Source organism: Phaseolus vulgaris, chromosome 11 (assembly GCF_000499845.2).
Source record: "Phaseolus vulgaris cultivar G19833 chromosome 11, P. vulgaris v2.0, whole genome shotgun sequence".
Taxonomy (NCBI): domain Eukaryota; kingdom Viridiplantae; phylum Streptophyta; class Magnoliopsida; order Fabales; family Fabaceae; genus Phaseolus; species Phaseolus vulgaris.
The window spans coordinates 1,420,851-1,482,384 of NC_023749.2; the positions used below are offsets into that span (position 1 = coordinate 1,420,851).

General features: G+C 29.3%; 7 protein-coding genes across 16 annotated transcripts; 4 read left to right on the forward strand and 3 right to left on the reverse strand.

Moving 5' to 3' along the window:
* Positions 1-1,930: 1,930 nt before the first annotated feature.
* On the reverse strand, positions 1,931-12,592 carry LOC137817993 (ASI1-immunoprecipitated protein 2-like). Of its 8 annotated transcripts, none has more exons than XM_068621409.1 (12): positions 12,002-12,592; positions 11,548-11,627; positions 7,859-8,716; positions 7,484-7,569; positions 7,297-7,391; positions 6,811-7,113; positions 6,142-6,651; positions 5,201-5,891; positions 4,860-5,093; positions 4,619-4,743; positions 3,680-4,050; positions 1,931-3,289 (listed from the first exon to the last, which is right to left on the reverse strand). In XM_068621409.1, exons 3-12 carry the CDS (start codon positions 8,675-8,677, stop codon positions 2,264-2,266), a joined length of 4,260 nt encoding a protein of 1,419 aa, XP_068477510.1. In that variant the 5' UTR covers positions 8,678-8,716; positions 11,548-11,627; positions 12,002-12,592; the 3' UTR covers positions 1,931-2,263. The 8 variants fall into 8 exon arrangements, with proteins under 8 accessions (XP_068477510.1, XP_068477431.1, XP_068477373.1 ...); XM_068621330.1 differs by having other exon boundaries at positions 11,548-11,637; positions 12,002-12,532; XM_068621272.1 differs by having other exon boundaries at positions 11,562-11,627; positions 12,002-12,480.
* A 5,425-nt stretch (positions 12,593-18,017) lies between these two features.
* LOC137826164 (8-hydroxygeraniol oxidoreductase-like) lies at positions 18,018-21,116 on the reverse strand. Its single transcript, XM_068632034.1, has 7 exons — positions 20,931-21,116; positions 20,672-20,814; positions 20,504-20,541; positions 19,654-20,056; positions 19,329-19,565; positions 19,045-19,203; positions 18,018-18,336 (listed from the first exon to the last, which is right to left on the reverse strand). The coding sequence occupies exons 1-7, from the start codon at positions 20,962-20,964 to the stop codon at positions 18,220-18,222; spliced, it is 1,131 nt and encodes a 376-aa protein (XP_068488135.1). The 5' UTR covers positions 20,965-21,116; the 3' UTR covers positions 18,018-18,219.
* Positions 21,117-28,603: 7,487 nt separating this feature from the next.
* Positions 28,604-32,538, forward strand: LOC137824364 (uncharacterized). Its single transcript, XM_068629997.1, has 7 exons — positions 28,604-29,008; positions 29,648-29,725; positions 29,853-29,928; positions 30,729-30,802; positions 30,926-30,996; positions 32,044-32,087; positions 32,188-32,538. The coding sequence occupies exons 1-6, from the start codon at positions 28,976-28,978 to the stop codon at positions 32,084-32,086; spliced, it is 375 nt and encodes a 124-aa protein (XP_068486098.1). The 5' UTR covers positions 28,604-28,975; the 3' UTR covers position 32,087; positions 32,188-32,538.
* Positions 32,539-36,071: 3,533 nt separating this feature from the next.
* Positions 36,072-36,977, reverse strand: LOC137821032 (putative gamma-glutamylcyclotransferase At3g02910). The gene has a single exon (XM_068625447.1). The coding sequence runs from the start codon at positions 36,898-36,900 to the stop codon at positions 36,307-36,309; it is 594 nt and encodes a 197-aa protein (XP_068481548.1). The 5' UTR covers positions 36,901-36,977; the 3' UTR covers positions 36,072-36,306.
* Positions 36,978-42,022: 5,045 nt separating this feature from the next.
* LOC137825372 (prohibitin-1, mitochondrial-like) lies at positions 42,023-45,469 on the forward strand. 2 transcript variants are annotated; one of them, XM_068631046.1, is made up of 6 exons: positions 42,023-42,158; positions 42,478-42,651; positions 43,358-43,474; positions 44,116-44,286; positions 44,474-44,686; positions 45,079-45,469. In XM_068631046.1, exons 2-6 carry the CDS (start codon positions 42,478-42,480, stop codon positions 45,271-45,273), a joined length of 870 nt encoding a protein of 289 aa, XP_068487147.1. In that variant the 5' UTR covers positions 42,023-42,158; the 3' UTR covers positions 45,274-45,469. The 2 variants fall into 2 exon arrangements, with proteins under 2 accessions (XP_068487147.1, XP_068487153.1); XM_068631052.1 differs by having other exon boundaries at positions 42,098-42,158; positions 42,469-42,651.
* A 1,502-nt stretch (positions 45,470-46,971) lies between these two features.
* On the forward strand, positions 46,972-49,169 carry LOC137819240 (uncharacterized). 2 transcript variants are annotated; one of them, XM_068623031.1, is made up of 7 exons: positions 46,972-47,277; positions 47,370-47,484; positions 47,563-47,606; positions 47,690-47,800; positions 47,892-47,984; positions 48,470-48,582; positions 48,663-49,169. In XM_068623031.1, the coding sequence occupies exons 1-7, from the start codon at positions 47,186-47,188 to the stop codon at positions 48,803-48,805; spliced, it is 711 nt and encodes a 236-aa protein (XP_068479132.1). In that variant the 5' UTR covers positions 46,972-47,185; the 3' UTR covers positions 48,806-49,169. The 2 variants fall into 2 exon arrangements, with proteins under 2 accessions (XP_068479132.1, XP_068479138.1); XM_068623037.1 differs by having other exon boundaries at positions 47,011-47,277; positions 47,690-47,740.
* A 4,773-nt stretch (positions 49,170-53,942) lies between these two features.
* LOC137819255 (protein RGF1 INDUCIBLE TRANSCRIPTION FACTOR 1-like) lies at positions 53,943-56,397 on the forward strand. The gene is made up of 4 exons (XM_068623050.1): positions 53,943-54,351; positions 54,498-54,716; positions 55,146-55,361; positions 55,713-56,397. Exons 1-4 carry the CDS (start codon positions 54,349-54,351, stop codon positions 55,950-55,952), a joined length of 678 nt encoding a protein of 225 aa, XP_068479151.1. The 5' UTR covers positions 53,943-54,348; the 3' UTR covers positions 55,953-56,397.
* The last annotated feature ends 5,137 nt before the right edge of the window (positions 56,398-61,534 follow it).

The following is a 61,534-nucleotide window of genomic DNA, read 5'->3' on the forward strand; positions in this document are numbered from 1 at the left end:
TTGTATTGTTTAAAGTCAAGATCAATAATAGTTTATATATTTCTCACTCTTTCAATTCACGAAAGTGTCTTTTAAGGACAAAATCGTGACAAAATATCAACCTCAAAAACAAGGACAAAATCGTGATAAAATATCAACCTAAAAAACTGACAATATTTCAAATGCGATGCTCTAATAAGGTTATCTCTTCGATTTAGGTCAAACAAATATTAATGTTAATGAAAAAATATTAGTTCTTCGACATAAATCAGAACAAATAAAATATTAATATTAATGAAAAAAAAAATCAGTCTTTGGATCATTGTTAAAATAAAAATAATTAAATTTAAATTTTAAAATAACTGCAAAGGATAAAACTGTATCATGGAGATGGGAATGCTTAACAACACCGCAATCAAATTTCAAGGCAGATTTGTGACTAAACTTTTTCATTTGATGTGAGTTTAACCAACTTTTGTAACCTTTCCTTCTCATTTCTCACCAAATCACCTTCCACAAATCTTGTATAAATGGTTACAAAATATTCATTCATTTTTCTTATTCAACAATATAATTACCCTTTTTAGTACATTTTTTTAATAAGATTTTTATCTATAAAATTTAAATACAAGACTTTTATTAGATATGAATTTTAATTTTACTTTAATTGTTTGCTTCTTAGTTATTACATAAAAGTACCATGAGTTAGAAGTTGGAGAGCCAATTGTCTAAATATTTAATTTATTTAATAAACATATAACCATTAAAGTTCATAATTTTATTTTCTAAACTATAAAAGAATATATAAAAAAAAATATTTAAATAAAAGACAAGTTAAATATGGTTTCAAGTGCTCAATATTACAATGAAAATCATTGATTGCATGACAAAGAATTTCGTACATTTATCATAGAAATTGTTATTAATTGTTGTGTGAAAATATACTAAATTAGAATAAAATGTTATTATCTATATAAATACATAAATTAATAAATATTTAAATAATAAATACATATAACAACAAATTTGTATGTATTCTCGCAATATCAATATTAACAACAAACTTATGATTGTGACAGCCTTGAACACAGTTGTATGTAATTTTTCACAATATCACTAATCACAACAAAATTCTGACAACGACTAATAGTTAAACAAAATATTCAAGAGGCCCTTAATTCCCCGCTTATTAGAACTTTTGACTGTTTCTTCTCCATACATTCTTGTGTCATCTTAAACTAAATACTAAATATGAAAAATTATGCCACCTCATACATAATTTGGAAGATGTTTTTGAACCAAAAAATATTCTTTAGATTTATAAAATTTGAAAGTCTTTTTTTGGATTTAAAATAAACCTATAAATTATTTAATCCATAAACTAATCACATATCCATAAAAGACTTCTGAATCATGTAATCTAGAAGTTAATCACACATTAAAAAAAAAAAATCGGATTACATAATCTAGAAGTTAATCTCATGTTCAGAAAAGACTTCCAGATTATAAAATCTGGAAGCCCAAAAACTAATTAATCCAAAATATTTAAAACTCTACATTTTAATTTAAGAGTTTTGTTTTCATTATCATTGTTAGAATAACCGTTGCCTTAGTTATTAGTACACTTATTGATAACAAATATTTGCAGCATAACATAGCTCACCATTTCACCTAACCGAATATACTCCAGAATTATTTAATTATACCATTAAAAATATGACGATTAGTCTTCTAAAGATATATAGTCCTTTCATTAAATTATGATACTTATTTGTATGGTTTTTTCTATGAGAATAAAAATGAAAGAAGAGCAGAATCACAATATATCAAGATACGTAATTACACGTTTGACATGAGACCTAACACGTTTGATATAGAGCTTGGCATTGGAAATGTTTAAATTAAGATGATGTGAGTGCAGGAGGAATATAAAAAGGGAAAAGAGAGATGATGAAGCCAGGAACAAAGGAAACCATGCCATAAAAGTAGTGATCCGCAAGTTCCTAGTAAGATTTCTGAGATTATATGGGCTGAAATTCTCTCTATATACAGACAGCCATAACTATGCGTTTTGAAACCAAAAAGAAAGAAGAAAAGCAAGTATTTAACAAAGGGGTAAAGAGATTAGAAAAAAGTACTTATTTTTTGCCGGGCACATGAACAGGTGGAAGTCTCTTCTCTGTATAAGGGATTCACTGATGATGGATATGGCTGCTTTATCCAAGGCATCTGGAACAAGATAATGTACATGGTTAGAAATAGCAAAGCAACGCAGCATATTTATTTATTTGTCGGTGAATCTCCCAAAAAGAAGAAACGACGACTTGGCGTTATGCCCATCGGTGGGCAAAGGCTCATTTTTTGTAACTGGTTTCATATGTTCTTTGCTTGAAGATGGAAAGGATAGTGACAAGGAAAGAGATGCAGCAACGTTCTCATCGTCTCGCTCAATATCTGGAGTCTTTTCCGGGTTAATTTTCTTGTCAACTGCACCAACAAAGAATGGCAGCATACTCTTGTGTGACGGTTTTGTTTCACCCCCCAAAGCAAGCTCCAAATTTGGAATCCCAACTTCAAATTGGTCCACGTACTCACCAGCCCCATTCAGTGACTCCCTGTTCACCACCATCCCCGAGTTAAGTTTATTGCGATTATCAACAGGAAAAAAGGTTCTTTCCATCGTTCCTAAGTCCTCGTGGATGATTTTCTCATCGCAAGCTTCTTTGCACCCTTTGCCCACCGAAGAACAGGAACCAAGATCGTTCACAAGGGATGCAAAACTACCATTGAAAGAGACCCTGGCTCCAGCAGATTCGTTGCATTCAAAAACTCCACCCAAACTTTTTTGCAGCTTCTTGCTACTTTCTGTGTCTTCCAATTTGCAATTTACCACATTCAAAGGACGTTTCTGAGAACTAACTGCAGAAGCCTCCACAAGTGTATCTGATAGATCTATATGCTTAATTTTTTTATCATTAGGTACCAGACAGTTGGCCCCTTTCAAATCCAGGTCTCCCTGAAGCATTGTTGCCTCCTCGTTAATATTGAGATCATTTTCCAACTGTTTCCTTTTAGGCCTTCGCTGATTCTCATCGTATACTGTTCTCTCCAAAATTTTATCCTTAATGATATTACTTGCAGTATCTATTTGGCAATCGACAGAAGGGATCTCCAAAGACGAAGAGGGCTCTTGCTTACCAGAAATATCAGGATTAGTTTTTGTTTCCACAATCCTTCTACTTACACTAGTTCCCGTTACTTCAGGAGGTTTAGACTGTATGCATTGTCGATGCTCTGGTGCACTATCTCCCTGCAAATACCAAGAATATCATTAAAAAACAATGAGATAACTAGTAGCAGGACTTACGCTTTCATAAAACATTTATAACTTCTATCCTCCTAAAAAGTGGTTACCATCATCTCCCATAGCAGCATTTTCTTCTTTTACTTATTATACCTATTTTTAACTCCCCTTGTATATCATAATTGAATGATTGACAAGAGTATATAATTAACAACTAACGTTCTCAACCTCCTTGTAGAACCATCAAAAACTAATCAGTACATAGTCTATAATTCAGAAAATAAAATTAGCATTTCTAATTTACCACTACTACAAATCAAGATCATATCACAATTTAAGCGGAAACAAACAGAAACTCTTGAATCTATCAAACATATATAAGGATAAAAACATTACCAGGGATGAACCAGTAGAATTCATTTCTTGACACAATTGAGTACTGGTGATCAGAATCCCTGATGTAGATTTGGTGTTGACACTAGAATCTGGTGTCTCTAACTTCACTTGCAACTCCAAATGTGTCTGGCCAAACACAGTTCCTTTACTAACAAAATTCCTACATGGCATATTGTTACCTTGGTCAATGGACTCTTCGTTGACACGTTTTGGTGAACACCAAGTTTCAGACAAAGTCATGACAGCAGACGGGAAATCCTTCTCATTTGGCATCACATTCAAACTAGGAATACATTTACTTTTTGTGGAATTTGAATGATTTATCCTCCTCCCTCTAAATGTACCCCATAGGAAAAATAACATATTCCAACCTGCAGATAAAGTTTAAACAGTTGATATTTCTTATTAAAAATCCTTGTTGCATAGATGATCATTTATATTTTCAGTTAAATAAACTGCCAAACAACCCATATTGAGCACACCCCACTGATGATCAAAAGGGACAAAATTAACAGGCCAAAGCATAACACTATCAACAAACCAATGCCCAACTAGAGCAACAAATCACCACCACTGACAACAAAGCATTATTGTCTTATGACCTTCCCTTGTCTGTTTCATCCAGACGAGTTGGTTTTAGAATTCCAATATCTTATAAAACAAAATATAGAATTCTGATTCAAAATGAATGGATGTCATCAACCGGCATCAGGTATAAATACATCCAAGTTCATAAAAAAGTCCAAAATACAATATAAAACAGATGCAAGCAAACTCTTTCTTAGAAGACATTGCAAAGTTGCATATGAAACAAATTTCTAAAGAACTTGATAGTTAATGCAAACATAAACTTCAACCCAACACCAAAGCCATAGCATAATTCACTAAGTTGCCACTATCTCAGGAATTGTTTAGCGAGAGTCCAGAATAATTTCTTACGCTGTGAGTCTTCCGGAAGCTGATTGGATGCAAATATGAGAAGTTCAACGCCACCAAACATTCCCCTAAGTGCCAAATCATTTCTAATCATGTGATCCAACAGACCCTTGTAGTGTCTCTCGTAACTGTAATAGAAAATTGTTAGAAATGAATGGTAAATAATTTACAAGATAGGAAGCAAAGAATTATATTTGCGTTTCAATGTCTATTGTCAATGGAAGAGTGATATTTATATTCTTGCCTTTCAGTGTCTTTGGCAAAGAAGTAAAGAGCAATATTATCTTCCTTAGCACCACTTTGATGAAATTGTGAAGGCCATATGCTCAATCGAGAAACTTCATTTAGGGAAACTTCAGGTGAAAAATTCCTTACTGTCTCAATAACCTTAGGAGAAGCACATGCAGATAAATGTGCCTGAATTCCAGCATACAAGTCAGGAGGCGGCTTTCCATTTCTATGCACTTCAAAGACACCCCTGCATGAACAATAAAACTCATAAAACACACTTGATGGCAAACCATGAAGAGTGAACAAAACAATCCAGAAAAGAAATCAACTAGCTCATCATAAGATGTTACATACTGCCAGATGTACTCATACTCCGGAATGACTGACATCTTTGAAAGAACACTTGAGAGCACCATGCCATTATTGGCCAAGTCTCTCACTACCGGCTCTCCAGAAGTAAGACCAACAAAATCCGACTTTCTCAGCTGAGAGCAAATATCAGTTTGGAAAAATTTAAGTTGCTTCGGATCATTAGCAGATGGACATTTAGTGGTTTCAAATGAAGAACTCTCAACAATTTCCTGCTTCACATTCGTTTCTTCAGCATATATACTATTCTTTAATGTGCTGGAAACCAACACTTGGTTTTGAGAAGTGACTTCACGTTTGAAACCTATGATTGATGTAGGAAACTCATTAGTTTCATCAGGACCTTCTTTCTTCTTGTGTATTTCAGGCCTCCTAAGCAAAGCTGCCTGGATTGCAGCTTTCAATCTATTTCCCTTATGCATCTCCTCTTTTGAACTACTTGTAGCAGTGACTGATGCTTCAGCAACAAATTCTTGGGTACCACTAATTGAGCAACATTCTGTAGCATGGCCAAAATCTTTACATTTACGACAAAATGAACTTTTTGAAGCATTAGTAACACCTGACCTCACATGATCACTAGAACTATCCTTTGTTCTGTCAACATGATTAACAGTTTCATGTGATCGAGGCAGCCTATCCTGTTGAGTTTCATTGACACTGGTTGATGTTTTATCTGCAAAATCCAAACAATAACTAAATAAGAAACCATCATTGCAGAAAACATAGTCCACCTAAAGCACAAAAATCCATCATAGGTACATGCTCCTACTAAAATTAAAATAAGAGAAAAATGATAGAAAATGCTGTTACTAGATAGAAAACTGAAATTTTAAAAGCAGCTAAATGAACTATTTTAAAGAAGGTTGAAATATTCCAATAATATAACAGAAATAAAATGTCTCCACTCGAGATCACACTCACACCTGAACTAACTTGAGGTTCTGGACTTCTACTGCCTGTATTACTCATAGACTTTGATAATGAATATACTTTTCCATCTTGGTTGACCTTAAACTCTCGATTGTTGTTAACTGTATAAGGTTTAGCAGTTTCACCAAGAGGAGCAAGCTTATGATCACCTTTTGATGTGGAAACAGAACTAACCATAGTTGAATGAATGACAGGTCGATCAATCTTAGGTTGAAATTTCTTGTCAAGTGAACCCAGTTCTTTTGTATGTCTTAATGCTTTCGAATCCTGAACAATTCCATGTTTAGAAAAACTAGATTTAACTTTTGATTCATTAGTATTTGACCGCCCCAAGTGTGAGGATTTAAATGACATTGATTTGCTTATCATCCCAGTAGGTTTCTCAAGATTCTTAGAAATATGTTCGACACCCCCTTTCTGCTTTTGGGGAACAACTTCATCGACAAGTTTGATTCTAGGCTTGGAATTGAAGTTGTTGAATGAATTGGACTTCAACAACGTACCTATTCATAGAAACAAAAAATCATACTATGAATTAAATGAAAAGATGAAACCCAGGGAAATTGGAGACATTGATATGTTTGCCATGGAATTCAAGGCCGATTATAAGGAACAAAGAAAATAAAGTAATGAAGTTCAGTAGATGTCAAATGTAACCATACTCCTTGGATTTTGACTCCGAGGGCCAGTCGAAAGAGAACGTGCAAGGTCTACATCATCACCACCATGGTGGTTACGCACAGGGACCTGTTGCCCAGATTTCATCTTTCCTTTATCCATGCTCTTGAGAGAAGATTCCCGTGACAGTGAGACTATTCTCTTTGGGCTTGATGCCTTCGGTGATCCTGTGCTTGATTCAAGAGCTTGCCTTTTTGCTGCTGTAGCTATTTCCATGCTTTGAGAAGGTCTTTTGCCAGAAATTTGTGAAGCTGAAATAACTTTATGAAGTTTTTTTTCTTCAATAACTAAAACACAATTAAATTTAACAAATCTGTTAGCACATACATGGGCACGTGAAAACTTATGCCAGCCAAACTATAGTAAGAAAAAAGGATACAATTTCATATCAGAGGGCACTCCTTTTCAATACCATGATGCACAACATTTTTCAAATAAAATATGCTGTACACAAAGAACTTCATGATTACCTAGCCTTCGATTTGCCGTCTCCTCCACACACTTGCATTCTTCACACAACCAATCACCTTCAGGGAGTTTGACAAGCATTTCCCGCATGCAGTAGCTGATTCAATGATACCATAATGTTAAGTCTCAATTTAGTGAAAAGGACTATGCAACAATATTATATGTAATATAAAAGGATCTTGTGCATACGTGTGCTCTGCACCATCACTACACCTACTACATATGGCAAGTAGATCTTCACGACCAGCATCTCCACAGATGTCACATACTTTTACCTATTTCCAAGTCAATTACAGGGGGAACATCACAGTGAGCAACATCAGAGAAGTGTGTAACAAAAAAGAACAGTTAAGGTAAAGACATAATGAAGTGGAGAATATGGAATATTTACAAACTAAGTTGATTGTTTGGCATTACCCCAAGCCTAAAAAATAATTAAGATTATGCACACACATCAATCTTCATTCATGTTCAAGCCATTACATTCTACTTCTCCCATTTACATCTCCATTGAGTTTACTTTTGATGCAAAGAAACTAAAATAATGAAAGAACATGCACTCACATCATGCTCAACAACATCTGATTCATGACCCTCATCTTCTGATAGAGGTTCAGACCTGCCAGATGATTTAATCAGCTTATCAACCTTCGCATGCAGTCCATCAAGGGCTGAATATTTATGATCTTCAGCTATAGCAATATCAACATTATTTCCCATATCTGCTTCTGACTTCGGACATATTTCCACTGAAACTTTGGCTATACCATTATTTAGGTTCTCCTTATCTGCCACAGGTTTTTCACCAGCAGATATAATAGGTACTCTCTCTTTGGTAAATGATGAATCTACATTTTCCATACAGCCTTCTGACAAACCAGACATGTCAACAGATGGCCCATTTCTAGATCTTTCTGCCTCTAAGTGACTAACTAAAGTCGAACTACAAGATACATTTATTCTGTCTGTATTTATTTGTTGGCTACCACTCGCTAAATTAGCATCACTGGTCCTACTGATACAAGAAGTGATATCGTCAAGACTTTCTAAACACTTAGAATCCTGATACTTCCCAGATAAGGCTTGTCCATTCTCAACATTTTCAGACTGAGAATCATGAGTTGAAGAAATACTAGGCTTGTGACTGCTTTCATTGACAGGATGCTTCTTCAATCTTTCACAAGCTCTGCTCCCAGGAGAAGAAGACCCATCAGCCTCAACAGTACAATACTGATTAGCCTCTCCTAAGCGAGAGTTTTCATCAGAGAATTCTTTGGTCTTTGACCCCATGAGAGCTCGGTTAAGATGCATGCAAGATGAACAAGGAGCTGAGCACACATTACAAGTCCCTGATTCGAGTCTCATTTCAGCTTTCTGAATCATAGAATGTTCGTCAAATTTCTTTCCAGATTTGAGTGATACCTAAAATAAACCAAGGCATGATTTAAAAAAATAAGCTTCAATTCAGACTTCCACTAATTACAATCAGCTCTTTTTAGATGAAGGCTACTACAGTCCAATGGCAAAGTTTTACACTTTAACTGTGACATTGAAACACAAATGCAAGGGTTTATTTCAAGCACAAGAGCTACACTACATGTTATCCAAACATATTATCTATCAAAAATATTATTGAAATTCAGCAACTATTTCTTTGTTCTATGTTGGGTGCATATTTGGCCAGGAATGACTTGCCCAAACAAAACACACGGAAATCATTTTGAGTGATACCTAAAATAAACAAGGCATGATTCAAAAAGTACAACCTTCAATTTAGACTTCCACTACTTACAATTGAGCTCTTGCTATTTTCTAATTATTTTTTAGACAAAGGCTACAATAATCCAATGTCAAAGTTTTACACTTTAACTGAGAGATTGACTATGACAAACACAAATGCAATGGTTTATCACAAGCACAAAAGCTACAGTACATGTTACCCAACATATTATCTATCTAATACATTATTGAAACTCAGGAACTACATTTTCTATGTTGGGTGCATATTTGCCCAGGAATGATTTGCCCAAACAAAACGCATTGGAATCATGTTCAACTGGGACACCGTAAAGAAGTGTACTTGATTGGCCTGTGAAGCTATAACTTATATCAATGAATTCTTACCCCTACCACTCTTACAAAACTGGGTAATTAATTAGGTTTGTGTATGTCAGCTTTAGCAGTATTAATTAGGTTTCTTTTTCATACATGCTGCCATTAGAGCAGCATCTGAGGTAATGCCTCAGTCTTGTTTGGTTTACTTGAACTTCTTAAATTAGGTGTAATCATACTTCTTAGTGATTACTACACGTAATCTTCTATTACTAAACTCTTCTTTAAGCAGAAGTGTTAACAATGATGGTTTTATCTTGTTCAGCTTTTATAAATCTGTTTTTTTGGTGTCTAGAAGAGTCATAGGCTGTACCCTATTTCCTTCTTTTCCTTCCCTTCTATGCTTCTCCATTTTATACATTATATACACCAATGAGTAGGGTAAGAATCACTAAGTAGGGTAAGAAAACACTTTTTTGTCACTTTCAAACCAGACGTCTTAATTGTTCAAAACACGTACTTGGTATTGAGGTGACCCAATCAAAGGAAGGCATTGTGATATAAGAGAAAATATATTCTAGACATTTTAGACGAGACAAACATGACTGAGTGCAGGCCCATTGATAGTCCTATGAATCCAAATAAAAAATTAATGGTTGATCAAGGTGAACCCTTTTCAGATCTTGAGACATAGGAGATTGGTGGGGAAGCTCATTTACCTCACAGTCACCAAACCTGATCTTAATTTTGCACTTGGTTACTAGTAAGTTTATGTAGAATCCACACATTGATCACAAGGATTTGTGATTTGCATTCCTAGATATATCAAAAATGCTCCTAAACAAGGATCATTGTATGATGATAAGGGAGATCGTCAAGGTTTATGAATATTGTGATGTTGATTATGTAGGATGTCCTATAGATAGATCCTCTACTACCGAATATTTTGTATTTATTGGTGGAAATCTTACATCTTAGAAGAACAAGAAACAAAATGTCGTCAGATCCATCGCAAAAACTAAATAATTTATGGCTTTGATTACTTGTGAAATTATGTCGATTAAATAATACCTTCAATAGTTACAATTTCGTCAAAATCAACAAATGAAATTGTATTTCACATTGCTTCCAATCTAGTGTTTCATGAGGGAACTAAGCATACAGTGATTTAGTATCACTTTGTTCAAGAGAGGTTGTTTGTCCAAGAAGATTTGTATAGAATTTATCAGTTTATGTGATCACTTGGCAGATATTTTAACTAAATCATTGAGAGGACCCTGAATTCAAGTTATTTGCTTCAACTTGAGAGGGGTGTTGAAACAATAATGTTTTTATCTATTGCTCAACTTTAATAAATGTGTCTTTTGGAGTATCTAGGAGGGTCATAGGATGTACCCTATTTCCTTCCTTTCCTTCCCTTATAGGCTTCTCCTTTTTATTCACTATATATATACATCAGTGAGTAGGGTAAGAGTCACTAAATTATCTAAAATCTCATGTGGAAGGAAGAATGAAGCCTATAACTAAAACTGAATTAAGTCCTGCCACGACAGTTCTTCGCATGGACCACCCACCTTGCCATACAGCCAATGTGACCAGAACTTGTGTGTGCATAGCAGGCTAAATTTGAGCTAAACAAAAGATGACTTCGAGACATTTTACAAAATAAAAATTATAAAAACATACAATTCACAACAAATAAATAAAAAATTATAAATTTCATTCTATTTTTTTTTAATTAGAATAACCTATGACAATGCTATAAGTTTGCTTCCAGAAGAGATAGTTAATGCACAAAATGGCCTCCTTCGTCTTTATTTTACATCAACTACTAACTAAAGAAATAACAAAATAGTAGAAATGGCAGAAGATCGCAAGTTGCTTCCAATGTTTATATTGCATTAGTAATTACGAGAGGAAAACATATCAAAATGGTAAGATATAGCGAATACTAATAGCAGAACATTATGAAAGCAACAACTTTCCAAGAAACCTGTCATTCACCAAAATGTGAGCATATAAAGTATACTCATATAACTTGAGCAATCATTAAGAGCGTTCAATTGTCCCATCAAGCAAGAAGAAGAGGAAAGTCATAAGAAATCAGGCTTATCAGATAATGTAATCCAAATGAGGTTACTCTTTCTGTGTACGAAGAACTGATTGCAACAAGAGAACGAAAAGGTCAGATTGTGAATTACCCTGTGTATCTCACCATGTTCTCTTGAACATCATGATTACTCAATATTGCAGTTCTTCCATGCGAAAACTCCTCTCGATACTGATGTCATCTAGAAAGTAAAATCAAACCACATTAACAACTATCACTTACAAACAGAAAAATAGCACAAATATAAAATCATAAAAAAAAGTAATTGCCAATTTGCCACCAGCTAAAAATGCTGCAAGTCTAGTTAGTCAACCAATGACGTAAAAAAAAAACGAAAATCTGCTCCAAATTCCAAAATCCATTCAACTGACAAATCAAACCCTAAAACATACATACACTGAATTAGCCGCGGGAAAAGGAATCCAAGTTCTAGTATCAATACAACGGAAAACAGAATTCCGAGAGAAGCACAGCAAAAAAAACCGATGAAAAAAAAATCCGAATTATAAAAAGCAAAAACCCTAACAATAAATGAATTGACATGCCTTTTTCTTCCAAACCACGTTGGTCGCATTGCACAGGCTTCCCTAAGGTTCAGCCATTGCATATTGCAATCAAGCGAAAAGTGCCTATGCGACGTCGTTTGGAGTGGTGAAAAATCCTCCAGAAAAATCAGAGGTAGGAGCATCCGTGAGGACCACCTACTCAATGCAAATTCAAAGCTATACGCAAAGTGAAATTACAGAGGATTTGACACAATCCTCACGCATTCATGAACAACAATAAATTAGCACATCAACACGTAATTTTTCTCGGTCTGTGATCTGAAGCCGCGAAAGAATAAATCTCAGAAAATGATTTTTCTCACGAGAATTACATTTAACCAAACACGCTCTCTCTCTCTATCTCTCTCTCAGTTTCTTCCTTTTAATTTTTTGCGGGTTTAGATAGGTTTTCTCTTCTTCTTCTTCTTCTTCTTCTTCCCAGAAATTTTGCTTTCACTCTCTGGATTTTCAACAAAAGTAAATGCAGAAAAGCCACGATTCATTTATTTTATTTTCTGGCTGATTCTATACGGGTCTTCCCACGTAAGATTCTTTTTTTATTTTGATTATCAATTAATCACTATGAGTTTTTTTGACACACTTTTGTGTAGGAAAAAGATTGATTAAGTTTTTAATTAAGAAAATATTAGTTAAATTTCTAATAATTTTAAGATGATTTTAAAAAATATATATTAATTTTCAAAAAAAATAATATTATAAACCCTAAACCCTAAACCCTAAACCCTAAAAATAATAAATAAATTCCTTAAATGTGTGCGAAACATCTTTATACTAAAAAATATTAAAAAATACTTGTAAACACTATGTAGCACAAACATGAATATAGACACTGAAACAACACGGACACGGACATAGAAATACGTATAATATCTTTAAAATATAGAATATGAGAACACGGATATATGTATTATATAATTATAAATTAATAATAAATATTTATGTGTACAAGTATGTTTCAAAAAATTTTGGAGGCAGAAAGATTTGTTTCATTACTGATTCAAAATAATTTGTTCTTTATCTTTATAATTATAATAAAAAATTATATAATAAATTTTAATTTTTAAAAATTATTATATATTTTTTTTTAAATTATGTTAGATTATACACATAAATCTATATTATTAATTTATATAATATATAGATTTTTGATCTCTATATTACATTTTAAAAATTATATATTTTATTTGGTTTGTATTGTTGAAAACTTGAAGAAAAAAGAAGGAAAGGCACAGCACGTGTGAGGGTTTTGAGAGGTGTGTTACGCGTTGCGTGTGAAGTGACTGGGAACACGTGGGAAAGGTGCGCGTGAGGATTGCGTGGGGCACTGTGGCAACCCTCTCAGCGCCTCACATTTTTGCGTATAATCTTCACTCACATTTTCTTGCCATAAAAGTAACAAACAAGTCAGTTTCTTGAGGCCAACATGTGCAAAAGGTGAACCCCATAATGGAATCACTTTTCTCTACAATAATTACCTCTTTTAAATGTTATGTAAATCACTTTTCTTTATTTTTAAAAACTCACTATGAAATCATGTAATTTATAATTATCAATACCTTGTAGAGAAGGAAACAAATTAATAAAAGTTAAATATGTTTTCGGTATTTGTATTATAATGTGAAATTGATTTTTGTTTTTAGTTTAAACGTTAGATTTTCTTGATACTTATAATTAAAAACTATTAGAATGAATGTGTGGATTAAGATGTTAAAATATTTTAAGTTGATATAAATGTTATAATATTATAATATAATTCATGCTGAAATTTTTATTCGTATTTATTTAATTATTTTTAATATATTTTAAAGACACAAGAGAAAGTAACTCGTTTATTTTGGTTTATACAATAGTTATATTTAGTTTTAAAATAGTGTTTTCAAAAATTAAAAAAAAAATATATTATTTTTAAGTTATGGTCTATAGTTTGAGTTGATAATATAGTTTTCATTGTAGGGAGACAAATATTATTATTTTTAATTAATGAGGATAAAGTTAATAAATAATAATAATGGAGGCTTCAAAGCAACAAGAATATTGAAAATGTTTGAATAAGTTTCTTAAATATTTTTTTTCGTAAATTCAAGTTAAACATCACTATAAAAATTTTAACATTTCAGTTAGACTAACATTTCAAACCTTAACAATCATTTATCAATACATAAAACAAGTCATTACATAAATTAATAAGGAAAAAAAAACAATAATAGATAAAACCATGCAAAAAAATACAAAAAAACTCCATGTAACCTAGACAAAAAAGATACATAGGGAGTTTATACATACTACAGAACAAATCAAAGTAAATGTTAGAGGGCAAACTCATATACCAAACAAACTTAAGTTGGTTAAGCAAATTTATATGAGCAAACTTATCACTACAATGATTACTCTCCCTAAAAATATGAGACTTTAAACTCAAATTTATTACAAAAAGACAAACATTTATTTCATACACTACATAGTTCAATGAACAAGAGAAAATAAGGCGTATTGTGATAAAATCGCTCTTCAGCCGTAAGTGACATATCCAACATGTTGAACTTGTTAAATAATAATGATCCTCCCTAAAAATATGAGACTTTAAACTCAAATTTATTACAAAAAGACAAATATTTATTTCATACACTACATAGTTCAATGAACAATATGCATATGCATACAAGAGAAAATAAGACGTATTGTGATAAAATCACTCTTCAGCCATAGATGACGATATCCAACATGTTGAACTTGTTCAATAATAATGATAACTTTCATAAATTCAGTAAAAAAAAATGACTCAACCCCGAGAAATGAAGAAAAAACCACCAACAAAATCTTCCATATTACCTCTTAAAATTCCAGCAAAGACAAGGAGACTTTAAAAACTTATAACAGCACTATCAACTTTAATAATATAATGATTAATTTTTTTTAAATAATAATAATTTAATAATTTTTTTATAGTAATAACAATACTTAATTATAGTGCTAATGAATTATTTAATGTATTTGCTTGTCAAATGAAGTATTCTGAAAATTAAACAATTTAAATCCATAATTTTCTTAAAAAATAAATAAAAGCTTTCGTTCCATTTCCTTCAGAATTTTTACCACACAAATTCCAAATTCTAACTTTGTTTTCTCACTTCTTTCCATTAGAAACCAATTACTTCTGGTTTTCTATACTTCCTAACATAGGAATCCGAAATTCTCATGGTTAAAAAGTAAATTTTAAGCCTAACTCAATCCCATAAAATCGGTTTATAAAATTGAGGTTTGCACTCACTTATATACAATGAAAAACTCTAATCTTTAGTCGATGTGGGATCTTCAACACTTATCCATGAAATTATTAATAAATAAGGCTTAAAAAAAATCAATACGTTAAAATGACCTTTTTTGCAGGCTGTTCACATCCTCGAAAAGCCTAATTCTGGTCCTTCATTATCTCTCTATCGGGTCCCCAAGTGTTTTTATTTCCATCATAACTTACCCATTTTGTAAGGCAAAGATATTCAAAAAAGCATGGCTAAAATCATCCGGTCTTGACATGAAAAACTATAGACTGGTTTGGATTGAAGTGTTATTGGAGTCATTGAACACTTAAAAACTAGTAAGAATGGTTTTTTTTTTTGTTTGTTAATCTTTTTGCTATGATCTGATATAATTTTTTAATTATCTTGTAGACGCTCAAAAGGATTTTAGAGGAGATTGCAGTTCTGTCTTATCTTCTATAAGGCTCAAACACTTCTCTTAAATGACTGTATCCATGTCGGACACGCGTATCGGTGTCGACACTCGTAGGACACTCATATAACACTTATCGATGAAGTGTTCAATTCAAAAAATATTTGTTGGATTTTTGAAAATTCTAACACGGTTCTAACACAATTTTAAAAGGTATAAATACAATAATTTTCTAAAAACTCAAATTTATTGTATAAATTTTTATTATGATTATAAAAATAAGGAACAAATTCTTTTGAACCAGTCATGAAAAATATATTTCTGCTCCCAAAAGAATCTAAACATACTTTTGCACATAAATATTTATTTTTAATTTATATAATTCAAAATTATATAATATATAGATATGTATCCCCGTGTCCTACATTTTAGAGATTATACGTATCTCCATATCTATATCTGTGTCATGTCAGTGTCCGTATTCATATCTATGCCACATAGAGTTCTATTGCCGGAATAATATTTCAGCTAATTTAAAGATGGCAGTTCAATAAATCATTTTTACTATGACCAAACAAAACTCCTAATTTGTTGTTAATGTTGATATTGTGAGAATAGCAGACAAATGTGATTAATACAGTCACAGCTGTAATGTTGTAACCAAAAGCTATTTCCTTTTTTTCTCCATGACAATCTTCTTCAAGAAATTGTCAATTTTAAAATAGAGTTAGATTCATTATATTTTGCACAAGTAATTCTTTTTACTAGACTCAATTTCTGTTGATACTTAAACTCTAATTATTTATATATTTTTAAAAAATTTAACTTACATCAAATTGGTGAAAGTAAGTTAAAGACTAATTGGTTTATCTTTGACAAGTGCCTTAATAAATACCATAATGATTATTTGTTAAAACACTCATTAAGTTTTGCAATGCAACCAAGACTAAGAAGTTGCATACCTTATATGGTAGTTACAAAAATATACTTTGACATTATGAAAAAAACACTCATTATAAAACAAATAAAATATAAAACTAATTTTTTTATCAAGGTTAACAAAATTATAAAAATTTACAAAAGTGTTAACAAAATATAAATATTTTAAATAAAACATCTAAGTTAACAAAATTACTTTAAATAACAAAAATAATTATAATGATAAAAATAAATAAATTTACTCAATTATTACATCATAGGTATCCAAACAATTAAAGATTACATATTTAAAATTGTTGTCTTAAAAAAATGTTGTCTTACAAATAAAGCAGTAGTTAAGTAATAAGTAGTTATATTGACTTTCTTTAACTTCTTTAAATTAGAGAGAAGGAAAATAAGAGAGTAAAAATGAAGGAGAATTAATTATTTTTAAAAAATATGTTTAAAAAAAATGGAACTCACGGGAAAAAAAAGTCAATATTAATAAATTGATTGTTTTCTATACCATATTATTAGTGTAAAATATTAAGTGACTGTTTTAATAAATTATTTAATTCAAGAATATACTTTTAGAAAAAAAAGTCTTTTAATTAATTTTTTTATTCATAACACTTGAAATCAACACCTAACTTAAAGGACCAAACATCATATAACTTAGTCAACAATTTATTGTTACTTAAATCTCAATTATGGCATCTATTAATTATATCCATAATCTTTCCCATCACCTCCTCCATTTTTCTTCCATTATAAAATTGACTAGAATTAAAATAGTAATTAAATATATAAAAAAATACCAATAGTAATTATGATAAAAACATTTTTTTTAAAATTAAATAATATTGAAAAACATTTTTTTATATATTTCTTCAATTAAATAAATTTTATTTGTACTTTTTTGTTCTTCTATTTCTTTCTTATCTATAAAAAAGAATTATGTTTGGTAAAGGTAATCAATATATATGTTGGATGTATATTATTGTTTGAGGGTGTGACCTCTCTGGTGGGGATATAACTGTATTTGTTGGGTTTATTTACCTTTGTTTGGGATTTTAACTTGATCTGTAATACAATGTTTGTTGGATCCTTAGTTGGTAGGGTTCTAGGAAACCTGTTTTTAGAGTTTTGTATAAGGGTTGAGACACACCTGAAGTGTCTTATTTTATTTTATTTATTCTTTGCTGATAAAGAAAAAATAATCGATAGATATATGATGACTATTTTATGTGAAGCAATATCAAATAAATATGCTTTGATGCAGCATTTTTTACTATTGTGTATGACATATTTTCAATAATGTTTCCTGTTAATAGAAAAACCCTATTTAATAAATTCTAATAATTTGTTACTTCAGCTAAGATTGATAAAAAAAATTAAACTCTCTATATTACTAAAAGGATGCATATTCTTCATTAATAAGAGAAAAGATAAAAGAAATTATTAATAAAATGTTTGAAAAATACTAATTTTTATTTGTTACAGACATATTTGTCCCTCATATATATTAAAATTATCCTCTGAAGAAAATGTCAGACTTCCATGTGAAACTTCTGCAGCTTGAAGCTTTTTGTCTCTTACTTTTTCTGTTGTCAATGAGATATCTTGATCACAACTTTTACACAGTTGGGATCTTTCAATATCTCAAATCCTTTGCTAATATCTTCTAATGGGACCACATGAGTGGATAGTTCATCAAGAGGGAATTCCTGTAAATAAATAAAAGATAAAATATTAATTTTACAATTAGATATTGAAAAATATCTATTTATAATTGTCATCAATATAATTTTAAAATTATCTTATCTAGATAAAAAAAAATAGTTGTAATTTTGATACATCGATGTATCAGCATCCATTACCAAATTATCACATACATATGAAACTATCACTTCCCCATAATTTTGAATGTATTCCTAAGAAATGAAACTTGATGATATTAGATTTATAATTAGAAAAATAATAATTTTTTATTAAAATTAATCAATTTTAAAATTGTATTGATTAAATCATAGTTATTGTTGAGTATGAAGTTAGAACCAATTGAGTTGGGTTGACTAAACACTATGTTTGAATGAATGAATTTAATTATTGTGTCTCCTCTACAATCTCTATTTAAGAGATTTTTGTACTTGTAATAAAATTATAACATTATAACAAATATAATGAAAACCTAATTAGTTGCAGATTGACGACAAACCAGTTAAATTCTGTGTTGTTTATTTTCAGCAGTTGATCCGTGATTGGGTGTTGCTTCCGCGTGCATTTTTTCATCAATTATAAATTAATATTTTTTAATTTATAGTTGTTAAAATAACATTTAACTCTCAAAATAACATTTTCCAAAATACATTAAAGAAATAATGTAGAAAAATAAATGTAATTTAATTAATAAAATGTAAATGGTAGAGGGTTACCTTTTTGAGGCATTTGTTAGCTACTATGGCAATATCAGATCTAACTTTTAGACCTCCAAAAGCTGAACCTTTCATAGTTCTACCGAGAAGAAGGGATAGCATACCCAAGGACACAGTAGGTTCTGCTGGTATTCCAACTACTACTGTTTTACCCGTTCCCTACATATTTTACACAACAAATAACTAACAACACAAACATTTTAAGGATAAGGAAAACCAAAGAAACACAATAGAATGTGTAGAATTACAATTGTGAAGAGATAGTTCCATGAGGTGAAACTAACCATTTTTGTGGCTTCCAATGATTGAGAAAGCAAAGGGGGAATTCCAGTGCACTCGAAGGAGTAATCCACACCCATTCCACCAGTTACTTCCTTTACCAATTCTGAAACAGATTTAGCAGAATCACCAGGATTTATGAACTGGGTCATTCCAAAAGCCTCTCCTTTTTCCCTCTTCTTTTCATTTTTGTCAATTCCAATTATCTTACTTGCTCCCATACTTTTGGCTCCACTTATAGCCTGCAACACCATCATCTCACTTTCACTTCATCAAAACTCAAACAAGAACCATAAAATCACAAAAACCATAAAATCCATTTCATATTACCCCTAATCCAACAGCCCCAAGACCAAGAACAGCTACACTGGATCCACTTTCGACCTTGGCTTCCTTCCAAGCTGCTCCAAACCCAGTTGAAAACCCACATGAGATGAAACTTGCATGTGCTGGGTCAATGGCTGAATCAACTTTGACAGTGTAATTCACATCACTAACAAAGTATTCTGACCATGTAGCACAGCTTAAAACATGGTATAATCTCTGTCCTCTTATGGACATCCTTGAAGTGTTGTCTGGTAGCAAACCATTCAACCTCACAGGGTGTGTTAGACATAAATTTGTTTTCCCAGAAACACAATTCTCACATGTTTCACACTCCCCTATGTATGTTGGGATCACTACATCCCCCTCTTTAAGGGTTGTCACTTCATCACCAACACTCTCTACAACACTGAAATGAAAGCAAACAAGAAAATTGAAGAAGATTAAAAAAAGGTTGGAAATCTCTTCACCTTGTTAGTTATTATTAAGAAGTTGACTTTAAACCTAACTCAACTTCATAATATCGATTTATAAACACTTTCAACAACACTGAAATCAAAGCAAACAAGAAAATTGAAGAAGATAAAAAAAAAAAGGTTTGAAATCTCTTCACTCTCTTATAGTTATTATTAAAATTTCTACAACACTGAAATCGGAAGATACAAAAAATAGGTTTAAAATTTCTTAACTTAGGGAACTTTAAACCTAACTCAACTTCATAATATTATAAAGTGAGATTTGTAACTAGTTATATATAATGAAATGTAATATTTTTAATCCATATGGAATCTCTAATCGTTATGATGAATATGAACATGAAAATAACATGTTAAAGGGTGGTATTTGTGGAGCTTACCCAACTCCTTCATGTCCAAGTGCTAGAGGAAAACACATCTGCAATCAATTTGTCAGTGGTGATAATTCTTTTGTGGAAGAAAAATGAATAACACAAAACTACACAAGTTTCTTAGTTGTTTTGAGAAAACAAAGTCAGACACAAACATAGGATTGCAAAAAGACTAACATGTGGGAATCCTTGAAGGCTTGTTAGGTCTGTGTGGCAGATACTTGCACAGAGCACCTTAACTCGAACTTCAGTTGCTTTTGGTGGATCAACTTGAATCTCTTCCACTGTAACAGGTTGTCCTAATCCCCAGCATATTGCAGCTACAATGTCAAAACCAGATTTAAACACACTCATAAACCAGAAACATCCTACGAACTCTGCATAATTAGCAACCTCACATGAAAGAGATAAGCAAAACAGGTTTCACAGATGATACCTTTGCATGTAATAACCTGCGAGGTTGTTGACATTGTAGATTAAATCGCAGTTTTTTCAGACAAAATCAAACAAATGCTGTTCTAACTTCTTTGCAGGTGTTGCCTTTCTCTCTTCTTTATAACAAAAAAGGAATAGCTAAGTACCTAAATAATAGGATGATGATATATTAACACCTACAACCCCCAAGTACAAACACACATATCATATTTTAATAAATTAAGATTAATATTTTATTCATTTTTATTTTATTTTTAATTTAAAAATATTATTATAAGTAGTGTGAAAGGTATCTTTTATACTATTCATGGTGTCAACCAATTTTTTATGAGGATAATAATACTTTTATAATCATATTTTTTATACAACTCACTTTTTAATTATATTATAATTCTTAATATTATTATTTAATATTTTTTCATCCTTTAATTTTAAATTTAATTTTTATTTGTTGGAGATCCCACATCGACTAGAGATTAGAGTCTTTCATTGTATATAAGTGGGTGCAAACCTCACCCAATTGAGCCGGTTTTATGGGGTTGAGATAGGCTTAAAGTCCACTTCGTAATATTATATATATTTATTTTTAAAGATATTAAAAGAAAAAAAAAATTGTACGTAAGAGTAAAGATTTTCATAAACGGAAAGATTGTACGGTGGTTTCTTAAGATAAGATCTCTTCACATGGATGAAAAAGAATAAATTTAATTATATACTAATATTTTTTAAATAATTTATAAGTTTTTTAAAAGTTAATTTCACGTAAAATTAAAATAAATTTTTACATTTTTTAAAATAATGATAATAATTAAAGTTAATTAGTTTAAGTTTTAACATATTAATGAAATAAAATTTTAATATTAATCTATTTTATATTTTTCAAATTATTTATTTACAAAACATAATTATTCATAAAAATAAATGATATTATAAAAGGTTATTCCATTAAAAATATTCACTTTCTTTACAAGAAGTTTGAATGTTAATTCTTTCTCAATTAATACCTTTATTCTTTTGAGGCTTTACACTTTCACCTCATTTCTGTTGAAAGAGTGTAAATATAGGTATTAAATCTTTATTTCTTTAATCATATTAGATAATTTTACATGTTTATTATTAAAATAAAATTTACTTTAAAATAATTATGACATTAGAGAACTAGTGTCAATGTCTCATAATTTTATTGTAAAAAAATTATGTTATAATACAGAAATTTAATAATGTTAAAATGAAATTGTGTTTTATGTATTGAATATAAAACTTTGCAAGCCGACATAATTTTGATTAATACAAATTTATTTTTTAGGTTGCACTGAAATTAGATGATACAATTAAAAAAATATTTGTTAAATTTTGAATAATTTAAGAAAATTTATAAACTTAGGTTTTGTAAAAAAAATCAGTAGGATTTTTTTAAAAATAAAGTTTTATTAAAAAACTTGAAATTACTATAATTTCTTTTTAAATTGAAACGTGTTGAAAAGGGAAGTTGTTCTAGATAAGATAATGATTGAGACATTACAAAAGAGAGTGGAGACACCAAATTTTCAAAAACTAAAATATTTTTTAATATTTAAAAGATATTTTTTAATATATTTTAGACTTTTAGTTTACATTTTAGATATGTCTTTTAATTCAAAATTAAATTTTCTTAATTTTATATTTATTTAAATATTTTAAAAAACAAACAAACTTTTATTTAAAAAAAAAACAGTAAAACTTAAATTAAGTAACTTAAACACAACTTCAATATAACTTTTAAAAAATCATTAATCAAAATCATGTTCAGCACAATTTCAATTTCACCAAACCAAAATGTGTCAGTGACATTCAGAAGACCTTTACTATTTTTTAAAAAACGAGTTTGAATTTCTCCATACCTAAATCATTAAATCCCCATGTGTTTTATTATTTGTATTGTATATTCATTTGGTACGTTAATAACAGTATCTAACAAGGAAAAAAAAATTCAAATGGGATGAACAAAATTTATAAATTAAAAGAAATAAAATAAGAAATTATGAGAAAACATGAATAAGTTTATTATTAAATGGATTGATTTGATAAATTGAAAAATGTAAAAATATGGGGGACTATTTTCCTTTTTTTTTAATGATATTTTTTCATGTGATGGCAGATTATTGTTGTTACTTGAGATGTCAGTTTAGCTGGGATGTCAAGTTGCATAGTGATATCTAAACTGAAAACTTTTATAAAAAATAATTAAAAAATGTAATAAATTACTAAAACACTTTTAATTAAAATTTAATAAACAAATAAAAATTAAATTAAAATATATTTTAACTATTATTATATTTCAGAACATGGTGTGTTGGTAAGTTAGGCAATATATAAGTTATGAAATTAATAATATAAATATGGAGAGGATAATAATTTTGTGGCTGTTATTGACTCTGGGATCTGCTGGGGAAAAAGACGAAGACCCAATCTCAAAATAGGTTTTAGTTTTGATTCACCGTATCCCTTTTTATACAAAAACAAACAAATAATGTGTATTCATTAGTTATGGATCTCAACTCACAGCAATTATTATTGCACCCAAAATATAATTATATTATCAATTAATATAGTTAAAAGATGAGAAAGAGTTTTATATTGTATAAAAATAAATAATTGACTAATATTTAACTCAATTTTTAACAACAATAACAATATTTTATTAGACTCGAATAAATTGTTTTTTAATTATTTTTATATTAAGATATTATGTTTTTTTTTAAATATATATATGTACCGATTATCGAACGAGTGAGTATCAACTTTGGTGAACGAACCGTTCAAATCAAAAAGTATCTTAAGGTATGCAACAAATAACCGTAATAATAGTTATAAATACAATTAATAGGTTACATTTAGGTTTCTGAATATGCGGAATATATCTCCGACAAATTAAGTAAACATTGGTTAACTACCTAAAGATATACCTAAAAGATATATTTATACTCTTCCCAATAAGTCAGGAATATGTTACAAATGAGTTGAAGACTAATACTTGATTTGTTTAGCCCATTATTATAAGGATTCATGATCAACAATATAAATAAATTTTTCTACGGAGGTATAAAGTATGTTTTTACAAATCATCAGAATACACTTTTTACTTACTTAAACGTTGGAGTATATTTTTCAGGTCATCTCGATTGAATACCAACATTCGTGGAATGAGACTTTAAGAAAAGAATCAAAAGATCGCCATCACATCAACAATTGTTATTTTTTTTTATAAATACTCGATTTCATTTTATGTAAAAAAATATAAAATTATATTTTTTAATCTTAAATATATTGTTATTACATTAATGTTATTATAACTATTATTCACAATGATCGTTATATTACTTTTTATTGAATATTATTAATCACCATTAATAAATTGAAAAGTTAATATTTATTAATAATATCAATATTAACTATATACAGTTAATTATATATCCAATTGATAATTACTTTAAAATCGTTACAAGTAACATCAATACTCATTTATTATTCATATGTCAAAATTTTATACAGATGAAGTTTTATTCGACATTAATGATAAAACTCAATAATTATTCAACACAAATAAAGATTAGTTATCACTAATAATTTAGATTTATTATGTTCACGTCAGATTCAATAAGAACAAAGAATATTTGTTCTCACTTTTAGAAGATTTTATTATATTTTATTTTGCAAACCTTCAAACATTTTAGTTAGTTGGTGCTTATTTGCAAAATATATATTGAAAGGATCTCAAAAAAATTACTCAAAGTAAATAATTACTTTTGTTCTTACCAGATTGAGTTTTTTTCTATAGTTACTCATTTTTGTTTTTTTTTTTTTTTCTTTTGGTCTTCACGTTCTCTCGAGACGCAGTGATATTGGATTGGTTGTTACTTTCATCGAGATGAGTTGGAAGGACCCACAACAGACATCCCAACGATTAAGTTAGTATGAATACAATATGCAGATAAATTGAGATAAGAAAATTACCTTTAACATTAGATGTTCTTTAATATTTATACCTTTTGAATGTGCCGTGGATAAAAAAAATTAATCATATTTTAATTATAATTTATCACAAAATCGACTTAATTATAATTAATTGTAAATTTGATAATTATTCACCATTCTCGACCATTCGATCAACTTTAGTGAAATTTTAATAAAAGTCTTACAAGTATGGATTCTTTAAAATTACATGGATAACTAGTTTCCTTCAATTTTAATATTATAATATTTACGTATTATTTTGTGATAAAAAAAAAGTAATATAATGATAGTGTTGGTGAAATTCAGTCATTTCATCATTAGAAAGTGGATCATTCCATAATTAGAAAGTGGATACTTTTTTAACCATACACGTCACTGAGAGCCCACATCGAATAAATTTAAATCTGGTTAGAGAATAAAAACAATGAATTGTGGAAGATGAAGAATATCAAACACTGTAGTACGAATGACTCCATCCAAATCCAACACCTAAGAAGAACCCTTCATTGAAACTAAAGATTATTTTTAAATTTTTAATTACAGATATGATTTGTTTGTTTGTGTTAGTTGAGATTAATTAAAACAAACAATAAAAAACTTATTAATTACTTTATTAGCAAAACTTTATTTATTTATTTTAGTCAAATTAATTATATCCTTTATTTTAATTACAATTACGATTTTTTTTTTGCAAAGTAAATTTAACTGACACCTATTTGCTTCAATTAACTATAATTATTATTTTTATTTTCATAATGAGAATTTTTAATTACGATCAATCTTCTTGTTAACTCTTTCACACACGCTCAAATAATGAAATTGATCTCTGAAATATTGCAAGTGTGAAATAATGTAAGTGTTACGGCGGTAGGGGAGACATAAAAGTTTGAAAAAGTAAGTAATGTTTCATTTAAATTATTTGAAATTTTAAAAAAATTAAAATTAAATTTTCACCATTAATATGAAGGTGCGAGGAGAAGGTAAATGAGTGGAGGAGGAATTTGATTAATTATTTGTAGACTCTTTCTTCCTACACCTCCACCTCCACGTGTTCTTTTGCCACACCCATATAAAATATGAAAATACATTTTTATTTTTCTTGTGCCAACTCCGTATTCTGGATTACATAATTCGGAAGTTAATATTGGATTCGAAAATAGCTTACAGATTATGTAATCAGAATATACTTTTAAAAAATGATATTATAGATTGTATAATCCAAAAGTTTGAATTTTAGAGTAGTTTTTGAATTATGTAATCCGAACATGCATTTGAAAAAATACTTACAAATTACGTAATCTAAAAAATTACATAAAAACATTTTTAGAAATACGAAATTTATGGAGGTGTGAGAATAATATATGGAACTGCAGGAAGAAACAAGTTTTATTTGTATACTTTTAAATTCCATCTTGGGCCTTTTTTTTGGCCCTAGGCCTCGCTCCCTATGCTCTACTCATACTTTCATATGGTTGCTTCTTCCTGCACTCCATACCTTCTTGTGCCACCCCCATAAATTTTTCATATTCTAAAAATATCCTTTTCAATATTCTGGATTATGCAATCCGGAAGTCTTTTTCTAAATTCAGAATTAGCTTCCGGATTATGTAATCCAGAAGTCTTTTGTGATTAGCTTCCGGATTACATAATCCGAAAGTCTTTTCTATACATAAGATTAGCTTCCAGATTATGTAATCCGAAAGTTTTTTTTCATACGTGTTATTAGCTTCTGGATTACATAATTCGGAAATCTTTTCTAAATATGAAATTAACTTCCAAATTATGTAATCCGGAATATATCCGGATTACATAATCCATAGGCTTATTATTTCAAATCCAAGGAGGTGAAAAAAAAGATAAAATTGTATTTTCATATTTAATATGGAGTGACACAAGAAGGTATGGAAGTGTAAGAAGAAAGATTCCTTACATATTTGGCACATGCTTTTTTGTATTAGATGATAAAAAGTTTTACATTATATTAAAAAAAATACTATTTTCTTGTATTCTTTTAATCTTCTTAAAAGATTATTATTATCAACTGATAAACCCCCACATATAAATAAATTTTAATATTTTAGCAAGTTAAGATACCCTATAAAAAATATTTGTTGATTACGTTAATATGTTCTCTTTATTTCTTCATAGTTTGAGTCATGATTTTATGGAATTTTTTCCCATTCAATTTAATGAAATAAAGTCATTTAAAAAAAATAAAAGCTCTCCAGTATGAAAAAAGGGCTAATTTTTAGAGGATACTTTATTTGATAGGAAATGTTTTAATTCTAAAATATGTTTCCTAACTAATTGTTTAAAAAAAACAAAATTTAATAAATTTATGTAGTTTGTTTATAACAATATAAATTTCATTTTAAAAGTAACAATATTATCTTCTTGCACTCTTTCTTATTTCGATGTCAATAGATAATTTTCTATTGATTTTGGATCCAAATGTTATGAATACAATAAAAATTAATGTGTTGTCAATTCGAGATTATTTTTTTATGGATGTTAGCAAATTTTTTTTTTTTAAACTAGAGTTAATAGTTAATTGTTTTTGGATAATATTATAAAGAGAATATTTTTTTTTTTCATTCACGTAGGCCTTGTTATTGGAATTTATCTTTATGAATATTAAATTAGTTAGAATGATTTGTAATCGATGTTAATGGAGATTATATATTGGTCCAACATTGATTATAATTATTTTTTATTTTTTCAACTGACGTTTAAGGTGGTTTTTTTAAGTAAATGTTAATAAAATTATTAATTTTTGTCTAATGTAAGTCATGGCATTTTTTTTCTTTTAACAAGACATTTTCTCAGTGATATTATTAAGATTTTTTAATCAACGTCAATCTGAATAATATTTTTAAATTGACATTATATTAAATTTTAAGTTGATATAAGTTATCATTATTATTTATTGATAAAGTCATTTAGAGTTTTAATTGAAGTTAATGAAACTCTATTTTGATTAATATCAATCAAATTTGTCTTTAGTTGACTAAATTTTCAATATCAATTAAAAGAAATACCTTAATTATAGGGGTTTTAACCAATGTTAAATAGGAAACTTTTATCACCTATAAATAATACCATTAATAAAAAACATATTTTTTTTTTATCAATATTAATAAATAAAAAAACCATCTTGTAACATCAACAAAAAAAATAATATTGATTGATAAAAAAAATGGTCAACGTAAATTAAATTCTTGTAAGGACGTTGAGAAAAACTATGCCCCAGTGTCAATAACTTCATCTATTACGTTTGAGTTATTAAATACTATTTAATATAAACATATTTTTATTTAATTGTAATTGAAATATTTTATGAAAAATAAAATATAATAAATTTAAACTCTGTATATATATTTATATAGGACTTAGATAATATTTATGACTAACTTGAATTGTTTTTCTTTTTTATCGTTTATTCTTTATTTTTCTTTTTTATTCATTCTCTGATATTCAATTGGATATAAACTCGCAAAAGTTAACTTATTTTTTTAACAAAACCTATTTATAATATTAATAATTAGTTATTTTATTTATGTGCTATAATATGTATATTTATTGAATTTACCAAATAACATATTATTTGATTTATTATATATCTCTTTGTTTATTCTTAATATTATTACTTTATTTAATTAATTAATTTATGATATTTAGTTTATTCTTAACATTTGTTCGATTTCCTTCAGGATTTTTACCAAGCAGCGACACATAACTGTAGAAAACGCCATACCCAAAAGCCAAACAAACAGAAAAAAAGAACAAAAAAAAAAACCTAAACGCGATCCTAATTTCCCAATTGTGGCATAGGAATGCCCTCTTGTTCTCTCTTTCACCACACAAATTCCAAATTCTGACTTTGTTTTTTCATTCCTTTCAATCGAAAACCAATTACTTTTTTTCATTATCAAGCGTGTTTGTAGTTGGTTGAAGCATTGTGGTGTTGTTCTGGTTTTGGTCTCCGAGGTTTGTGTTGGAGTCCGATGAATTATGTAAGAGAAGGTGCGCATGTCGACCCCGTTTCCGTAGCACATGGCTGCTGCTGACAACACCAACCCTCCTAAGGTATTATAACTAATCTCCAATTTTCACATCCTTTCATGCGATTGCTCTATATAATTCCTTGAAAATGTTTGAGACTATAGTTAATTTTGACCCAAATTTGTTGCTAGATTCTTTTAATTTAAAAATCTGAACTTTTATTTGGGTTCATATGTGTTTTCTCTTTTTTTTTTCCCACCCCTTTCCTACATTGTTTTCAATTTGATGGCCTTTTGAGACCGGGTAAAAGGAATGGCATATATCTGAGGAGAATGTAGTTTGAGTTGAGAGAAAGTAAAATATTGAATAAAATTGCTGAATTGAGTAAAATATCTGTGTTTGATTGATTAGTTACTAGTTAGGCTTGTCGCAGATTGAAGTTGTGGGTGAAATTGATCTGGGAAATGCATTGGAAGTAGGTTTATCTGTTAGTTGGTTGGTTCTGTGAAATATGTCTCTCATTTTACGCAACACAGTCTTAGAGATGATTTAGTTTTCTCTGCTTTATTGAAACTTAAAAACTCTGCCACTCTCCCATTGGTGCTTGAAACTGTCAGACTTTGGCAGTGCCATCATCACTGCATTTAGCAAAATGTTAGTTGATGAGCTGGAAATGTTTTTGTTTTATGTGTTCTTCATTGGTTATTTTTACCCTATTTTCAGGACTATTACAAAGTGCTGGAGGTTGATTATGATGCAACTGATGAAAATATTAAATTAAATTACCGAAGACTCGCGTTGGTTGGTAACCTGCCTTTTTTTTTTTTTACAGTAGCTCCTACAATTCTATCTCCTCAAATTTTCAAACTGAAAATCATTTTCTACAAGTTTTGCTTACTATGTACACGTGATTCAATACATTTGACAGAAATGGCATCCTGACAAGCACGGAGGTGACAGTGATGTTACTGCAAAATTTCAAGAGATAAATGAAGCTTACAATGGTAAAAAGAAATCATTGTACATTTAGTTTTTTCTTGTAAGCACTGAGCACATCATTTAACAAGATTTAATCTCCTGTCTTCCACGATTACCCTTATCATTACATCTCCTGAAAAAGGAGTATTTATTTTACTATCTTCAAGAGAATCACATATACAAATGCTTAGAGTAAAAGGACAAGTGTTATTGTCGTCCTTCATCAGTTCCGCTTGTTATGATTCCACTTAAATACTTCATTTCTCTTTATACCCTTTTGTATCTAATGCCAACATAACATTGTAAGCTTGCGAATTTAATTTACTCCTTGTGGTGATTGAAATATTTAGAAGAATGAAGGAAATCGCATATTCATGATGAACATGTTGATGACAAACTTCAAACCCAAAACAAAATTGAGGAAAACCCAAGTTATATTATATGTTATATATACTTCCCATCTGTATACTGTTAACATATGATAAATGAGAATGCTATTTTATACATATGATGTAATGTAAATCAACTATCGACTACTTGAATTTATTTGGCAAAATGTATTTAGATGAATGCTGAAATTTACAGGATTGGCTACTTGAGCATTACTAGCAAACTCATTGATTTTGTAATGGAAATTAAATTAAACTTAATAAATAGGTCTGTTAGTTAGTGCTACTCTGTGTGCATTATTTTACTTTTAGTGTACAAAGTTTGACCTAGAGCTGTGTCTCTCCTGCATATGGTTATGGTGTAGAAAACAGCTAGCAGCTGCAACATGATAATCATGGATTTTTTTGTTGACCATTGTCTTCTTTTTTACTAACAGTATTAAGTGATCCTGCCAAGCGTTTTGACTATGATTTAACGGGTATATGCGAGATTGAAAAATATAGTTTACAGGTATGCAACGTAACTATCATCTAATGTTAGTAGTCATTTACTTACATTTGTTTGTGATATACCATCTTGAATGATGACTGTTGTACTCACCTTTTGTGGGCTTTTCTCTTTGTTGCTACACAGGAATATCTTGCCAGATTTAAAGGCATGATTCTTACCTGCAATGGCCTTGGTATCGATCAAACAGACAGATGGTAATGTTACTTTTTTTTATTCCCTGTCTTTCTGTTCTCCGTGGTTCAATTGTAGAGGGGTGGGATTCACCAGCTATAACGTCTCCAATGTAAACATGATGAGAAATTTCAAAAAGAATAGGACTAAAATCTGTTTATAGTGAAAATTTGCCTTACTGTAGAGAACTATTCTTTCTCCAACCACTTCAACTTTATTTTCACTCAAGCCCAACATTCACCAGAGGCTGTCAATAAAGGTTTTATTTTAGCCGTTTATGTGCAACTGTGTAATGTTATTCAAGTGATCTAACACAATTAACTAAAATCTGACATAGGATGTAATTCAACATAGTTGTGCTTTAAGGAGTATGATAATTTTGGATGCTTCAGCTATATGTTATGAGACTTAGTGATCCAACTCAGTCACGAACTACCTTGAACATTCATTTGTTCAAATCTCGATAATACTGTACTAATTTCTTATTTTACAATTTTTCATTAGAAGCTATATGCAAATTCATTTGACAGGGAAAGTCAGTGTTAGAGTTGACATCAGTGGAGCTTATTTCACTGCAAGCTCAGAATTTCCTGCTCCCCTGTTTGTGGACATTTGTTATTTGTACTCAATGTCTGCAATTTTATGTCAGGAATAAACTTGATGTAGTTTTAACAAGGTTACAAGTATTCAATCCAACGGGGAACGGCTTTTGGAGAATTTAGGAGACATTAGCCTTGTTCTGTTGGATTCTGTCATGTCACTATCTCTTGGGTCAAAACACTTTGAAACCCAACCTTCTGGTTTTCCTATACTTCCTAACATACTTTATTCATGAAATTATTAATAAATAAGCCTTCAAAACATCAATACGTCAAAATGACATTTTCTTGCATGGGCTGTTCACATCCTCGAAAAGCCTAATTCTGGTCCTTGATTATCGAGGTCCCCAAGTGAACTCATCTAATAAAAAATTGTAATTGGACTTGTACTGTATCTGATGTCTGGTTTATTTTCTGATTCTATTCAAGTCTAATTCTACATAACAATTTATGTTTTGTTCTGTAATGCAGGTCACCGCAATTGATTGAAAATTTTGAATCCCTAGATAAATAAGGTTTGTCCTTCCATCTGTTGAAATTTATTTAATTTCCCTTTATATTTATCACTGTTGCTACGCATGTCTGTATAAATTAATGGATGAACATATCTGTCAGGCATCAAAATCTAAATTTCTTCCAGCAGAATTAAGAATAAGGATATTTAAGCGTGTCTTCTTCAAAAACTGACCTAACCATGGTCTTGATTTCCACCCCACCACTCGGTTTCATTGAGATTTGAAACCTCCATGATTGACAATGCAACTTTGCTTGAATCATACACTCTGTAATATTAAGCTACATGAAGTGTACGTTTAGAATGAGCTGTTATGATGAACCTTTACGTCAGTGTACTAGTTTTGTTTCATTCCTCTTAGTTTGTTGACTAGTTGCCAATATATTGTTTTTTTATCTGTATATTAAATCAATTAACTCTGTAAATGGAATTGGTATCAGTCAGGGTTAGAATTCTGACCATGTTCATGCCCATATGCATACAGATAACTAAAATAAGGAAAATAATACATTGACAACCTATAGAGTTTTATATAACTCTTGATGGGACGGATTTAGAAATAAATATATATAATAAAAGGTAAGTTTGGAATTAAATGATATGAAAAGAATTTAAATAATAATATTGAGAATTGTAACGTGGTTGTATAAAAAATGTGGGTCACCCCTAAAATAAGTAGCTTAAATGGTTGAATGTTTTTTTAACTGATAATATGTTCACAAACAACTCTACACTGAGACAATCCTGTACCAGATTACAACTTTGATTTTAACTGATAATATGTTCACAACTCTACACCAGACAATCCTGTAGCAGATTACAACTTGGAGAGAGAAATAATTTTTTTTGTTGAAATGAAGTAATTTTGAAATTGTAATGTGATTTCAGATGTAAACTGGTTTGTTTCACCAAGTAATATTTTCCTTATTTTCTATGGAATGTAATACGAGTGAACAAAAGGGACAACCAAATATTCAAATATGAAAGATAAAGACAACCTTGAAAATGCAACCCTTCAAATTAAAATAAGTTTGTGATTGGAGGTGATGCCATTGTCCTTGTCTTTGGTTTTGTTGGGGACCATTGCTCAGCAACTACAGTTCAAAAAATGCTGCGTAAGACTCTTTAACCTTTATCGTGTTAGATTTTGTTTGAAGTACAGTTGTGGAATAATATATAATGTTTTACAACTGACAATGCATTCATTTCTTACAAGACAACAGCAGTTTCTGTTTCTCAAGAGAAAAAACTATACATCATTAGTTTTAGTTTTGGTCGTCAAGGATTGGAATCAATCTTCAAGTATTGTTCAATAATTGTGGCTTTGTGTTGTCATCCTCAATTATTTGAGAATGCTTTTAAAAAACAATAAATAGTGATCATTCATTACTTTAGCTATTGATTACATAGTCAAGATTCCATTCTCAAGATTCTATTGAAATCAATTATTCTAAATTAATATATATAAATTTATTCTCACCCAATAAACAATTTAAGAAAAAAAAATATATCAGGATTAGGAGATTCACTAACTCACGTATTCTCCAGTTTTTTTTATTGGATTAGTTTATTTATAAAGTTAAATAACATTTTAATCTCTCACAAATTTATGAATTTTGTGTACTTTTCAATACTACTTTTTTCCTATTTTGGCTAATAAAATTTTAGTTTTACTTTGGTAATTGATATTCCATTTATTCATTCTGAGAAGGTCAATACTTTAGTAGACCTAATATATGTATTTTTTTTTCTTTTGATTCTCAATAAATTTTTATATTATATTTTTAGTCCTCTATAAAAAAAATTCATTATACTTCTCTAAATTTTTTGTTTTTTTTTTATATTTATCCTTTATTAACATTTTTAAGTAGTAAGTTGTTCACTAAGTGAGCTTATTAGTGGTTAAATATGATAATAGGTGTGTTTTGCTTTAGCTTATTTTCTGTAAGAAAAAAAAAATCAATATAATTTCTCTTTAGTTAAGATTTTCATTTCATATTTCATTCATTTTTTTTAATCAACAGTGAAACTCAAAGAATATGAATATCAACAAATATATAATTTTTTCCGATGTGCTTCACATTTAAATAAGAAATACCGAAAGATTATTGACATGACCATAAAATGTGTGAATAAATGAAAATAAAAAAACAAGTTTTATGAATCACCATTTTTTTTATCAAGGACTACAAACAAGGACAAAAATGAATACACGTCATTTAACCCAACAAATATTTAATCACTTGATAGTAGGACTAAAATAGAAATATTTTTTTTTTATCAAGAACCAATGATACTTTTTTTTTTTATAAAAACCATTTGCAAAGATCAGCAATATATATAAAATAATTATTATTTAATTCTTACATATACTAATGCTTCTCATTAGATATAATAAAATGGGTCGAACCATCAGGTGTGGGTTAATTTTTTTCATTCACTAATTCGTATTTGTATTGATTTGATTTGTCTAACCTATTAATCTAACAGACCAGACCATAGGTGGAACGAAATACACTATGTTTTTTACACTTTCATGTTTTTAGAATCAAAATTTTGGTGTTTAATATTTTATATAAAATTTTTTTATATTAATTTTTTTTATATATATAATTTTATTTTGATTTATTGTTAATATTTACTTTAGGTATTAATTTTTTTTTAATTAGAATTTAATTTAATTTTATTGTTCTTTTATTTTAGCTCGCCCAATTTTGGTGGATTAGTTCGTCTGGTACAGCTTTTCAACCTACTTGACATGCATGGCAAAGTACTAAAAGATTATTTCAAATATTTTAGTTAAAGTTTCACTTTAAAAAGTTAAAGGGCTCTCTGCACCATCCTTCTTCTGTACATCTTCTGTCTTCATTCTACACTGTTCGCATGCGATATGTTCATTATCTTATCAGACACCAAATTGGAAGGAAAGGAAAGGCTCAAGGTCCAACCACGTGCATAGATGTTACCATGTTCTTTTCTTACAATATAAAACAATTTTGACAGAAGCTGCTTTTGCAAGGTACAATAATTTAATCACAGCTTTCAAAACGCATCAGCGAATCACGCTTTAACCAACATACTGCAAAATTCCATAGAACAAGTAATCATCCAACAGCTCATACTTGTAAAAATGGGTGTTGAAATCAATTGCTTATGCTTCTCTGCATAAAATACTGTTAATTATCAGTTCCTTTATATCACCTCAGAGCTATTTAGTAATCAGCACAAGGAATCAGAAGTCTCAGAAGTTTGCAGCATAGAAACTGGGTTGCCATAACTAAGCACTGAACAACAATAAACACAGAAATTTATTTCAGCCATGTAAATTCCTCTGTTTCTCGGAACTAAAAGCTTTCAACTATTATTGTTCTTTCAACGTGGGTTTCCTTCTTGGTTACTTTAGTGGTTTGGTCTTCTGAGGCTTATAAATAGTGTGGTGTCTGATTGGTTATTTCTTTTACTATTGGAAAAACCTGAAAAGACATTCCAACTATCAATTTAGTCGAAATACAATATCAATTTAATCGAGAAATACAATACGCAGGTGAGTTGAGAATGAAAAATTATCTCGGCCGGTGTCTTTTGGTATTTATATTTTTGGATGAATCTCAGCTGTTATGGGTCTGTTCATAAATCTAAAAAAGACCCAATCATATCTTAATCATGTTTTATCACTAAACTAACTTAGTTACGGTTAAATATGAATTTATGGATTGTATTTAGATTAAGAAAGTAATTCGACCTTTTCAACTATTCGACCTTCTTGACTATTGAGCATTCTCAGTCATTATGAGCTTTCTCAACTATTCAGCCATATCAATATTCTCGATTATCCCGTAATACAATTATATTGATTAATATCAGATTGTTTCACAATTCACATCGTACTAAACAAAAACAAGAGACAGATCCCCGTAATCATCATCAACCCATCGCATAGTCCAATCACACACCCCATTGGATGGATTAAAAGAACACAAGAACGAGAAACAAAAGAAGCATTCATTTCTTTCTCCTCTCTGCAAATGCAAAAGCAGAAGACACCATGTATTCGTACCACCACTGATGAAAATCAAAAGGGCAGGTACCAGGTTGAGAGAAAATTGCATTGATACACAGAACATGCAAAACAGTAACCTAATTAACCAGAAGAAGGTACACAATAACACAAGGTGAAAAAACCCTTCCTAATTATTGCTGTGTGTGTGATGAAACTTGTTCTAATTAGAGGAAAGGAAAAAGCGAATATGATCCAGAAAGGTCAAATTCTGAGGCCTATCCTTGCGCTTCACATAACCAATCGTCTCTTTCTGCGAGTAACATCGCAACCCTCGCTTCCCGTTCTTCTTCCACATCTCCGCCGCGTAGCTCCGGTGCGCGTAATACGCCTCCGCGCACGTTAGCCCCGCCGCCGTCTCCTCCTCCGCCTCCTCCTCCTCCTCGCCCTCGCCCGCCGGAACAACCTTTATCGGGAGACGCTCGTAGTGCGCGCGTGAGGTCCCCTCCAGTTCGTCCATGCGAGCGAGACCGCGCGTGGAGACAGAGTAAAGCTCCCCGTGGACCCGACAACCCGACCCGGGAATGTTGAGCAGGAACGGGACCCGGTAGGGCCCGCATACGAGAGGGTATTTTCCGGCGGTTCGGTAGGTTCCGACGAAGGAAGCGTCGCCGGTGCGAAAAAGGTCTTGAAGAAGGGGGTGGTTGGAGAATCCTCTCTTCAGGGTTCCGTAGGTGAATATCACCGTTCTCTCTCCGTCGCTGTCACCGTCACCGTTAACGTTAACCTTAACCTCTCTTTCTCTTTCGGCTACCATACTTTCAGGGAATGAAATTGAGCCTTGAAGAGGAACACAAGATTGAATGGTAACGACGAAAGATTCGCAACTTCCCTCTTTTATAGTCCCATTTACGTCTTTTTTTTTTAATTTTTTTCATTAATTTTTTGTTCCTTTAAAGTTCATAAACTTCAAATTTATTAGTACTTTATTAGAATCTTAGGTTAAAAAATAAATAAATTCATGATGCTCAAATCAACAATTGTTATGTAACACAGACACGGATACGAAATCAACGATTGTTATGTAGCACAAACACATACATATACGATACAGATGAACACAGTAATACATATCATTTCTAAAATAAAACACGAAAACATAGATTTATATATTATATAATTATAAATTATATAAATTGATAATAAAAATTTATGTATCTATTTTATAAGTATTATACGAATATCGGTATTTAATATATATATATATATATATATTTAAATACTAATATAAACACTGATACGACATGAATATAGACACAAAAATACATATAATTTTTAAAATTTAAGACACAAAGACACATATCTATATATCATATAATTATAAATTATATAAATTGATAATAAAAATTTATATAGAGCTTCATAAACTTTTATAATTTTATAAAAATAAATAAAAATCATTATCTCCACAATGAATGAACATATAAATATTATTTAATATCAGCATGTATCTCCAATCAAATGTACTTTTGACCGTGCTTAACCCTAAACATCGCATTGAACAAAATCATTGATTATAGTAACTTGTTTAATAATAAATGCAGAGTTTTGATAAATATTATTTAATAGTGCTCTGTTTTTTAGAACCTTAGAAGAATAAATAAAATCATTAATTATAGTAACTTGTTTAATAATAAATGCAGAGTTTTGAAAAATATTATTAATAGTGCTCTTTTTTTGAGAACCTAAGAAGAATAAAGTACTTTTTATGAATCCTTTTGAAACTGGTCTGTCATTCAATCACTCAGAAAAGTCCAAATATAATCATTTAACCAGAGTTTAACTCATTCGGTGTTAATATTTTTTTTAATAACTAAAAATACACAAAATGTTATTACAAATATATAATTATGACCCTAGAAATCTAAAATCAAGAATAATTTGTAAGCTTTTAGCAAATTAATAGCTTTTCAATGTAATGATAATTTTTTTTTTAAATATTAAATTATATATCGATATTATCTTAATCATGTGAAATAATCAGATAAATGATTGTTATATTTTAACTGATATCATATATTTTTTATTTTTTAGTTACAATAAAATTAATAAAATATTGATTGATAAAAATATTTTACTTATAAACTCATAAATAATACATGAAGATAAAAAATAAGATTATTATTATTTAAATTTATTATCTGAAATGAAGAGATATAACTGTTATTATTTAAATTCGTGATATTATTTTGATAAAAAAATAAAATAAATTTGTATTTTATATTATACCTCCTATACTCTAATATTTCATTCTCTTCCTACTTTGATCAGTATTATCAACATAAGTTTTTTTATTGTAGTCTCCCATCAATCTAAAACTATAACTAAGAAAAGATAATCTCAAAATTCACTTTCAAACATCCCTCAAGTTTTGTCTTGAACATTATTTAGAATTTAGTTAATTGTATTTAGACCTTATTTTTCGAAACAGGTTTATTTGGATAAAGAATTGGAGAAATATGGGGTTTTTGAAATTCTTTTCTGCAAAATAGGTTCTGTTTGGGAAAAAAAGTATTAATTAATGGGTATAAGCTAGAGATAATGCAGTAACTGAAAGTGGTGAGGTGCATGAACCGATAAAAAGTTTGGAATGTGATATAAAACGTGGGAATGGGTTGAGAATCGCTTTTCCCTTTCAAAAAGCACTTTTTTTTAAGCTGGAAAAGGTATTCCTGGTCAAATTTTCTTTGCATTATTTGGTAATTTGCTTTTGCTTTAGGTACACGACCGTACACAAATAAATATGCAAAACATAACATAAGAACAGAAAATGAATGATTAAAAGAAAAGATGAATACTCAAATATACATCTGCCGTACACGTGTCACTCATTGTGGGACCATCCGTACCTGTACTTTGCACATGTACCCTATCTGCCAAAATGCACGACTCCCTAGGATGCTTTTGTTTTTCATATATTTTTATTATTTTATAAATATTTGTGAATAAAAAAATATTCAATTTTGAATTGCTATCTAGGTAGCTAGGACACTGATAAGAACACTCAGATCGGATATGAAGATCGATATGCATATACATATTATCTAAAAGGTAGGATACAGAAATATATATATATATATATATATATATATATTATAAATTATATAAATTAAGAATAAAAATTTATGTAAATAAATATGTTTTAGTTTTTTACTGGTAGACTAAAATCGAAATCTAGATACAAGACATAATCGAGATGTTATGTATAAAAGAATAAAACAAAATATAAATATTTTTATAATAAGACCCAATTAAATAAAAACTTGCATTAGGGGGTGTGCAAATAATAAAACGGTGTAGAAAGAAAGTCCAAAGGTAAAAGTGATTTTTGTCTGATGAACATAAATCTATTTCTGACTTTGGCATCGAAGCGCTTTGCAGGTACACACACCCACCCCCGCCATCTGTGTGATGGAGAAGTCGATAGCACCCAGCGTGAGGAGAAGTCGAGAGCATCCAACCCTGGTTGAAGCCGATAGCATCCAGACCTAGTTGAAGCCGAGAACATCCGACCCTAGTTGAAGCCGAGAGGATCCATCTCAAGAAGAAACCAAGAGAGTCTAGCCCAAGATTGAAAGATTTGTATAAAAGTTAATCTTGTCAACCTGATTCTAGTGTTTTGGTCCTTGTTGTAAAAACAGTTTTTTTAGTATACAAATATCTTTTTATGGTTAACTTAAAAGAATTTGTTTTTTATTTTTATAATTCTATTAAAAATTGATACAATATTTTTTTTAAAAAAAATTATCATATTTCTCATTTTTAAAATTGTGGTAGAATCATGCTAGAATTATCATAAATATATGTGTCCGATATAGATACACCATTTAAAAGGAGTATCTGAGGTTGATAGCTTGTTATTGTGAATTTATGAATTTAGTTTATGTATCTAAGTTTAAAAGAATGTCAGAGTTAGTCTGATTATCAATTTTGAGATATGAATGTGAACCGATTTGATAAAAATAATAATAAAGTTGTACAAAATTTATCTCTATATTTTTGTTTTATAGTTTTATTTCTTTATTTAAGCATGTACTAAAGCTTAGAATACTTATTTCACCAAATAATATATTAATTACTCTCACCAATATTGCTAGGATTAATGACCTGTTTCCCATGATTCCTTTTCCAGCATCCCATAAAAAATTCAATTTACGAAAATGATCATTAAATATATTTTTTTCTTTCGAAATGTCTATTATAGAAAATAATTCTGAAATGTATTTTTTGGCTTCCAAAATTTCAATTCTTACCATTCTTGAATTTATTTTTGGATTCCATAATATTAGTTCCAAAACTCATTTCCAAAATTCAATTTCCAAAAATATCCATATCATCCTATCCAACCCAAAAGAGTAGAACACATCTCATTTTTAAAAAAATTATATTTTGACAACCCTCAAATTCTATAACTTTTGATGTAATAATTTTAAACAAAATATATAATAAAAAAAAAATTATAATAAAATAATATTAAAATACTAGTATCCTTAATTATAAAATGAAAATATTGAATGTTAACATATTAATGACCTCATTTTTTTTACCTCAAACCACCGACAAAATCTTTTTAACACATCAAAACAATCTCCACGATCCCACCTACAAACCACATACTGCAATTAAAATTGTGTTTTGAAATAAAATACAAAGGACAATTTTGGTATTTTGAAAAATAATTGGGTGTAGAAAGAAACATCTCATAGGATTTTGGACTTCAAAATTTTAGTTTTCCCAGCCCAAAACCATTATTGGCCCAGCCCAGTAGAATACCCACCCAAATGATACCCTTCTTCCTCACACTTTCTAGTCACTGCACAGCTTTTCCCATCATGCTACATTAAATCATGTTTTATTTTCTACAACAATTCTGCTCAACAACAATTTTAATTGATGTAATTCAAACAGTTATAATCCTTCATTTTTTTTAATTAATTTAAACAAATTGTCATGTGAACATTCACAATATATATTAAAAAAAACTTAATTATATAAATATTTTTAACTTAATCAACTAATATCTTTAATAAGATAAGTGGATAGAATTATCATTTTCTATATTTTAATTTAAATATAGAAAATGTAGGTTTTTGTAATTTAAATTATAGTATCATTAAATATTTATATTATTAAATAATAATTTAAATTAGTTTTTCATTTTATTGTTTTTTAAAAAACTAGCTTACAAACCAAGCCAACCTCTTATGCCACTGGTCTAACAAGTTAGTGGTAAAAATATTCTAAACTAGTTAAACAACACATCTAATGTATCACAACTAATCATATTATTTATCTTTTTTAATTACACCATTTATTATATCTTATATTTTAAAGAAAAAAAATTAGAGTAAACACATCTAAAAAAAGTTTTTATAAATCAACGAACTAAAATTTTATATTAAAAAAATCAGTATTTGAAAAATATTTCACTGATGTAAAATTATTAAGTCTTAAAAAAATAAATTACATATCTTAACATCTCTCCCTCACATTGGACGTATGATAAAATAGGAATTTTCACTATTATAATATAATTGCACAAGTTAATTATAAAAAATAGTAAAATTTTAAAAAATTATTAAAATAGATAAATTGGGTAAAGGTGATATTATTTCAGTTAGAATTTGATTACACTATTATTTTAATAATTAATAAGTAAAATTGCATAAAAATTCCGATAAAATAAAATAGGGCATGAGAAAAAATTGTAGAAGAAAAAAAAACATTTTTTTTAAAAAAAGATGTCTATTAGTTTTTGGTTGTTGAAAAAAACCTTTGAAAAATTAGTTAAAAAGGTAAAAAAGAAACGAGGAGAGAGAATGTTACTAGGTTCCTTGTAAGAAAAGAAAAAAAATTGAACATTTTCGGATACCCGACCCGAATAAGTCAAACCGTACCCGCAAACACGGGTAATAGTGTCTTCTTCTCTTGTCTTAAGTCCTAAAACCCTACAACGAGTTACTTCAACAACTCGCCACTCAGTGGAAGGAATCTTCTACGACCATTCTCTGCAAGGTCCGCAACACGCTTCTTCTTCTTCTTTCCTTAATGCTCTCTCTGTTTTCTTTCTAATTCAATGTTTTTATCTTCATTGCTATTTGCATCCAATTTAGGGTTTTTCAAGCTTTTTTTGCTAGTGGAAGGACCAAAATTTGGGTCACAGATTCATACTGGTTTCCCACACCTAATAACTGATTTGCGCATTTATTGTTAATTTTGAAGTTGCGTTGATCTAATCGCCATCTTATTGTTGTGCAATTTTTTCGTGCTAGCTAAATCTGCATTACTTAGTATAGTCTTTTATGCTTAACGGAACTGTATAAAGTGCTGGCAGATGAACTTCAATAACATGAATGTGCCTAAGGTTCCTGGTGCCGGAATCGCTGCTCTGCTTAAAGCTAGCATCATCGGTGGAATTGCTGTGTATGGGGCTGCGAACAGCTTGTACAATGTCGAGGGAGGTCATCGAGCCATTGTGTTCAATCGCCTTGTTGGAGTCAAAGATAAGGTTATTGCATAATTGCATTGTCCATGGCTGTTTAATGAATGAGTTTCTGTGAGCAACATTCAATGCTTTTGCATCATCTTTAGTTGATGTCTGTACTCCAGTGAAAGTCTTTTGTTCCAAAGTTTAGACATGGTGTCAAGTTTCAACATTGGAAATGAATTTAGAAGCTCTTGCTTGTCTTTCCTGGGCATTTGTAATGGCCTTCACCTCCAAGGTCGTTTGAATTCAAAGAAAATGCATTACCCAAGATTGGTTTAGCTAAATATTTATATGAATTCAAACCTATTACAGTTGTCATTCATGGATGTAAGTATTTTGCTAAGTTGGTTCTCAGGCATAAGTTTTCCTAGATTTAAGTTGACCTGCTTCTGTGAAGATTTTTTATCTTTTGTAAACAATATAATACTTCTCTGAAGTAAGGCATACTGTATAAAGGGTTTCAGGCTTATGGTTGACTAATAATCTTACTGTCAAGCTCGTACAGTACTTTTGAGGTTTTTATATTTAGACTGAGAAACACTCGGTGTGCGTTTATCATATCTTATTTTGAAGAAACAATCATTTAATCTTTGTCTTTGTTGGAAAGTATTTTAAACCTTAAATTAAACCTAAAAGAATCACTTCCCAAGCACACAGGTGTAGACCTATATTGAGCAGTAAATTTATTGCAATTAAGATATCAATATAATATGCCTCTTGAATGCAGGTCTATCCTGAAGGGACACATGTTATGATTCCTTGGTTTGAGAGGCCTGTGATCTATGATGTTCGTGCACGACCTCATCTAGTAGAGAGTACTTCAGGGAGCCGCGATCTCCAAATGGTAAATCTTTTTGTCTGTCCTGTTTCTTTTCTCATTCTTGGAGATATGATATTCCAGCAAGCTTGAATTTGTGGCTGCAAGGAGTCAAATAGTTTTTTCATTGTCCATTTTCTAGTCATTTTTTTATAGCAGCATATTTTTTGTGGAGGTTGGATGATCTTCCCTCACATTGCAGCTCTTGTACTGGTGTTCATTTACAGTAAACATAATGCTGTGGTCTGATTATATGAAAATCATTCCTCCTTCCGTGAGTTGTTGAGTGTTGGCATTAAGAGTTTATGTCCTGTGTTATTCATTGCTGTCAGATACCTTACTATTTCCTCATTTTCTTAATTCATGTTTGAAACACCGCTCTTAGGTTTTTCGTGCATTCCACCACTTCCTCCTTGTGTGTTTTGCAATTTTCCTAGTTCCATTATATTTTAATTATTACACTCTATGACCATGATATTCTAGTTTATGATAGAAGAGTTAACTCTGATTTAGAAGTATCTTGTAAATATATAGTCAGTGTTTGCTCTATTGGCATATGTACAATTAATTCACTTCTTCTATCTCCTTGTACTTTTTTGTCACGGCTTACTTCATAGCACTTTGTATTTGTAGTACTATTTATTTATTATGGATCTTGTTTGTGGTAGGTGAAAATTGGACTTAGAGTCCTTACCCGCCCTGTTCCAGACCAACTACCGACAGTTTATCGAACCCTGGGTGAGAATTTTAACGAAAGGGTGCTGCCTTCTATTATACATGAAACTCTCAAAGCTGTAGTTGCACAGTATAATGCCAGTCAGCTCATTACTCAGAGAGAGGTAAATATGTTCATGGATTCTCTCATATCTTTATTTACAACTAATTGAATGCATGCTCTGTACTTCTCAGTTGGAATCTGTATTGTATTCTTAGGAATCTGGTAAATTCACCTTTTGAATTAGTATGAAAATGAGATTATAACCTTATAGGTGGGACTGATTGTTTCTAGAACATACTGTTTTACAGACTGTTAGTCGGGAAATAAGGAAGATATTGACTGAGAGGGCCTCCCAATTTAACATTGCTTTGGATGATGTGTCAATCACAAGTTTGTCATTTGGGAAGGAATTTACAGCTGCCATTGAAGCCAAGCAGGTTGCTGCTCAAGAAGCTGAGAGAGCTAAATTTGTTGTTGAAAAAGCTGAACAAGACAAAAGAAGTGCTGTTATTAGAGCTCAGGTAAAATTAGTTGTTCCATTTTTGCATTTAAGATGATTCTTAATATTTCTACAAGTGGTTTCCATATTTTTATCGTTTCTGAATTTCTACCAACCATACAAATTAAAAGGAAAATTAATATTGTGAATTGTACTTGTAACAAGTTTTGAATTTCAACACTAAGAAATATTAATAATTTTTTTTCTACTACCTTCCCCCTTCCCTCAGTTTCCTCCTCTTTATCTTCAATAGCCCTATCTGTTCAAACTGGTTATGCTTGTATGATATTAAGTCTCCCTCTTAGAAGTAATTCCTTTTCATATGATGCCCTACTACTTTTTTTCTAGACGGCTGCATTTACAACTCTATTGTTTATGTATAAAGCTATTCCTTCCCTTCTTTTTGACAAACAGGGTGAAGCCAAGAGTGCCCAGTTGATTGGTCAAGCTATAGCCAGCAATCCTGCATTTATCACCTTAAGGAAAATTGAAGCTGCAAGGGAAATTGCTCAAACGATTTCAAATTCTTCCAACAAGGTTTACTTGAATTCAAATGATCTCTTACTGAATCTCCAGGAGTTAAATTTGGAGCCCAGTGGGAAGAGATAGTTGTGAGGCTGAATTAACCTAATTATACTTCAACCTCTTTTTTCTTGTATCATTATTCATTTTCACCTGCACTTGCGTTTTATCAACTGTTCAAATGAGATATTGGCACAAACTGAATGTTGACAAACTGGATGGTCACATTAAATGGAGCATGCAAGATAAAAAGGAGATTGAATCAGGTTTTATCCGTTTTTCAGTGGTTCTGATATTGAATAGTCTATCTCTGTCGATGTCAAGGTTTTGATATTGATTTTGTTGTGGCTCAGTGAGTCAGTTTTTATGTTCCACTATTGACTTGATTTCTGGATTCTATAGACCCTACTGAAATAAAATCATTTTAAATTTTGGTAAAAATGCAACTTATGTGGTTACTTGTGGAACAAATGATGAGAAGGAACCAAAACAATCCAAGGAAACGAATCTATTAAGGGTTTTCTGCCTTTTTATGAGTATGAAGTGTAAAATTATGTGGACTGTTTAATTAAGTAATTATGATAATTAATTTGTCATGTAGTTGATAGTGAATTAGTTAATGCTACCCTTATGTTATCTTAAAATGTGTACTCCAACGAGATGACATGTATCACTGCATCAAAGTGCATTAATTATGAATTTTAGTATTTTATTCTCTTTCAATTAGAGTTTATAGGCTTAAACATATTTCGTGTTTTTAAGTGAATGTGGTTTTATTTCAGTTCTTAGAAAATTTCTGTTATTTATTTTTTTATAATTTGAAACAAGTAATATTTTGTTTATCTTGAACTCGTTTTAAATGATTTTTATTAACAAAAAATTCACTTGGATCTTTATGGTTAGAGAACAAGAATCACCTATTTAATAGATATCATATGATTTTTCACCAACAGAAGTACTGTCATAAAGAATTTCTAGTTAACATTTCTTAACACGATATTGCTTCGGATTTAAGAACAATAAATGAATTTTGTCCTATACATTTCAAAATTTATTCAAAACTAAGGAAAATAATATTTGAAAAGAAAAATTATCAAAATTAAAATTCAATATATATCCTTAAAATACTCGATAGATTATTTGAAATTAGAAATATACGCAACAAATACTCTGAGCCAATTACATTTGTAGTAAATATATAATTTCGGTCTTTTAAAATCTATTTATTCAAATCTAGTCACTAATTTCTTTAAAATCAACTGTTATGACTAGATCTTCTTAGAATTTCTAAATGCTTTATTTTTCTAGTATTTTAAGATAATTAAATGATTTTAGTTATTAACTTAAAGATTACCAACAAAATATTATCTCATAGCACAAACACGGATACTAATAAAGACATAGACACAAAGATATGTATAATCTCTAAAATGTAAAATACGAGAACATGAATTTATATATTATATAATTATAAATTATATAAATTGACAATAAAGATTTATATGGACAAATATGTTTCAATTTTTTTTGTAGTGGAAATATGTTTTTCATGGTTGGTTAGAAATGATTTGTTCTTTATTTTTATAATCATACTAACAATTTATACAATAAGTTTGAGTTTTAAAAAATTAATGTATTTTTTCCTCTTAAAATTGTGTTAAAATTATCAAAAATCCAACAAATATTTTTTGAATTTGACATTTCACCATATTCTATAAAAATATTTTTTTAAATTAAACACTCATCATTTAAGAGAGTGTGTAACGTCTTACACTTCATTCTTCTCTCCAGGGAAAGCCTATACAACCTTAAATTTTTTGCTTTTGTCCCTTATTTGAATCAAGAAAGAGAAAAATACATTCATGTACATGGTTCCATAGGCAAAAGTTTGAGGTTGTGGTGTTAATTGTTGATGCAGAATTCTTGAATTGAATCCTATTGGAATTGGAATAGCTTCCTTTGAAATTGAAAGTAGAAAATCTGTGAAGGAGGTGAAGGGATGATGGAGATGTTCTTCTGTAGCAGCAACCACCTTCTTCAACCTTCTCAAAACCCTGCTAATCTGCTCCTTCTTTCTGGTCCTCCTTCTTCGTTCGTATTTCTCTCTTTCTCTACTCACTTTTCCTTTTCTTCTTCGTTGAAATTCTTACCAATGAATGAATCTGCTGTTAAATAATGTTCAGTGGGAAAACTTCTCTGCTTTTTCAATTTGCATTCAATGTAGCACTTCACTCCCATAACGTCATCTTCATCTCCAACCGCCAAAGATTGGATTCCAAACCCCCTTTTCTCTCTCAGGTCAAGAATCTCTGTTCTCTTCTCTTACATTTTTTTTTCCTTTTCATTTTTCATAACTTCCTATTTTCTGAATTTCAGGGAATTGATCCATCTTCTGATGTTTTCCACCGTATACAAATGAAGTACCTCTCATAATTCTACTTTTCTAACTGATGCCTCATTTCGTTTCTATTATTTCATTATCTCATACCCAATTTTGTTGGAGGTACGTGAATGATGATGAAGACATCAGAAAGTACTTTGCTGCCTTCCACCTGTATGATAAATTGCCTGCAGCAGTTCTTATTGATGATTTTGGTGATTTCTTTGATAACAAGTAATTTTAATTTTTTTCCAATTTCTGCCTTGTTGAGAGCTTACCCTTTGAATGCCTTATTTTGATTTTGGTTTCCGTTCCATCTTAAAAGGATCTGCCAACAACGATATTGCAATCCCCGCGGAAGAGACATGGCCATGGTCAAGACTCTAGCCTTATGCCACAATGCAATTACTTTTGCAAAGTAAGTGTCCATTGCTCTTGGAAATATTTGGATTGATTTGGTTAGTAATTTAGTGTCAAAGGAATAAACATATTTTCAAATGAAAATCTCAACTGAAGGTTTGGTCTTGGTTACTCCCAAAGTTTCTTCCGCTTGTTTCCCCTTCTTAGATTGGTGTCTTGATCATTTAGTTTATATGTTTTCAAGTGACTTGTGATAGGTTGAGTTGGTGATTCCTTCTGCTGTTTGTGAGGGTTCTTATTGTTATTGTTTGACCTTTTGTAGACTTTCTGTTCAAGATGTATAAGATTGGACCATCATGAAGTGGTTTATATTTCTTTATTTTTTCCTTGCTGATAAAAAAAAGAGTGTCCATTGCTGGTGCTGGCAAATTGAATGAATATTACTGCATGCAACTCAACTCTGTATCAGCTTGTTCAACTAGTTCATCACATAATATGATGATTATGATAATGAATAGGGTCTCTTTCTAAATTCTGTGGCAGTCAAAAAGGTTCTTGCAAGGTTCTGTTGTCAGATACTCATACTCACCAGAGAGACTCCCCAAGGTTTCAATTCATCTATAAGAAATGGATACAAACCACTTTTACTATTCAAGGTTAGCCTAGTTGCTTACCATACCAGGCCTTATAAAACAGTTAATTGATTCATGCACTTTTTCTTGTCATTGTATTGCAGAAGGGGATGTATCTGGTTCATTTATCCTGAAAGATAAGAGTAATTCAGGAACTGATCACAACACAGCTATTATCAAAGCTGCAAAGTACTCAATAGCTCTTCAATATCTGGTTTTTGAAGGAATTGTTGAAGATCAAGTATAGTAGATAGTTACCTTTCCCCCACTTAAAACGATTGATATATGTAACTGTGTCGTATGTTCAACATTTAACAGTTATACACAACAATGAACCGAACTTCGAAGCCTGCATCTTCATCAACAGTGTCAAATCTTGGGTTCTGTGGTGAAGAACAGAAAAGCCTGGCCAGGTATTCCTGCTGCAAGTGTCTACTATTTGGTTACATTAAACAAAAATTATTTGTGGACACTAAAATCTATTTGATATCCTGAAGGAAGAAATATTTGAAAGAAAAGTGTAGGAATGATAGGTGATCTGTTGTATGTGACAGGGAAAAAAAAGAAAAATGATAAATATTAAGCAAGTGTGTTTGTTTAGAATGAAAGAATGTTTGTACTATTATTGTTCTACTTTAAAACATCATGCGGCAAAACGCTAAACTACATAGACATTATTGTCCGTCAGAACCGGATTATGGTAACAAAATGCTTTTGTTAACGTCAGCATTTGAGTGGTGGAATTTAAATTGATATTTCAAATGAACTAAATAGTTTTCCTACAAATTTTTATTATTTTTAATTACTAACAGTCTTGAAGATTTTTAATTACTAACATTCTTCTTTTATGTTGAGTTTCAGATACGTTTCTTAAATGGTGTCTCCGTACGGACACACGTATCAGACACTAATATTCGTATAAAATTTGTAGGACGAGTATCGGTGAAGTATCTAATTTAAAATATATTTGTTGGATTTTTGACAAATTGTGTATTTATATAATTTATAATTTATATAATTTATAATTATATAATATATAAATTTGTGTTTTCGTGTTCTATATTTTAGAGATTATACGTATCATTTGTGTTTGTTTTATATTTTATACATATTTTTGTGTTTGTGTCATATTTTAAAAATTATATATATATTCGTGTCTGTCTTTAAGGTATCTTGTATCGTGTCAGTGTATCGTGTTCGTGTCACCACGATCCAGTTTTTATGTCTTTTTCCTCCACCAAAAACAGATTTTAAACATCCAAATCAATGGGAATAAAAGAGAATTGGAGTTTGTTATCGCAGCAGCATTAAACAATGCAACATTGCATTTGCATCCCCACATTCGAAAGGCAAACGACGAATCTTATCTAAACCATTTCTAATGTGTCTTTCTCCAAAAAAAACTAGTGCTTTCATATCTCCACGTAGTTCGACCATTGTGACATAAACAAATAAATATTAAAGGGTGGTGAGACATCGATATTAAAATATATAAAAAATTGATGAATTGATTCATCACTTAAAATAAACACTCTTAAATATTAAATATTCTGTTCAAAAAAGAAAGTTGCATGTGGACATGACTGGGCTTTATTAAGTTTTGCAAAATTGTTCTGTAGTTGACACCTGAGAGAATGAGCTTGTTATGACTCATCTATTTCAAAAAAAAAATAAAAAAAAAAATAATAATAATAATAAAATAAAATAATAATAATAATAATAAAATAAAATAAAATATATATATATATATATATATATATATAATATCATGAAAGCTTTACGATTGTCCTCATATAAAATAGACGGTTTAGATTTAAGTATTTATTAAAATCTTTGTTATGCAATTAAACTTTTAAACATTGAATTTCCTTTAAAAAATTCTAAATATTCATAAATAAAATTAAAATCTACAAAAAATTATCAATTGCTTTGTTTATAAAATATCTGAATTATCATATTAGTTTTTTCAAGATCATAATTAACTTATTACTATTAGTACTATGGTCATTATTTTTATCAAAATCGTTACTATTAATCACAAATGTTGTTATCCTAATAGTGTTATTCTAATGTGTTAACAAACATAAACATTTTCAGATTATAAAAGTTACTGAAATTAACAAAAATACACATTTTCCACTTCAAATAGAAAGATTGTTAAAACAAAATTAAGTTTCATATAGATTTTTTTTTCTTCTTCTTAAAACTACATTTTATGAATACCCATGTAACCTCTTCACGATTTCAAACAGATACCACAAATAAATTTTCTGTTTAATACTAATTATATATTATAGCAATGGGACAAAACTGTATGAATTTTATTTAACCAAAAAAATAAACCCAATTCTTATAAAAAAAATAGGATTGTTATAGAGTTTTTACCATTTAAGTTGATTACAGGATAATTTAAAGGTAAGTTATTTCTTAAATTGAATTATTGTTGTGAGAAAAACTGCCATTATTGTATTAATACTATAATTTATCTTTTAAATATTTTACCTTTAACTTTTTAACACTCATTTGGTATATTATTCTATTTAAAATATGTTTTATGTATAATTTATTTTTAAATAAAAATAAAAGATAATAAAAAAGAAAAAACAAGGGAAGGTTAGTGGTTATGTGAGAGAAAGAGAGAAAACACACATTTTTTTTATATGTCAATCAAATCTCAATTTATGATCATTTGTGTAGGCTTTATTGTGTTTTAATATACATACATATATATATATATATATATATATATATATATATTAATTATATATGTTAATAAATAAATTTTCAGTCTAATTACTTTTTCAACCCTCGAATCATACACATGGACTAAAAACTATAAATATATTTTATATATTCACATGGTGTTTAGAATACAGGTCACAAATAAACAAATTCTTCCTCAAAACTTTTTTTATTAATTAATCAAGACAATTTTTCTTATATTTAAATCCTTTGTTCTAAAATAATTATTCTAAATAAATAACTCTAATATACTTTTAGAAAATTTAATTCAATAATAAAACATATCACTGTAAATATTTAAATGTGTAGAAACTCATGTTTCTCATCATATCATACCTACAACATTATAACTTGATTTACTTCAAAAAATAAATACTAAAAACCTCATAAGAGAAGTGAAAACTTACTTTATTAGATTTCTTATAAGATATAATTGAATTAATATTTATTATCTTATAGTAAAGGAGAAAAAATATAAATAATGATCTTAAAATTTTGAGATGAGATAAAATTTTAAGAAAATGATAATTTATAATAAATGAAGAATAAATCTTTTTTTATATATATCAAATTTATAGAATTTGTGTTAAAATATTAGATAAATATTTTTTTACATGTTTAATCATATAGAATTTCTTTGTTATCCACAATATTACTAGTAAAATTAATTTGATATCGTGTTTATATTGGACAGAAAGAGTTGAATACTATATTTTTTTATACTTTTTTACAAAAAAAAAAAAAATCATTTAAAAATTAATTTTATAAAATTAATTGTATAAATGCTTACTTAACCAAATACTGCATTATTCACTCTGAAATCCACTAAAGTTGAGTATCACCAAAAAAAAAATCGTTTTTAGATCCAAGCCATAAATGTTCTTAGATATTATATTAAATAATGTATTTTTTGGCACTTATAGTTATTTAATGATTAAATTTAGATATAGTAATTATTAACTAATTTATTTATAAAGATGATGAAAATAATAATTTTCCCAGTTTAACAAATAAATGTGAATAATTAAATTTTTTAGCAAATCTCTATTAGATTACTATACACTTCTGAAAAGACAAGGAATACTCTAGTCTCTGTACAAGTTATAATTGACTAAACAAAAACACGTAATTAGTTCAAAAATAGTATAAAAAGTGTAAACAAATTAATAGATAATTATTCTAAAAATGGAAAGAAAATATATTCAAAATATTTAACAAAGTCAAACCGAGTTATAACTTAAATTCCTTGATACATTATTTATTAATATGATTATATTGGAAATTTAAAGATAATTTTTTAATTTAAATAAAAAATATTTGATTTTCGGATTGACACATTTAAGTTATATCACTCTAATATAATAATAATATATTAAAAAATTAATTTCTGAGGTCCAAAATTAAAAGAGAAATATTAATTATATAGAACACGTTCTGATCACGGAATCAATTAAATGAAATGGTGATAAGATATGGTTGAAAGATAGTGACAGTAAATTAAAAATAGATCATCATTCAATAATAAACTTCAATACCAATCAAGTATCACATTCTTACACACTACAATTATTAAAAATTATTAAATTATATTACCAAATCACACCACAGAACCAGAATTTTTTTTTCTTTTTATATGTAATAATTACATTTGTGTAATATGAATAATAATTTGAGTATATTATTACTCTGCATATTATATGATAATAATTTGTGTAATATGAATATATTATGATATATTTAATTTGTATGAGCTGTGTTTCATTCTTAAGCAAAGTTTTATATTATATTTAATCTGTGTAGCGTTACATAGTTACTTTATGATAAGGTCGAATCCTTTATGATCAATATTCTCCAATAACATCATTAACATATTATTAATTTTATAAACCTAAGTTTAATAATAAATATTAATGTTAATATTATAAATATATTTTTTTTTATAAAAACGTTCATGTTAGATTTCATTATGAAACTTGACATCTTAGTTAGACGGACGCTTTAACTAACAACAATCATCTACTATAACATGAAAAAAATATCATTAAAAAAAATATGATAGACAAAAAATCATATATTAACAAAATCATAGATAAATAATTTATACATATTAATAAATAACTTTAAGAAAAGATTAGATGAAAGTTTATTATACTAATGAAAATACATTATACGAATAAAGTCTAGGTTAACAAGTTTATAAACACATGCATTCACTTCACGAAAAATGTGAGAAACCTATAAATATATATCTATTAATAGTTAATAAAGTTTATCAACACATATATTTTCTAAAAAAACTATAAATATAAATATATGTTTTAAGACAAGATAAATCACGTATTTTAAATTTTAATAATATTTAATATTTTAACCACGAATAATCGATAATTAACTTAAATGTTGAGTATTTTATGCAGAAACTCTCCCACTAAGACAAAAACCAAAATCTAAAAGACTAAAGATTAAGACATGAGAAAAACCAAAAATTCACAGAAAAAAAAAATATCCACACAGCAGCAAGGAGAGTTTTTTTTTTTTTCAAGTAATATAAGAACGATTTTAAATATTAATAAATAGGAAAATAATTTGATCAAAAAAAAAATTTAAAGGAAGATATTAAGAAAAATGGTAATAATAAAATTAACGAATAAAACAGAAGGTCAGGTCACCACATGAAGCCGGGTGAGTTCCTTGAAGAAGACGCATCCTCGTAGGTTTGGGTTCGGAGGGAGGTTCGGTTCGGTTTGGTTTGGAGTTTGAAGAAGAAGAAGAAGAAGAAGAAAAGAAAGATAATAAGCACTTGGCACTTGCTTAGCTTTACCTTCATCATCTGCCACTACAAAAGCATAACCCCACTTCCTTCTTTCAACCTTTTCCCTTCTCTTTCTCTCTCTCTCTCTCAACTCTTCAAAACTTCTCTTTTTCTCTTCTTCTTTTTACCTCCAAATTGTCACTTACTTCCCATGCTATGATTTGGGAACTCCTTCAAATCACCCCACCATAAGAGAAATCAACACAAACCCAAAGGGTCATCCACAACAATTATATATGGTTAGTGTGACACCACTCAATCAATGCAAAGATCAAATTTCCAACTACCCCTTTGGTGATTTTTTGTTATTCTGATGTTTTTTTCTTGAATTGTCCACCAATTTACAATCTTGCTTGTGTTTTTGCTTCTGGGTCTGTGGGATCAGAGAGGTTTCAATGAAGAACATGGTGTTGTGGGGGGAAAGGAAGGAGAGAACATGTGGCCTTCATGGCTGCGGCCACTTCTCAAGACGAGTTTTTTTGTCCAATGCAAAGTCCACGCAGATTCCCACAAGAATGAATGCAATATGTATTGCTTGGACTGTGTGAATGGAGCTCTTTGCTCTGCATGTCTTGCTTCCCATAAAGAACACAGAACAATCCAGGTACCATGTTCAACCTCAATTTGATCAAATTATGTTGGGGTTCATAGTCAAAATTCAAGGATTTGGGTGTGTTTAATCTGATTTTTGTAATTTGTTCCTGCATTTTTAGGACTTTGAATCCAATCCCTTCTGATCGATCCAAAAAATATCTTTCTCCTGTGCTGGTTTTGTATTGGTTTTATCGGTTACACGTGCCATTTAATGCTGAATTTGCAAACTTCCCAAGTCATTAAATCGCCATTTTCTTTCTCATGGAAAAATGGTTTATTATCACTCAATTATGTGGTCCGTTTATTCTGTTTAGATAGATAATTGTATCTATTTTATGAATTTTGGTATTTTCTTTCAGCTAGAGTAATTCACTTGGTTATCATCATCTGATGAAGATTTTTTTCTTCTTTTTCTTTTAAATTTTATTAATTTGCAAAGATAAGGAGGTCTTCATACCATGATGTGATAAGGGTATCTGAGATACAGAAATTTCTGGACATAACAGCCGTCCAAACTTACATTATTAACAGTGCCAAGATTGTGTTCTTGAATGAAAGGCCCCAACCAAGGCCTGGAAAAGGTGTCACCAATACCTGCCAAGTCTGTGACCGCAGCCTCCTTGATTCCTTCAGCTTCTGCTCTCTTGGTTGTAAGGTATACATACATATATATATACATATCTATATATATATATACACACACAGATAAGTCCAAATTTTCATGTATTGAAATGGAACTCATAATCCTAATTACATCTTTGAGTTGCATTAGTAATGAAGTATGATGAGTTGATTTCAAAAAAAATTGAGAAATGTTGTGTGTAAAGTAGTATAACCTTTGTAATTGTAACTACCTCCTACTTTTTTGCTGCATAAAGTATGTAACATTATAGATGTACCTTTTTATGCTTGCTTTGAAAAAGTAAGAAAAATGATGATGAGAACAGGTGGAGATGAATGAATGAATGAATGAATGATCTCTTCAACTTTTGAATTTTCTTCTCAGATTGTTGGAACCTCCAAAAAGTTCCGGAAGAAGAAAATGTTAGGTGAGACAGATGGGTCTGATGGTGAAGAATCAGTGAACGGCATAAGCAATGTAAATGCTAGAAACAAAATCCATAGCTTTACACCTTCAACACCACCACCAACAGTGGCTAATTACAGAACTGCCAAGAGAAGGAAAGGAATTCCACATAGAGCTCCAATGGGTGGAGGGCTCATTATAGAATACAATGTTGTATAGTGGTTTTTGTGTCCATCACCAATCAATATTTATACCAAAAAGATACTGCAGTTGTTACCACTTCCTTAGTTGCCTCCATCACAAAAATATGTTCCATATCTTACTTAGTTAAGTGGGTGCAAACCTCATCTTATAAAACCAGTGATTTTATAAAGTTGAGTTAGGCTTAAAGTCCACTTCTTGATATAGTTACTCGCAATACCTGTGCCCTGTCACTGAGGCCGGTGTTGGAAACTACTGCTCTATCTTGTATAGGACAAAAAAAAATAGGAAGAAAAAGTTATGTGAAAAAGCAAGTAATAATATAACATAGAGTGGAGAGTACTTTATGTTGGTGTAAGAATGGCATTTGGGTCTGGTATGTGATGCTAAATGTACATAGTGGCTTGTAAAAAGGAATTGTGTATAGCATCAAATTAGACAATAAAAAAATATTATGAACTCATGATGGTGGGTATTAATTATATTCTCTTGGTTTGGTGCATGGCCTTGTCCTTGTCCTCTCAAAGTTCAAAGTTTATGTCTTGTTTGGCAGAGTGGCTAAAACTTTTAAAGTGCTGAACTTGGTTGCTTTTTGCTTCTCTTTTAGTATGATTTTGGTGCTTGGCTTCTTCTCAAAACAGTATTCTGCTGAACTGTGTTTGTTGCTTCACGGCTTCTCATTCTTAATTTTCAGATTTTCTACAATGGTATTTTTTGATGTCACTTTCTTCTTAAGATGCTAAAAATACACTCAGCATATTTTACTGTCAGAGGAAAAAGAAGCTCAGAATCAGCTGCATGTGTTGTCTTTTTCTGTACATAAATGCTCAATATCAGTTCACAAAATTTAAGATTGATCAATTCTTTAACACAAAGTTACTTTAGTCATATAAAAACTATTTGCCTTGTAATGTAGTTGTTCCCTTTGTAATAAAGACCCTTTATGATTATGGTTACCTTAAAAAATATAAGTATTAAATATGTTTTTTGTCCCAGTAATTTTAGTAATTTTATCTTTTCTGCTAATTTTACCTGAAATTGTTAGTATTCATCTTTAGCTAAATTTTACTTTTATTTATAGGAATGAATATTTGTCAAAAAAATTAATAAAAAATAATTTTTCATGTTGATGTTGCACTTACGTAAATATTATAATATTATAATAATTCACATTAAAAAATTGTGTCAATCTCTTCTTCCCTTTTGATCGATTCACTACTTTGTGATATTCCCTAATCAAAATAGCAAGATGCTCGGATCTAAACTGCTTCAGAATACATCACATGGTTCATAAAGTGACACGTGGGGAATAGTACAGCATTTACGAATTCACCACTGGAGAAAAATCTAAAGATTTTTCTAGAATGAGAATGAATTAAGAAAGGTAAAATGTAATTACGTATTTAAAAGGCTTTGTGTATGATTCATCCTATTATTTCTCAATAAAGGATTACTAAAATTATATATCTTAAATGAAATTTAACTATAATATAATATGTCTTTAGTTCATTAAAATTAAATAAGTTAGAAGTAAATATGTTTTCAATTGTTGAACCTAAACTCGCGTTAATTTCTTATGAAAATTTTCATTTTTTTCTTATCTCAAATTATTTTAGTATAAATTTGAATTTGCTCTTAATGTTTTTAATTTTATTTTTTTTGGATATGTAGCGTCACTTTTCCTCAGTGAAATATTGATGTAATTTTTATTTATATTGTATTTCTTCTCTAAAAAAACATTATTTAAATATTAATTTCTTAAATTTAACTGATTTTAAACTTTGTATTAGATTTACTAAATAACATGTATTATTGAATTAAGTAGGATAATGTCTCTAAATTGAAATTAGTGTGTTGAAAATAATATTAAATGTCAGTTTTAAATACCAGGTTGAAAGAGAGTTGGTTGAAAAATATAATATATATATATATATATATATATAATTATTGATTTGCGGGTTGTGAAATAAGTTTATTTTTTGTGTGGAGTGGGTCAAATACGGAACAGATTTATGCAAGACAGGTTAGCCTGCATTGCCACTCCTAGTAAAAATTTTAATCATTTATTGTATTTGGAGTTATTTGTTATTACATGATTTGGGAATACTCAAACTATGAAAGATTTTGTGTTTAAATGATTTGTAATGAAATAAAATTATATATATTTTATTCAATTATTTTCTAGTAGTATTTATTGTCATAATAGAAAGTTGAAGAAGAATAAAAAATTTACCAAAAAAAAGTTTGAATTCATACCAAAAATCAATTATAGAGTAGCAAGACTCTTATACTAACCTCAATAGTACATGATTAATACTGTAGATAACATCACATAATGCTTCCAAAGGATTGAACCCAAAAAATTTATTTACTAAATATGGTAAACACCAAGCACAAATAGTAGGATTTGGTAGTGACCACCTTCTTTTTTTTGACAATTTACTAACATCAATCATAGAGAAACAAATGAGTTGAGCTTACAATTATTTTAGCAAGTAGGCATTGAATTCTTTTGCCCCAAGTGAGCAACAAAAAACCATTGGATTGATACTTGACTTCAAAACCCAAAAAGTAGTTTAGTGACCCCAACTGTTTGGGGGAAAATAAATACAATAAAGTTAAGAAATTGTTGAACCATTTGAAAGGATCTCTCTATCATGATGATGTGATCCATCTACACCAAGAAATACATTACCTCTACCTTTACAAGTAATCAAAGAGTGATGCCCAATTGGATAAGAACATTATATCAAATCATTAAATAACTTTATTCAACTTACACTCTTTCTAGATAAGAAAATAATGTCACTGATGAAAACTTTTTTTTTCTTCAATTATTTGAATATAATTCATCTGATTGTATATATTTTAGGATTTAAGGTTTAGGGTTCAAAATCTCAACGGTAAATAAAGATATTATATAGTATATAAGTGAATGCAAATCTCATTCTATAAGTCGATTTTATAAGTTTGAATTAGGTTTAAAGTAAACTTTTAGTATGGTATCAAAGTCATTTAGAGCATATCCTAATAAAAATTTGTTATTGGGTTTATCAAGTCACCTGCTATCGGACCACCAATAATATATAGTCTCACACACCAGTTGACAGGACTCAGCATAAGAGACCAAAAATAAAGACATCGGCGTAAGAGACTAAAATAAAGACATCGACATAAGAGACTAAAAATAAAAACATTGTCATAAAAGACTAAAAATAGAAACATTATTATAAGTAAATGCAAATCTCACCTTATAAAATTGAGTTATACTCAAATACATTTCTTAGTAAAATTTGAAATAAATAAACTGTTGGAGATCTCACATCGACTAGAGATAAGAATATTTCATGGTATATAAGTGGGTGCAAACCTCATCCCAAGAGCCGGTTTTATGGGGTTGAGTTATGCTTAAAGTTCACTTTGTAATATGGTATTAGAGTCATTTAAAATCCATCATAGCTAGTGTTTGTTGGGCCTATTGTGTCACCCGCTATTGGATCGTTATCAGACCGCCCATAATATGTTGTCCTACGCACGAACTGTCACTCTCGGCGTGAGTTGGAGATCTCACATCGACTAAAGATAAGAATAGTTCATTGTATATAAGTAGGTGTAAACCTCATCCCAATAGTCAATTTTATGAAGTTGAGTTACACTTAAAATTCACTTTGTAATCTCACATTATTATCAAAGAATAAGAATATTAGTATAATTGAGTGATAATATATTTTATTTTTATTATATTAGATTTGATGAAGATGTTGACATGAGACACATGATTTTTTTATATTGGTATTTAAACTAATACCTTCAATCTAGCATCCATGTTTTAACACCTACGTGGAATGTTACCCTATGTATGCACATGTCGACTAGTGTTATAATTTCTCATTTCTTATTAATTTTTGAATATTATAATACCCCATAAATATCACATTTAAGATGCCATGTGATGATTTATCGACACCAATAAATTAAAACATGAAATAAAATAATTCTTCATACTCTATAATTTGGTTGTTTTAAAAAAATGCAATATATGAAATCAATGTACATTTTAGATTCTGTAAAATGATCAACTTTTATTTTTTTTTTCACATAAGAAGTTCTCTTTACTTTAATCTTGTAAAATTATAAATAATTGTTTTGAACCTATATAGTAGAAAAGTGTTTGTTATTTTAGTTTTTATAAAATATTTTGAATCTTTACCTTTAATTTCTTTCTCAAGTTGTTGTTTTTGTTAATAACATTGATTTTAAGATAAAAAAAACGACATTTATTTTATAAAAAAATCTTTTTAAAATATAACAATAAATTTTCGATTTTATTTTCCATAAATTTCCTAAGAATTTAACAAGTTAATCAATTCATTATATTTAACAATACTTATATTGGTTATTTCAAAACATGTCTTAACACTTATTTGATTAATTTAAAATTATTTACTAATTTTAAAAATTGATTAAAATTAACTAAAACATATCTTCCATCAATTATCTATGCTAACAAAGTATTAAAGTCAATATTTCAATTCTTAAAATAAAATACTCTAACATTAATTTATTATATTTCATTTATTTATTTTAAAAATAAGAAAACACTAAATTAAAAAGAATTGGACTTTCTGAAAACTAAATTCTGACTGCAATAAAAATAGAACAAAGGTACAAATTCGGTCACATATTAATTGCAGCAAAATAAATGTACTATTTAGGTAATTGTAACTCTCGTAGTTACTAACTTTTTTTTAATTAATGGAGAATGTATTATTTTTTTATTGACAGATGTTGTTGGTATAGAAATAATTTTGTAATGTTTTTATTGGTTTAGTTTTTTTTTTTGAAATTACGAAACTTAGAAAAAAATAGCTAAATTTAAAAATAGAGTACACAGTTAAAAATAAATGATTTTCATATTAAAAAATATTAAATATAACAAATTTTCTCGTTAATGATAAAACGGTTTTAAGAATAATAGAAATACTACTATTAGAAAAAAAAGTAAATAGTTATAAAAAATATAAATATGTGAAATTATAAATGAGGTTATACTTCATCTAAAATAATTTAAAATTTTAAAAAGAAACTAAATAAACTTTTCATAGCTAATATGAAATTGTGAGGAGAAAAATATGAAGATAGAGGAGAATTTGGATAAGTGAAAATGTGAAATTGGGGTATTATTTATTGGGTGAGTGGTTTTGAAAAGAGAAAAAAGAAAAACACTTTCCTTTGTGCTTCTGAATTTAACATCAAATTAATTTGTACCACGTGCCTCCAATTATTGCACATTCCTTTGTTTTTTCAACCATAAATTCATTTCTAAATTAATCAAAACAACGTTTGCGCCGTACTTACTTCAAAACAAAATCAAACATCAATTATAATCATATGGATTATGGAATATCATGCGAGTCAAAGGATTAGGTTCTATGCTACTTTCTCTCTTTTATTTTAAATATTTTACAACTTTTAAGATAACAATTTTTTAATTATACTTTTTATTCTAGTTTTATTATGTATTAAAAATTGTTTAGAAATAAAAATATGAGAAAAGTATAATAAATAAATTACTTAAACTTATATTATCAATAAACAAA

Coding starts and splice junctions, on each gene's coding strand:
- LOC137824364 (XM_068629997.1), top strand. CDS start 28,976: ATGGCTGCTGCTGACAACACCAACCCTCCTAAG. Junction 29,009..29,647: donor ACAACACCAACCCTCCTAAG/GTATTATAACTA, acceptor CCCTATTTTCAG/GACTATTACAAAGTGCTGGA. Junction 29,929..30,728: donor GATAAATGAAGCTTACAATG/GTAAAAAGAAAT, acceptor TTTTACTAACAG/TATTAAGTGATCCTGCCAAG.
- LOC137825372 (XM_068631046.1), top strand. CDS start 42,478: ATGAACTTCAATAACATGAATGTGCCTAAGGTTCCTGGTGCCGGAATC. Junction 42,652..43,357: donor TTGTTGGAGTCAAAGATAAG/GTTATTGCATAA, acceptor TCTTGAATGCAG/GTCTATCCTGAAGGGACACA. Junction 44,287..44,473: donor AGCTCATTACTCAGAGAGAG/GTAAATATGTTC, acceptor ACTGTTTTACAG/ACTGTTAGTCGGGAAATAAG.
- LOC137817993 (XM_068621272.1), bottom strand. Junction 7,570..7,858: donor CAGATGTTGTTGAGCATGAT/GTGAGTGCATGT, acceptor ACTTGGAAATAG/GTAAAAGTATGTGACATCTG. Junction 4,744..4,859: donor TTTGCCAAAGACACTGAAAG/GCAAGAATATAA, acceptor TTTCTATTACAG/TTACGAGAGACACTACAAGG.
- LOC137819240 (XM_068623031.1), top strand. CDS start 47,186: ATGATGGAGATGTTCTTCTGTAGCAGCAACCACCTTCTTCAACCTTCT. Junction 47,485..47,562: donor AACCCCCTTTTCTCTCTCAG/GTCAAGAATCTC, acceptor TCTGAATTTCAG/GGAATTGATCCATCTTCTGA. Junction 48,583..48,662: donor AACCACTTTTACTATTCAAG/GTTAGCCTAGTT, acceptor ATTGTATTGCAG/AAGGGGATGTATCTGGTTCA.
- LOC137819255 (XM_068623050.1), top strand. Junction 54,717..55,145: donor AAGAACACAGAACAATCCAG/GTACCATGTTCA, acceptor TAATTTGCAAAG/ATAAGGAGGTCTTCATACCA. Junction 55,362..55,712: donor TCTGCTCTCTTGGTTGTAAG/GTATACATACAT, acceptor TTTTCTTCTCAG/ATTGTTGGAACCTCCAAAAA.
- LOC137826164 (XM_068632034.1), bottom strand. CDS start 20,964: ATGTCAACAACCTCGCAGGTTATTACATGCAAAG. Junction 19,204..19,328: donor CATTGGAAGCCACAAAAATG/GTTAGTTTCACC, acceptor TAAAATATGTAG/GGAACGGGTAAAACAGTAGT. Junction 18,337..19,044: donor CTAACAAATGCCTCAAAAAG/GTAACCCTCTAC, acceptor ATTTATTTACAG/GAATTCCCTCTTGATGAACT.
- LOC137821032 (XM_068625447.1), bottom strand. CDS start 36,900: ATGGTAGCCGAAAGAGAAAGAGAGGTTAAGGTTAACGTTAACGGTGAC.